The following is a 72,089-nucleotide window of genomic DNA, read 5'->3' as shown; positions in this document are numbered from 1 at the left end:
AAATTATTAAAAGGCACAGACACATCGACTGTGGTACACTTCTAAAGTTAGACCAACCAAATTATTTCGACTTCCAATTTTAAAAATGAACATAATCATAAAAATTTACTTGAAAGTACGAAATCATTTCAACATAATCACGAAAAAAGTTTCTTAATCTGACAAATGATAAACCTAAAAAGATATAAAGGTAGTATAATAGAAAGTCTTCGGTTTTACTTCCATCTAAATAGAATGGAAAGGATCCCAATTGAATAGATAAAAAGTTGTGAACTAATAAAACATTATATTGTAAGCATCCAAAAGTTAAACAATTTCTCTTTTTGCTCTTCAATTTAAGTCTTTGCAAAGTTAACTCTCACCTTTTTCTTCAAGTACATTAACAAATAACAGTTCATATTTATATATAATCAAAATGGTAGGAATGTATATGAATTTAGGGATAATGTTTTTTTTTTTGCACCTACAACCAAAGAGAACTTAAAACACGCTATTTGGAACTCACCGCATTTCTATAAATTTATTTTTTCTTGTTTGTGTAGTCAACCATTTTTCTTGAACAAATCTCAGATAACTTTATAAATATCAAACAAGCAAGGAGAAAATAAAACAATATTCAATCAGGACCATACATAATAGAAACGTATAATTAGAGGCAATTACCTAAAATTCAAATTACCCCTTATTCAATCTAGCCACACAAACTGATTCCTAAAAATCAGTAGCTGCTAAATATATTCTCTAATTTGTTGTCATCATTTCAAAAGCCTTAATATCTTCATTCAAGTATCATATATCTCTAAAAGATCTCTTGAAATAACTAATTTCTTTCACAAGCATTACATTCCGCATAAATAATTAGAATTCAGCAACAACAGAAAAATCATAGAACAACATAATCACAACACTTTGTGACAAGAAAGCCATGTCTAGCAACACAATACTATAATAGAACTAGATCATCAAATTAAAAAAATTCAAACAAACTTCTAGATCAGAAAGACCTTTAATCCATCTAACTAATCACCCAAATAATTCACTATACCTAAGAAGATAAAATCATCAGTTTGACAACAACAATAACACTTCATTCATATGTTCATCGCATAGTTCTTCTCCTTAAGCAATTGAATAACAGCTTTCAAAATTTTTTATTTAAAAGGAAGAATCACGAGCGGCTCAAAATTATGTTAACTTCAAAGATCATCAACATAAGAACAGACTTGTTTTATCGAAATCCAAAAAAAAGCATCTCAACCAGCAGCTAAGCAAATCCACAAATCCGAATACAATTATATAAAAGTAACCAGATTGTAATTCACATAAAAACATATCGAATCATGTAGATCATGGATGAAATCTTAAAATCGGAAACTATAGAGAACAACACGAAAACGAAGAAAGTTAAAGAAAATATTCATAAAAGCGAGGAAGAGTAGAATCAGCTAAAAGATAAAGAGTCGAAACCGAAACCATTGCACCAACGCGTTCAAAATAACCTACCAAAGGATAAGTCGAGATCAGGTATACGAAAAAGATAGGAGTAGCAAGAAGTGGCAGAGGACGCATGATCACAATAATCAGAAGACAACCCTGACACAGAGGACAAGGATGACAGTCCTATAGGCCTTTGATAGTGCCACAATTTTTAGAAATAGGCACGCTTTTATTTATACAATTCTGTTCCTACCATAGGACACTTGCTCCATATTACACAGATTAAACTTAAACTCTGATACCATGACCGGCACTAAAAAAAATAGTCTTAGCAAGCCTAACCAACTTAAATATAAGTTGAAAAAAATTACAAATATTTTACAAGTTTTAAAATAGTTAGTTATACATTTTTAACAAAAAATATAAAATAATTACAAATGGTTGGATCCTGCCTGTGATATATGGAGCATATACATCTAGGAACTCGACAAAGAGGAAGTACTTATTGCAGATCGTTATTCTTGAATAGAAAGTCTCACATAGTCAAGTATTTGTTCCTGAACAAATATTTTTAGAAAAACGGAGTGAGTTTTACAACTCAGTGACTAGACAATACATCTATAATCGACATGAGACCATATAAACATTATTATAAAAGTAATTTTAATTAGAAAATAATAGTTAATAATAAGTGAATCAACAAGGGAGTTCTCATACAGAACTTAAATCAAAAGTCCACACTTGGGCGGCTCCACCTCTATGGGTAGTCCTTTCCTCTTGTGTGTCCTAACAGAATAACAGATCTAACGTGTGGCCTACACGTTAAGATAGCAACACCCCTGCTAGCTGGAGTCTGAGTTAGATGCATATAAGTTAACGTCATAACCGCCGTTAACTACGGTTTTCTAATACGAGCCTCCCAAACCAATTCAAAACATATAATTTCAAATACAACAAATATTTGATCTTTCAAATATATAAGGTATCGAATCAAATCAAATCAAATCAGATAATATTTTCTCATCAGAAATCGTTTCTCAATCATACTTTTTGAACCATAAGAGATTTCAAATATATTTCACAAATTTTAAAGTGAGTATCAACAAATACTTCAATGCTTCAAAAATAGATATTCAAATAAAATCAAACATTTTGGAATAATACAAAATTTCATAAAAAATATATATATAGTCTCATGTATAGTTCCGAAAGTATAAACTTCATAAAAGTGAATTGTTTAATTCTAATAAATCAATTATTCTAGTTAATTTAAAATCGTTCAAAGCAAATATAGCTACAATTCAAAGATCATAATAGATATATGACAAAATAATTATAGATGCACAATCAAACAATTAAAATGTAAAGCCTACTCCCAACTTGATCCCAAAGAACCGAAGAGACCAAATCCAAAATGTCAAATTAAAGACTAAAATCTGGTGTTCGGAGGGGTTGAAGGAAACACCAAACAAAGGAGATAACGATGATGATGGAAGGCGACGACAGCAACTTCCACATTAGCATTAAGACCATGGACATCTTTGATGGCAACATCGATATCAATTTCGACACTTACCCACCCGACAATCAACAGTGGCATAAGCAAGGAAAAACATAGAGGGCATTAACAGCTTTTCGGCGCACTAAACGGGATCAAAACAGCAGCAGTAGCCTCCTTTGAGTTCAATGGGGACAACCATGGCAGCAACCGCAACTTCAACGACTCTAATAACAACAACAACAACACCAGATCTGGCAGCTCGCGCTGGAGGTAGAAGATCGACGACGGCGTTGCAAGAAAAAATTCGGCACAAACTTCAGCAACATCAGCGGCGGCAGCAGCTCCATACAGCACCAACGGTAACGGGTGGGTTCCCTCCTCCCTCGCATTCTTCTTCTTGGCGCCCATTCTCTCTCCTTTTCTCTCTTGTACCCGGTGGCTGTAGTGGTTACCGCAATAATAATGTTAGCAGTGGTGGCCTCCATCATCACTGTCGCTAACTCTTTCCTTTCTTTTCTCATCAGTTCGTTGGTTCCTATCTCTCTCTTTCTTACTTCAATTTTTGTTTTTTTTCTTTTGTGGGTTACTGAAATTTTGTGAGGGAGGGTGGAAGTGTGTGAGAGGTGAAAGAGTGTTTTGAATTAGAATTAAGGTTAGGTTTCATTTGACAAAAAAAGAATAAGGGTAGTGTAGGAATTTTGATAAAATTAAAGGGTAAGATAGTAATAAAAAAAACCAAATATAAAATGTTTTAAAAAAAAGTTTAGGATGTTACAATTTTTTTATAACATCAATAAATCAAATAAAATGAATGTAAAACACATATTAAGCCTTCAAATTTAAATTATTAAACTTGTGAAAATAAAGTTGAATATAAACTTATCATTACTTATAATTAGGGATGTTCAAATCCAAAGAACCCAAACAAAATCATAAACCAATACAAAATCAAAATTTAATCAAAATTGCACTAATCTGAATTAGATCATATTTTATTTTGGCTAACTTTCATAGATTGGATCAAAATTTATATTCATTCCTTAAAACTGAACTAATCTAATTCACTTTTTAATATTATTTTGTTATGCCATATAAACATTATAGCATTTTTAAAATTATTAATCAAAATACATAAGACGGAAAAATTAATACAAATTAAAACAAACTAATTCATTTATTTAAGTCAATCAAAAAATTAATATAATTGATTAGTTATAATTAATATAGTCAAACAAGAAAAATATTAGAGGGTTATTAAAATTTATTATTTTTAATTATTACTTAGCCGTTAATTCAATTTTTTTTAGTCTAGTTCCTTTAGTTTAGTAATTTCACAATATATTTTATCCTAAATTTTTAAATATTAATGACTAATTGATAGTCAAAAATAATAAATTCTAACAGCCTTCTAACATTCTTCATCAAACAAAATATGAATAATTTAATATTTATTTTAATTAAATAAAATAAATAATTAATGATAAAATTGTTAGAAATCATTAATCAAAATATATAAGATAAAAAATTAATGCTAATTAAAACAAAATTAATTTATTTATTCTAGTCAAATCAAATAATTAATATAATTGATCAGTTATATTTAATATAATAAAATAAAATATTAAATAATTTAATTTTATCTTAATTAAATTAAATTAATAAATAAATAATTAATATATTTAAATAAATCAAATAAAATAAATCAAAACCACCTTCAACAATATGCTGCCTCAGCTGTTAAATATTAATTGACTCTATTTTAATAAGATAATAGATAATAGATGTTATCAATTATGTAACACATTATTGAAGATCTTTAAAACAACCGAAATTAATTAGTAAATTATAATTATAATTCTTAAATCAAACATTCCAATTATAATCAGAATAATATGCAAATTGATTTCTTGTTGAAAGACAATATTTTTGCTATAAAAACTTTATACGTTATAATTATAATTTCATTAATTTCTCTTTCTTTTCTATTTTTGTCCCTTCCTTTTCTTTTGGCATTGATGAAAAATTGAAAACTTTTGATCGACAATAATCTCTGGTACCTAAACTTTTTTTTAATTGAAAAATAAAATAAAAAAGAGAAGAAAATATCAGTACAGTAGTTGGTGGCAAATAAAGGCCCAGACGTTGACCGGTAACCTGAGCTAGTTGTAGCCTGTAAAGCAATCCGCGATCCTAGTGCAATAGAATAAAATAACACAAATTCTTAATTTTTTGACAAAATAAAATCATGGAACAATAAATATTTTACCAAAAAGTATACTAAAATGGAATCAGATGTCCAAAGTTTGATCCAAAAAATGTTATTAGCAATTCATTAACGAAAAATTTTATTATAGAATGAAATTCGCCTTTTATATTATCTACAATTGTGTGTTTATTTATTTGTTTCTTTTCTATTCTATGGCAACATGATGTGAAAAAAAAGGAAGCATTAGAAGAAAAGTTCGATATGGAATATCAAAGATAATAATAATACAATCTCTTAGCATTATTGAAATTGGGATATATTATGACGGGTTTGGATTTAAAATATTTCATAAATATTAGAAATTAGTTATTAAATTTTATAATAAATTTATATAGTGTTTATACATTTTTTTTATAATGATCAAATTATTTTTCAATAATATAGTTAAATATAAATAAAAAATTAGTTGTCATTAATTTTTGTTTTTATTCATACCCTGATGATAAATATATATCTGATTATAAGTGTAGATTAAGTTTGATTGCATTATTTATAAAATTTAATTATATTTTTATAAAACTTAATTAATCATTTAATATTCTAGTATATTTCTAAACAAATAATTAATTTTTAAAATTCATATAAGCTGCTTAATTTGGTTTTCAATTGAGATCTCTCCAAATTACTGCTTAATTTGATACAATGACTAACCTTTTGTTATTAGTGGATGAAATAGTTAATTTAATATATTAAAATATTATATATATGGTGAATTATAAGGTACAGATGTAAGTTTATAAATGTTTCTTTTAATAGGATGAAAGAGAAATTGATAAAGATAGGATCCACATTTTAAATAACAACTAGTGTATGTTCCCGTACCTCGTACGGGATAATACATAAAATTATATTAAAAATTTTATTAAAAAATTAAATAATATATAATAATTATTATTATAAATATTTTATAAAGTTATAATTAAAATCAAACTCTCAAAATTTTTAATATTAAAATATTAAAAATAATTAGTATTTATCTTAATCAATTTGAGTTTGTTAAGTGATCATCTCACTCGTCCGCTTAAACAACTATTAGGAGTTAGAATCTCACCTTGTGTATATAGCAATCCATTAGCTAGCGATAAACCCTTGATAAATGGAGTATCAATACATGGTTAGACTTGGCAGGAGTTTTCGAATATGCAGATACTCGACCCGTTCATACCCAGATGAAAAGGGTAATAACTTGACCCGAGTTGGGACAGATTTTGCTCAAGACAGGGTTTGGTCGGATTTACGGTATACCCGCCCCGAATATATACATATAAACACTTTTTTAGGAATTAGGATTTACCTCACATCACACATGATTCATAGCTTCAGTCTATACTCTATAGCCATGCAAGATAAACTCAATCATCCTCACCTAAAATCTTCTTCTTCTCGACTTCTTCACAAAAAAACCGCATAGCTCCTGTCATGTTGTTGCTGAGTTCATCGCCGCTTACCTATTCAGTATTCACAACTCACATCTTCCTTCACAGCCAGAGACGGACCCACATTTAATATAGAGGGGGCATTTGCCCCCATAATTTTTTTTTAAAAAAAGTAATACTTATATACATATATACCACTTATTATATTATATTTGTCTCAAATAAAATATAAATAGTTCTTTTGTATTTTATGTTAAAAAATATTTTGTTAAACTTAACACATAATAATAATTATATTGTTAAATTTGATTTAGTATGAAAAATAAATAAATACACTCAAAAATTAGTGATAATTAATTATATTATATTAATTAATTAATTAATAATTAAATTAAAACTTAATTTTTTAATTAAATACAACTTAAATTATTAGTGATTTTTTAAAAATTATTTAAGATAAAAATATATTATCTATGTATTAATATACTGTAATTATTTTGGTTAAAAAATTTATTTATACTATAAAAATTATAAAAAGTAGATTTGAGAATTAAGTAAAATAATTGTTTAAAAAATATATATATATATAAAATAATATTTAATCATGTTAAAAAATAAAAAAGTCCTTATAAATATTTTTTTGTTATTTTAAATATTATACTATGTGTATGAAATTATATTTTTATTATTTTAAATATCATAATAATGATTGTGTGTATATTTCTAGTTCTTATCAATATGTATTAGATAGTTTTAATTTTAAATTTTGAATATATCTAAACCAATTTAGATTGATCAAGTGATCAACTTAGTCGTCCGCTTAAATAAGTATTGAGGGTTCGAATTCTGTCTCGTATGTATAGCAACTCGTTGCCGGCCAATTGTAGATTCTTAAATGGAATTTAAACTCACGACGGATTAGTCCTTAACTTGTTGAATATCGTGGGAAGAAAAAAATATCTATACCTAAATTTTATTATATTTTTGTCCCCATTACTAAATTTTTCTCGATCCGTCACTGTTCACAGCTTATGCCATCATCGCTGCTCATCCCGTTACCGTCGTTGTTGAGCCCGTCGCCACCATTCTCCTGCCGAGTCTCTCTCTCTCTCTCTCTCTCTCTCTCATTATGAGTCTATTAAGTTCTTCTCTTCTTCTTCCACATACTCATCACTTAGTCGCCTTCGCTATGAGCCCGGACGTTGCCATTGCAGTTTCATCTGAGTCTGTCACCGAATAAAATAGAATTTTTATTCAAGTTAAAAATAGACATGCATGAGATTATTTTTGCATGTAATTTCTGAATTTTCTCATCCAAATTTGATGTATGTGGTTGAATATTTTAGTATGGGATCATCGTAGTTTTGTTGTGACACTAATGTGATAAAAGTTTCGGTAATTTCGGTAATAGATTATTAATAAAATAATAATAATCTATCATAATCTTAATCTTTTAATATAATTAATGAATAATAATATAATTAATCTACCATAATCTTAATATAATCTTTTAATATAATTAATTTTAATTAAATAATCAAATAAATTGAATATAAATATGTCTAATCTAATCGTATAAAAATAGTAAATTTTTTACAATTAGACACACACACATATATATATATATATATATTTTGGAAATAAAACATCACTTTAAAATGAGATTATTATTATTAATGACATATAAATATTAAAATTATATTAATACATTAATAGAAATACATTATTATAATAAAAAGTTGCAAGAATTAAAATAACTGAAATTTATTAACTTTAATTAGTTAAATTAGTATAAAATAAGAAAGAGATGATTAATCAGATTAAATAAATTAAAAAAATATTACTAGATAAAGTAAATATCACAATAATTATATTACTAATTGAAAAATAATCTATTTAATCAATTCAAAATTTTATTGAAAATAGAGAACTAAAGATTATCAATGAATAAAAATAAATAGGATATAATACATTAAAGAATAATTTTGGTAGTATAAATAATAAAATTAAATTATTATATACAATTTTTACTTTTTACCTTATTATGATTGAAGTTAATATTAATGGTAAAAAATTTATTTTAAATAGTCCCAATTTGTATTTTACAACATAATTAAAGCACAATTCATAATTTTTTATTTTGTAAATAATCAATATTTTTTAATTTTTTAGTTAAGTCTTCTATGTTTTATGATTGATAAATTTTTTTTACAGAACACAAATTTATGATGAGTTATTACAATCATAATTAATTAAAAAATCAAGAAAAAATTATAAAAAATCAAATAAAAGATAAAAAATAGAGTAAACAATTATTTTGAAACTAAAAATTTGTTAATTGTGCTAGAAATTCTAAAAATTTGTATCTTATTATATAATCAATTTGTTACTCATTTTAACCTTATTATTCATTTATTGTATCTAAAAAGTATATAATGTCACACTTTATTTTTAAAAAGATGAAACTTTTTAAATACACGGTATAATATATAATTTAAGAACAATAAAATAAAAATATCTAGAATTTTATAATAGTATTTGAAATTTTTAATGACGATAATACAAAGTATTTAAATAGACCAAATGAATTCAATTGTTATTCTTTGCACGTCTTATTTAAATTTGAATCTTAAAATTTACTTTTATCTTTTTTTCTAATATAAATTATTTTTGACAAAAAATAGAGAAAAAATTTATTAGACCAAAAAAATATCCGATCAAAAAATTATTATAAGGAGATTTATAATTAGAGAAGAAAAGAATAAAAGTACTAATAATAATTAAGAAAAAGAAAAAAACTTGTATTAAAGAATGTTAGAAAAGAAATAATAAAGTTCATATTAATAATAATAATGCTGAGGAATGATGTTGCTGCTTTAGGCTTCTAACCTTCGTCTTTGGCCATCTTTTTTTCTGTTCTTTGCTCTTTTTTTTTTTAAATTATCAAGTCATAAAAAAATAAAAAACAATTCAAGAAAACAAAAGCAGCAAGATTGAAAACAGTAAAATCAATAGTAACTATGCAAAATCAAAATACATAGGAGAAAAATAAACTATTATATGATAGAATTAACATGAGTATATTTCATCATTAAATAAATAAAATTAATGCACAACAAAATTACATGTAAAGAGAAAAAAAAAAGAAAAAAAGTTAAAATATCCAAAGTGATAAAAAGATTATTTTATAGAAGACTATAAAATAATGAACTTCTAACTAAATTAAACTGTACTTATTATTATTAGAAAGGGTAAGAGAGAGCAGTAGAGAAAATATTTGTGTGTATTCAAGTTGTGTAAAATGATACAATATAGAAGGATATTTATAGGTGCTAAGAGAATCGAAATAATAAAGACGTAATATTCTATAATAAATATTTAGATATGTTAAATAATGCTAATTGATCCTAATTATACTTTAACAATTATATTCAATTAATTGATATATGCATAATATTAAATTGTGTGATACTTAAATATCTCAATTAGTTGATATAATTAATCCACCGTAATGAATTGTATTTAATGAGTTAGAAGAAATAAATTAGGAAATATTCTAAGAAACATGCCACGTCAACTTTATCATTAAGTGCAAAAATTCGATTTTTATATAATAAAATAAATAGAATAGATAGATATCTCATTATTCGTTATTTTAACTTATCTATTAATTATATATTTTTTTATATTTATCACTCAATATATTAAAATATAATTTATATATCTAGATAAGAATTATATAGATATTTAATTAAAAGAGTATTTAATTTTTTAAAATATAATAACAGTTTTAATTTCTTTGATTTTTCTTTTTACATTTTTTGTGTGTGTTTTTTTAAATAAAAGATAAGCCTATAGCAAAAATAGGAAGAGATTGTAGTATTTATTGAAGAGAGAAAAAACAAATATAATTAAAATTTATACATTTAAAATGTGTTTGAACTTTGAAAAATAAGATGAGACATGAGAACCCACAGATACTTGGCTTCAATAATGAATCTGTTTACACCATTCAACTCAGTGTTCTTTAACTTTCTGTTTTCTTCTCTTCTATTTGATATGAATTTATCAGTGCCAAACATGCATCACATAGAGTATTTTTTAACTTCATCCTAATCCATATATTATCTTTGCTAAACAAAATATAAAAGAATAAAAAGACAATAAATAAATTAAAGTTATTATTATTTAAAGAAACAGTAAATATATTAGTATTTTTGTATTTTAAATTAATTAAGATTTAAATGAAAGATAACATTAATTTAAAAAAGTTAAATTAAAATTAACTCAAACATTGATATTTAAATTATAAAAAAAAATTGATTTTTATATTTTATAAAATATCATACTGGCGGTAATTGTAAATATGATGCTATTTAAAATTAAATAAAGTAACACAGATAAAACAAATAAAAAAAATAAAAAATAACTTAATCTTGTATAAAATTTACCTATAAAATTCTGTACCAAAAAATAAATTTAATTTTAGTATATTAATAATATAAAATATTTTATATAATCATTCAATTCAATTAGATTTATCTATTTAGGTCATTATTGAAAAAAAATTTAAAGATACCAACATACAATTACTTTAAATTAAGCAACAATTATCAATACTATATAAGGGACACACTATTCCACTCAAAGTGATTGCCATAAGGAATAATTTTCTAATTTTCTATACTAATATTAGAAAGTTTATATAATACGATATAATAATATTATCATTATCAATACTATATGATATTAAAACAAAAAAAAAAATTACCGTGCTAATATAATATTATCAATATTATATAAATCATCTTTGTATTTATTTTTCTGTACGTATATAATATTTAATTAACATATTAAGACATATATAATATTTTGTTAATACATATATAATATAAAGTGATTTACAAATTATTATTAATTCGTATATAATGTATAATTAAATTTAATGAATTCAATTAGAATAAACAATAAATTATTTATTTTATTTTAGACTTTATAAATGAATAAATTAATTAACTAATATAACAAATTACAATTAATGTAGTAAAATTAATTAAGTAATATATATTATAATAAATTATATTACTATTTAAATATCTAATCAAATCAATTAGCTGATATAATTAAGTCATGGTAATAAATTGTATTGAATGAGTTAAAATAATTAAATCGAAAACACTCTCCGAAGTATGCCACGTCAACTCCATCATTAAGTGCAGACATCCGATTTTTATATAATAGAATAGACAAGTTTAATCACCCGTGCCATGCACGTGATAAGATTGAAATTATAATTTTAAGTTGTTATGTTAAATTTTATTTTAATTACAATAATTTAATTAATAAAAAAATAACTTGTATGCGTTGTTTTTCTTTTCTTAATATAGTGTTAATTGTATTAACTATAAAATAGTTATTTAATCTACTTTTTTCAATAAATCAGGCATATATACTCAATATGACCATAAATAATCTAGTAATACTTAAATCTACCAACAAAGTTTTATATGTTGATTTACTGTGAAGTAAGAAAATATCAAAATCAGCTCAAAATGAAGAACAAATTAATAGAGAATCCTAATGTAGAAAGTTTTGTAATAAACAATAAATAATTTAAACCTACTGAATAACAATTCAATGCTATCCTTTGATACCTACAAAATATATACATAAAACAACACTGTATCAATGTTTGTATATAAAATTATATGATTAACGTAATTATAAAATTGTTTGTCAAGAGAATAAAATTATACGAATTTTAATGATAATTTTAATATTCTCAAACTATTAATGTACAATAAGAATTTGTCTATTAGTTCCTAGAATTTTTAAATTTTTTTAAGTGATAGTAATAAATTTTAATAAATAAATAGATTTAGTAAGACATTTTGTTATTACCTTTTTATTATAGGATCTCAAAAACTTCTCTATATACCACATTCATCGTGCAGTTATCTTCCAAGTGTCCATGATCTTGCAACAGCACTCGCAGACCATCTTTACTTGTTACCCTTGATAACGCAACATACAATTGACCATGGGTGAAAACTGACATTAGAAGGCAAATTCCAACTTTCGATAGAGTTTGTCCCTAGGACATATTTATTGTCATTGCAAATGACATGATAATTGGGAATTGTCTTCTTTGAAACATGACCGGTAATGTTTCATTATTTGGAATTAGATTCAGTCTTGGGATAAGAACAATACTTCCAGCTTTGTTATCAGTTAAAGTCTTGCATTCTAACACATAATTTTCCATTCTTCTAACTTGCATCCTCGTTCCATTGCACAAACCATTAGTTTGGTCTATATTCCGCAGCAACATAACAGGAGCGCCAACCTTCAGAACCAACTTGTGTGGTGGTAGACCTGAACAATTTATTCCATTTAAAATTTCCGACGAGAAAGCATCTAACTCAAATTCCATATTTTCCTCTTCAGCACACACAGAGTCTGAACTTAAGTAGACTCTTTCTTGTCCAAGTAACCCTGCAGTCATCTTGTTGTTGACATCAGTGACATAATCCAAAGGTGCAAGAATTGCTCTATCCTTGAAATAATTTTCAACGGATAAATTGGATAACATATCTGGATACACGAAATCAATGAGGTCATCCAAAGCTGTCTCAGAGTTCTTAATCAAAATGTCAGATGGTATATGAACGATCGATTCACCATCTGTTGTATCACCAGCCAAATCATCACCAATTTTGAGTAGCCATTTTGCAAAATTTCTGAGTTCTTGTATGTTGTTATTTTCACCTAGTGATAATCTCATGTTTTTTGTAAGCTTCAAAACCTTATAGTTATGCCACAAATATGAAGAATTAATAGAAGACTGAATTATATCTTGCCTTGAGCCTCTGGGAATCATAGGTAAAATTTGTCTAAAATCTCCTCTAAGAACAATAACTTTACCTCCAAATGGCAAATGAGCATTATACGAATCTGAGCACCTTAAGATGTCTCTGAGGCATTTGTCTAAAGTTTCGTAACAATACTTACTTATTATTGGAGTTTCATCCCATATGATTAATTTGGCCTTGGATATTAACCTTGCAAGAGGACTTCCCTGTTTAATGCTACACAAAGAATCCTTATTTATGGCCAAAGAAATTTTAAATCTTGAAAGTGCAGTTCTTCCATTAGGCAACAAAAGTACAGCAATCCCACAAGAAGCAACATTTAAAATTATACCTCCTTTAGACCTAATTAAGCATGATATAGTTGACCATAAGAATGTTTTTCCACAACCACCTTGACCGTATAAGAAGAAAAGTCCACCCATATTACCGCTAACAACACCAATTATTTGATCGTATGCAAATTTCTGCTCATTAGTTAGCCTTTCTTAATATCCACTTAGTTCATTCGCAAGAGCATTAACGTCAAAATAATTGAAACAATTGACTATTACGACTTATATATATATATATATATATATATATATATACACACACACTAATTACAAATGATATGAATTTTTAATGAAAATACTTGATACTAATTAGAAAAAAAATTATATAAATAGAAATTATTTAATTTTAATTTCAATTTCATATAATAAAACAGTGGTTTTCAAAAATTATGGAATCTTTTTTTAACATATGTATTATGCCATACGTATAAATTATACGGATTACTATATAAATTCATATATATGCATAACAAAATAGTTTAATATTATATATTTTTTACATTAATTATATGGCAATATTTTAAAAAAAGAGATAAAAGAAGAGATATATAAATATGTATAATATTATTGTTATATATAAAGCAGTTTTATATTGTTTTAATTATAGAGACTTACTATAATTATATAAAATTTAATTTGAGAAAATAATTTCCTTTGCCATAAATAATATACTAAAACTGTTAGTATATTATTTTTTTTATGGTTAATTGAATTTATCAATGATTTTCCCGTGTAAATCGTTATTACCCAGTTTTTAATAATTACTTAATATACAAAATTTGAAATTGAAAATTGTTATTACTAATCTAATTAACTGGTTAATTGAGTAATAATTGTCAAATTATTAAGGTGCAAAATCATTGACTTACTCAATAGATTTCCATATATTATTTATATTTCAAGTAATAATTTGAAATTATATTATTTACCCAGTTAATAATACTATTATTAATAATTATTTTTTACATTGATTTTTAAATCAATTATTAAATAATTATTTTTGTTAAGATAATTATTTTTAAATTATTTCAAATTATATTTCGTTAAGATATAATTATTTAGATTATTACTCATGGCACGGGTATAATTTTATTTTATACAAATTAATCAATTATAATTATATGACACATGTGTAATTTTAATTTTATCCACCGATTATTGGCAAATAAGTTTTATTCCAATTATAAATAAAATCTGTTTTTATTGGCAAATAAATTGTCTTTAGGTCAACGATTTAATATCTGTGTAGGTTTATTTTTTGTCATATATAATGAAAATACAAATAAAGAAATAAACGATAAAAATAAACTTAATAATATCTTACACTACTTTATTTTATTAAATTATTTAAAAATAGCACATCCACAAAAAATAACCGTAATATATAAATTGAGGCAATAATTTAAAATTATATAATTATAATTTAATCAAATACTAATAGTAAAACCAAATTATCTAAACAATATTGAACCTATTTTAGTCCTTAGTCACGTATAGTATATAATCATTCTTGTAACGACAACCAACTGAAATAACATCGTAAGTTTCAATATTTAAAAATTCGTGCAAAATCAAACCATCCTCTTGTTAGATAAGCTTCATCATTCGCTATCCATGCAATGCGGTAAGGTATAGAATTGCCACACCGAGAAACCAAACTAACTCTTATTTCCCTCAATGGCATTGCATGCATGCAAAAGAAAGCTCGTAATTTCTGAAAAAAAATCAAAATATGTTAAAAAATTATTTTAATAACGAACAACTTAAACTAAGAAAATTTAAATATATTACCAATCGTTGAAATTGCATATCTGAATTTGTCATGAATTTAGCAAAACTGAACGCTTACAACCATGTAGTTGGAACCCGAATCAGTGAAGACAACTCGATGAAGTATTTTATGGATGTGATGCATTGTAAATGATTGTGGCAAAAGACAATCGAACTGGAACATTAGACGATAAGAATAACTTAGAGTAACAACAAATAAAAAATTATCAAAAGAATAATATAATAGAATGAATATATAAAAAAATATTATAAAAAATTATAAATTGTACCTTAAAAGGATCAACTTCAATAAAAAAAATAAAGAATACGTTCTTATTCTATGAAGTAGTAAAAAAAACACTAAATATAAAATTATGAATTGACTCTCAAATTTAGATTCATATATCACAGGAAAACACTATATATAGACTTTAATAAAATAAAAATAAATATGTAAATTACCTATTATTAAGGTAATTTTTTAATAATGTATTAAATTTTGATTTGATACAATTATAATGAAGATATGTTTCTAAATTAGTATAATTATATATTATTCATTAAATATTAATTACAATATAATTATATTAAAGATATTTTTTATAAAATAATTTAGAAAAATTATTTGATATATGTGAATCGGAAAACAAAGATTTATTGTTATTATTATTACTATTATTGATATTATTATTATCATTAAAATTATAAAAATATTTTTAATTGATAATTGATAAGTAGTTTAATAGTGCATTAAATATTGATTCAATATTATAACGAAGATATGTTGCTAAATTAGTATAATTATATATTATTCATTTAGTATTAATTATAATATAATTACAATAAAATAATTTAGAATAGAAAAAAAAATTTATTCGTTTTGGAGAGAAAACGGAGGCATAAGAGATCGACACGTCACTTTTAGTAGCTGGGGAAAAACCCAGTTTTAGTATATTAAGTAGATAGATAAAATAATAAAAAATAACTATAAAAGGAATTTATATTCTCTCTATACCACCCCAATCTGTATAGTAGAGTACCCCATATATATATATATAATTTCGACACTTGATCAATTGAACGAGTCACTTATGATTAACTATACTCCCCAAATTGATATTTTTTTTCCCCAAACTATATTATTTGACAAAAAAATATAACCAAATATATTTACAACCGTTCAATTCTCAGCGGTGTGGGGGATATGGCATTTTTCCAATGATAATGATAATAACTACTACACAAAGTTTATGCTAATCGCTTTCAATGTGTCATTTTTAATATATTACATCTAAAAGGTAATTCCATTATACAGTAATACATTTTTAAGATATTAATATGTATACTATACCGAGAGAGCTCCTACTAATAATTCAAAAGTTTCATGTTTGTTTTCTTTAATTATCTTTTATAGCCCTAAATAACTTTTTGTTCTTTATCAATATTTGAATTTTAATATTGTCTTTATAATTTTCTTCTTCTAGTAAATCGTTGAAGAAATATTTGATTTAATTTTTTTATAAAACTGTTTTTCATATAAGTTTAGAATTGTTAGCTTAAATCTCTATTTTTTTAATAAAATTTTTTAATTTGACAGATCAATAATTAATTTATTTTAAATTTTAGTTTTATTTGAGAATTTATTATTCATTAATCAGTTGTTGTATGTACAAATAAAAATTTAAATTTTTAATATTTATTTAAATAAATTTTTAAATTAATCACTAAACTAACCCCAATTGATTTGAGGTGTTTCAAATCTTTATTATATAAATAAGGGAGTCACTTAGATAAAGGCGTCTAAAACGTTTTTTTTAAGATGTTTTTTAATAGTTAAAATTTAATACATATAATCGATTAAATCGTGTTATTTTTATCAAAATTAAGCCAGACAAATTAAAAATGGTAAATCAAATTTTGAACTAATCTAAATTAATACTATTTAAAAAATAACTACAATACCCCTATTATAGGAAATGATTAAAATACTCTTATTATTATATATATATATATATATATATATATATATATATATATATATATGTGTATATATATATATTGTTCGGTTGGGCGGTTACCGGACGGTTCGGGTGGAGATTTGAGGAGGCGGAAACGCTTCGCTCGCAATTGTGCTGGGATCGGATCTGCCGAGTAGCCGAGCTCTCTTTGTGGATGGTGGGGGTGTCACCTGCAAAGACACTCCGACGCTCTAGTCAGTTAGTGTCCAGGTGAGAAATATGTTAGGTGGAATGTGTGACGTAGCTTGGGGGAAGGGTATGACCATCCCCTTATATACTATGTCAGATGTGGGTCCCACGAGGGCAGAACCACCTTCCTTGAAGTTTCCCTGTACAGCTGTGGCGGCCAGCTGTCCCGGACGAGTGTTCGGGCTGGTTATGAGTGCATCATCCGAACGTTCAGGTCGGGTGGTTTGTGGGTCGGGTCGGCCCAAGTTCCCTTTGGGCCAGGCCGTAACAGTGCCCCCAACACGTCAGTAGTAGTCGCGTAGGCTGCTGGAGGCGTGTTGTCTCTGATCTCATGCGTTGTCGCCAAGTCGGCCGTCCGTGGGGGGACGTGCCTCTTGCGCGCGTGCCTGTTTGTTGCTGGGGCGATCATTCATCACCTCATTCTTCGTGTCGAGCAATAAATGCTCATAATGGGTTTAAAACCCTTCGTGCAAAGACTAATATGCCCCTCGTCTTTCGCGCTCCCTTTGGTGGCAGTTTTAAAACACTTTTGTGATGCCTTTGGTGTTCATCTGGCATTTACCCTTTCGTTTCCAATTCAACTATCCCCATCTTCTTCTTCTTCAGCGACTCCAGGGCGTTGTTCTTGTCTTCTTTTCGGATTTTGCAGTTCATACAGGTAATTGTGCATCCTTTTTACCCTCTTTCGTTGTTCTTTTGCTTCTACCATTGCTTTCTTTGCATGTTGTTTGTTTTAACTTTGCATGATGGTTGATCCTTGATCTTAAGTAGGCACGTTAGGGGGAGGTTGCCGTTTTAGGATGGGTTTTGTTTGGGTTTCACCCTTTGGCCGACTTTAGTTTTAGTTGCAAAATAGGTTGTGTAGTTTCTGCGTTCACTCCGAGCACCCGACCTCTTAGACTATCTGGGTGGTGCCCCCATGTAGGTATGGCTCGCAACGCCTCCTGGGCTTCCCCTTCTCCCGCGGCGTACAACCCCTACGCCTGGGTTGTTTCCGATCTAAGGGACTCCCCCAATCAAATGGGCGAGGAGGAGCTCACCGAGTTCCGTCAAAATGAGTATCTATGCGGCGGAACCGACGAGGAGTCCAACTATGACGTCTTCGTCCCGGCTCCCCACGAGCGTTTATACGAGATCAACTTCAGCGCTCCCCGAGTTGCCGATTGGATTTGATTCTATAAATCCATGTTTACTCAAGTAGGGGTTCGTATTCCTTTCTCCGCCTTCCAGATGGCGCTTCTGGGCCAGGTTTCCGTGGCACCGTCGTAGCTGCATCCGAACAGTTGGGCTTCAATCCGCTGTTTCGAGATGGTTTGTGAATATCTCGAGCTGCCGATGTCCGTGGATGTTTTCCTTTTCTTTTTCAACCTTACAAACCCTTCGAAGGAAGGAAAACATAAGAAGGGGTTCATGTCCTTCCGGTCTGCCCAACGTCGAAGGATTTTTGGCTTGTATGAGGACTCCTACCACGGGTTCAAAGATAAGTATTTCAAGGTCCGCCCCATCAAGGGTCGCATCCTTTTTGGCTGTCGTTAGAGGGGGAACGCCTCATCCCGACATATTGGAGCTTCGGGGTGGGGTCCAATGCCTTAATTAAAGTATCCTACAAGGGTATGTCCGCGGTGCATAGGAAGATTGCCGATGTGTTACTGGCAGTCTTCGGGAGGAATCATGTGAATCCTCACCTCCTCATGGGTGATCGGGAAGTCGGTCGGAACTATATTTGTGAGAAGTTTTAACTTGCTTTGCTTTTAGTTTCTTGCTTTTTTCAATATTTCATTGCGACTAAACAATTTTCCTTTCCTATTTCAGTAGGGATGTCTGCCGAGGTGACAGGTCTCCCTGACTTGTTCCAGACTTTTTTGTGCGCAAGTGATGATGAGGCAGCCAATGAGAAGTCGGCTGCTCCCCTCGAGGACAAGAGCAAGGCCGCTTCCGATAAGGGGGTTGTGGCCGACGAGGTCGGTAACTCGGTTCAGGATGCTCTGGCTCGCAGCGACAAAGAGGTGCGCGTTTCTCCCTTCCGCGAAGTGGCCGGTACTGGGGGTTCGACGTCCAACCCAGTGACCGACGATGATGTGGAAGAGGTGCCCAGCCTCAAAAGGAGGAAGTCGTCTAGTTGTCCCGAGGGGATTCTTACTGTGATGGAGAAAAATTTTGACGCCAGGAATTTCATAGATGCGCAGCTGATTCCCGGCACTGAAGAGCATTTCCACGAGTCATCTCTTGTCGGGCAAGCGAGGTGGATGTATCGTACCCTCTTGCGCGGCGCAGTGATAGCTCAGAAGGCCGAGTTTTAGCTGTCTGGGATGGAATCTCTCCGCAAGAGGTTGGAATCTGTCGAGAAGGCGAACAATGCTTTTAAGCGTGAAGTTGAAACACTTCGGGAGCAACTTACCCAAGCTAATGAGAAGCTCCAGGCCGCCGAAAATAAGGCCTCTGCTGCTAAGAAAAAATTGGAACAGTCTGATGCCACCGTTTCACGACTTGTCGAGCGGGAAATGGCCTTGGAGGGTCAAGTCGGCATGGCTCAAGGGCGAGTCACCGCACTAGAGAAAGAACGCGACGAGGCTGTTCTGGCGAAGGAGGCTGTCGAGACTGAGCTCGCGTGGTGGAAAACAAAGTATAAGGAGGTCGTTAAGCAGGGGAAAGGTGCAATACTGGCGACTGAGGAAGCCCTTAAGGCTCAGGTCAAGATCGTTGCCCCTGACTTCGACACGTTGGCAATTGGTGTCTTCAAGATGATTAAAGACGGCAAGATTGTTGACATGCCTAGGAAATGATTTCTTATATTGTGTAACTTCGTGAAACTTTTCATAATCTGTTTTGTTTAACTTTTGTGAACAATTTTTGGGTCGTTTGCCCGTCTTATTGTAGCTAACACTTTCCTGTTCGTTTGGTTGTGTCGCCGTTTATATTCACCGTTGTTATTCGTACTAGTTTTACCGTATTGATGGTATTCTGGCTGAGCCAGGTTGTGGCTCTTTAGTGTAGCCGTTCGTTGTTGTGGTAGTTGACGGGCTCCCGGGGTGATCAGTCCCGGGGCCACGTATTATCGTCGCGTTGCGTGGAGTTCATTTGCGCAATGGGTTGTTTAAGAAAAGTAAACAAACAAAACTTTTGACAAGTATATGTTAGTCGGTAATTGCACAAAAGGTCTATAAGCCATAGTGAAAAGTACAATTTCATGGATTGACTACTTAGCTCGTTTGGTCGGTAAACCGTCACGTGCAATAGGAGTAGAACCTTCTCAAGTTGCTCGCGTTCCACGTTCTTGGGATCTCTTTACCATTGAGCCTTTCCAACTTGAAAGCGCCTTTGCCGATCACCTCTTTAACTCTGTAGGGACCTTCCCAGTTTGCCGTCAGTTTGCCCTCTCCCGGGGTCGGTAAGCCGATGTCGTTGCGCCTTAAGACGAGGTCGTTTGGTTCAAACTCTCTTCTGAGTACTTTGGTGTTATAGCGCAGGACCATTCTTTGCTTCAGCGCTGTTTCCGTCAGGTGGGCCATCTCTCTGACTTCGTCTATTAGGTCCTTCTCCATAGCTTCCTCCACTCCCTTCAAAAGTAGTCGTGGGCTCGGCTCCCCGATCTCCACGGGTATTACTGCGTCTAGCCCATATGTTAGTCGAAAGGGAGTTTCTCCGGTAGATGACTGTTCGGTTGTACGGTAGGACCAGAGGACCGAGGCGAGCTCGTCGGCCCAAGCACCTTTTTTATCATCCAGCCGCTTCTTAAGTCTTAACAGGATGATCTTGTTTGCGGACTCAACCTGTCCGTTTGTTTTGGGGTGCTCAACTGAGGAGAACTTTTGTCTTATACCCAGGCTGGTGAGGAACTCCGTGAACTTCTTGTCGGTAAATTGTGTCCCGTTGTCCGAGATAACGATCTCCGGGATGCCGAACCGTGTCATCACTTGCCTCCATATGAACTTCCTGCAATTGGATGAGGATATGCTAGCCAGCGGCTCGGCCTCTATCCATTTGGTGTAGTAGTCATTGGCGACTATGAGGTACTTGACTTGTCTAGGATAACCGGGAAGGGCCCCAAGAGGTCGACTCCCCATTGAGAGAATGGCCGGGAAGACGTTAACAAGCTTAGCTCGGAGGCCGGTGCCTTGTGGAAATTGGCGTTCTCTTGACACTTGATGCACTTTCTAACGAATTCTTTAGAGTCTGCCATCATTGATGGCCAATAGTATCCAGCTCGGATTAATTTTCTTGCTAGGGCTTTGCCCCTTATGTGATGGCCGCAACACCCTTCATGGACTTCCCTGAGGACGTAGTCCGTTTGGTCGGGGTGTAGGCATTTCAATAGGGGCTGCTTCCCTTCTCAGTTTCTTAACATCCTTTTCGTCGTCGGGCAGTTTGCCGTTTTCTAAGAAGCTGGTGATGGGGTCCAACCGAGGGGGCTTAGCCTTGACAGGTGCAGAGTGACCGCCAGCTCCCTCACCATACCTTGGATGAGAGATCGGTTACCTTCTCCCGGTTTCGTGCTAGCCAGTTTTGATAGGATATCTGCCCGTGTGTTCCTTTCTCTTGGAACGTGGTGGATCGTGACCTCCTCAAACTTCTGGCTCAAATCCTTGACTTTCTCCAAGTACTTTTGTAATAGTGAGTCTTTGGCTTGGAAGCTCCCGTTTACTTGGGAGGTGACTACTTGTGAATCGCTACATATTTCCAACCTTATCGCTCCAACTTCCGTTGCTAGGGCTAAGCCCCCTATGAGGGCTTCGTATTCTGCTTGGTTGTTCGAGATGGGAAATTCGAACTTGATCGACTGTTCGTATACGACCCCGGCTGGGCTTTCCAGAATGATCCCGGCGCCCCCGGACGTCTGATTGGAGGCTCCGTCTACGTGGAGCTTCCACCGTGTGTCCGTCTTTTCGGTTGGATCCCCCATCACTTCTACCAAGAAGTCAGCCATCGCTTGTGCCTTGATTGCTTGCCGGGGTTTGTACCGTATGTCATATTGGGAAAGTTCAATGGACCAAGTCATCATCCTTCCCGCTAAATCGGGTTTTTGGAGCACTTGTCGGATTCCTTGGTCCATCCTTACGACAATCTGGTGACCTTGGAAGTATTGTTTTAACCTCCGCGAAGAGGTCAAGAGTGCCAGAGCTAGCTTTTCCAGTTTGCTGTACCTTAGTTCTGCCCCTTGTAGGGCTCTGCTCATGAAATAGACTGGCTGTTGAGCTCTTCCTTCTTCTCGTACCAAAACCGCAGCCAGGGCTTCTCCTGTTATGGCGAGGTATAGGTATAACAGCTCCCCGGCTTTTGGCTTTCCGAGCACAGGGGGTGTCGCCAGGATTTCCTTGAAGTGTCTAAAAGCTTCCTCGCATGCGGGCGTCCATTCAAATGCTATCCCTTTCCTCATAAGGTTAAAGAAGGGTAGGGATTTTGTTGCCGAAGCTCCGAGAAAACGGGATAACGAGGTGAGTCGTCCTGCCAATCTCTGGACGTCCTTGATACAACCCGGGCTCTTCATCTGGAGTATCGCTTGGCATTTCTCAGGGTTAGCTTCTATCCCCCTTTGAGTTATCATGAACCCTAGGAACTTTTCAGCTTCCATGGCGAAGGCACATTTGAGGGGATTGAGCCTCATACCGTGTTGTCGGAGAGACGCGAATACATTTGCCAGGTCATTCAGGAGGTCGTCGGGTCGCGTAGTTTTCGCGAGGATGTCGTCTACATAGACTTCCACTGTCATATTAGTCTTGACAGGTGCAGAGTGACTGCCGGCTCCCTCACCATACCTTGGATGAGCGATCGGTTACCTTCTCCCGGTTTCGTGCTAACCAGTTTTGATAGGATATCTGCCCGTGTGTTCCTTTCTCTTGGAACGTGGTGGATCGTGACCTCCTCAAACTTCTGGCTCAAATCATTGACTTTCTCCAAGTATTTTTGTAATAGTGAGTCTTTGGCTTGGTAGCTCCCGTTTACTTGGGAGGTGACTACTTGTGAATCGCTGCATATTTCCAACCTTGTCGCTCCAACTTCCGTTGCTAGGGCTAAGCCCCCTATGAGGACTTCGTATTCTGCTTGGTTGTTCGAGATGGGAAATTCGAACTTGATCGACTGTTCGTATACGACCCCGGCTGGGCTTTCCAGAAGGATCCTGGCGCCCCCGGACGTCTGATTGGAGGCTCCGTCCACGTGGAGCTTCCACCGTGTGTCCGTCTCTTCGGTTGGATCCCCCGTCACTTCTACCAAGAAGTCAGCCATCGCTTATGCCTTGATTGCTTGCCGGAATTCGTACCGTATGTCATATTGGGAAAGTTCAATGGACCAAGTCATCATCATTCCCGCTAAATCGGGTTTTCGGAGCACTCGTCGGATTCCTTGGTCCGTCCTTACGACAATCTGGTGACCTTGGAAATATTGTTTTAACCTCTGTGAAGAGGTCAAGAGTGCCAGAGCTAGCTTTTCCAGTTTGCTGTATGACAAACCCCAATTTGACGGTTTATCTTGTATTGAATTTAGAGTATTTTGTAGACCTTTTCTCACATTTACCCAATGAAATAGCATGGTTTTGTATATTCTCCTTTAATTGTGCTTAAGTGTGAAAACATGCTTTTTAGGACTCAAAATAGATAAATTTAATTCACCTTGATTCTATTAGATGCCTTGATATGTTTGTTAAGTGATTTAAGGTTTAGGAGGCAAAGATTGGATCAAGGGAATGAAGAAAGAAGCATGAAAAGTTGGAGAGCTCATGAAGAAATGAAAGAACCGGAAAGCTGTCAAGCCGACCTCTTCGCACTTAAACGACCATAACTTGAGCTACAGAGGTCCAAATGATGCGGTTCCAGTTGGGTTAGAAAGCTAACATCCGGGGCTTCGAAACGATATAAGATTTGCCATAGTTGCTACATGTATGGTGGCGCACGCGCATAGTATGCGCACGCGCCGTTGCTGCCACCTGGTTCACTTAAAGCAAAACGTGGCCAGCGAATTCTAAAGCCTTGTAGGCCCAATCCAACTCATTTTTGATGCTATTTAACGCAAGGAATGAAGAGGGAAACATATGTTAGTTACCATTAGTTCATTTCCACACATTAGGATTAGTTCTAGAAGTAGTTTCTAGAGAGAGAAGCTCTCACTTCTCTCTAGGATTAGGATTAGGATTAGGTTTAATTCTTAGATCTAGGTTTTAATCTTTGCTTTCTTCTACTTCTACCTTTCAATTCTTTGTTGCTACATTCATCTTCCTCTATTCTTTTATTGTAATTTCCTTTATGTTGTTTTTTGTGTTTTGTTGTAGATCTACTTTTGTTTCTTCCTTTCTCTTTCAATTCAATTCAAGGTAAATCATAATAATTGTGTTCCTTTTGATTTGTGTTATTAATTCCTTTCAATAATTGTTGTTAGATTTTGTTCTTGTTGTTGATTTACTATGTTTTCCTTTTATGCCTTCCAAGTGTTTGATGAAATGCTTGGTTGGATTTTAGAGTAGGATTCTATACTCTTGGCTTGGAAAGGTAACTTAGGACCTCTTGAGTTACTAATGACCAAGTGATTGATGATTGGGAGCCATTGACTCTAGTTCTCACTAATTGAATTAGTGGAGAGTTAGGACTTATGGACTAGGATTGATATAGCTCATTTGACTTTCCTTCACTACTAGTTAGAGGATGATTTAATGAGATTAATCCTTGCCAATTCTCATATTGTGGTTAGTGATTAGGATAGAGATCCTTGACCACCAACCCTTGCCAAGACCTTTTTAGGCCTTAGTTTACTTTCTTGCCATTTATCTTTCATACTTCTTATCAAAACCCCAAAATAATTCACAACCAATAACAAGACACTTTATTGTAATTCCTAGGGAGAACGACCCGAGGTTTGAATACTTCGGTTTATAAATTTAGGGGTTTGTTTTAGTGACAAACAACTTTTTGTATGAAAAGATTATTGCTTGGTTTAGGAACTATACTTGCAACGAGAATTCATTTGTGAAATTCTAAACCATCAAAAATCCAATCATCACTGTACCTTAGTTCTGCCCCTTGTAGGGCTCTGCTCACGAAATAGACTGGTTATTGAGCCCTTCCTTCTTCTCGTACCAAAACCGCAGCCAGGGCTTCTCCTGTTATGGCGAGGTATAGGTATAACGGCTCCCCGGCCTTTGGCTTTCCGAGCACAGGGGGTGTCGCCAGGATTTCCTTGAAGTGTCTAAAAGATTCCTCACATGCGGGCGTCCATTCAAATGCTATCCCTTTTCTCATGAGGTTAAAGAAGGGTATGGCTTTTGTTGCCGAAGCTCCGAGAAAATGGGATAACGAGGTGAGTCGTCCTGCCAATCTCTGGACGTCCTTGATACAACCCGGGCTCTTCATCTGGAGTATTGCTTGGCATTTCTCAGGGTTAGCTTCTACCCCCCTTTGGGTTATCATGAACCATAGGAACTTTCCAGCTTCCATGGCGAAGGCACATTTGAGGGGATTGAGCCTCATACCGTGTTGTCGGAGAGACGCAAATACATTTGCCAGGTCATTTAGGAGGTCATCGGGTCGCGTAGTTTTCGCGAGGATGTCGTCTACATAGACTTCCACTGTCTTGCCTATGAGGTCGCAAAATATTTTGTTCATCAGCCTCTGGTATGTTGCCCCTGCGTTTTTTAGGCCGAATGGCATCACCTTGTAACAGAAGGTTCCCCCAGGCGTTATAAATGCTGTCTTGTCCTCGTCAGGTCGGTGCATCGGTATCTGATTGTAGCCGGAGTAGGCATCCATGAAGCTCAGATACCGGTAGCCCGCCGCCGCATCGACGAGTGCGTCTATGTTAGGGAGGGGAAAACAATCTTTAGGGCATGCCTTGTTGAGGTCGGAGTAGTCTACGCACATTCTCCATTTTTCGCTGTGCTTTTTTACCATAACTACATTCGAGAGCCAGGTCGAGTAGTCTAGTTTCCGTATGAAACCTGCTTCTAGGAGGCTAGCCGTCTGCCTGGCCACCTCCTCCGCCCTCTCCCGCGACATCTTTCTTCTCCGCTGGGCTACCGGGCGTGCTTCCGATTTGACGGCCAGGTGGTGTGACATGACTTCGGGGTCTATGCCCGGCATGTCGGCCGGTGTCCAGGCGAATAAATCCCCATTGGCCCTGATCATTTCTACCAGAGGCTCCTTCATTTCGTGTGGAAGGTTTCTATTGACAAACGTGAACTTTTCCTCCGTGTCACCGACCCTGAACTTTTCCAGGTCCCTCTCCGGTTCTGGTCTGGGCTTGTCGTCTACCCTGGCGTCTAGGTCAGCTAGGAACACCCCCGACGCCTCTTTAGATTTCTTCCTTAGGGAGAGGCTGGCATTGTCGCAAGCGACCGCCGTCTCTAGATCTCCCCTAATGGACCCTATAGATCCGCCGTCGGTAACAAACTTCATGACTAGTAGCTTTGTGTTGATTATCGCTTCAACATCGTTAATCGTCTTCCTCCCCAAGATAATGTTGTAGGCCGTGGAATCTCGGAGAACCACGAATTCAGCCATTGCCGATCTTCGGCCTTGGGCCTATCCCACGAAAATCGGCAGGGATATCAATCCATCGGGCTTGATGAAGTGGTCGCCTAATCCAATGACCCTGTGCTGATGAGTCGATAGGTCGGCGTCCCTTAACCCCAGTGCGTCGAACACGTTGCGGAACATAATGTTCGAGTCTGCCCCCGTGTCGACAAGGATTCGTTTGATGAGGCCAGTTCCCACTCTGGCCGTGATGACCATGGATGGATTTTCAGAGCCCTCGTCGAACCACTGATCTTCCGGGCCGAAAGAGATAGATGAGGGCTTCTTAGAGCTTCGTATCGGCGAGGAGGAGACCGCCAAGACCTTGGCGTCTTTCTTGTGCGCTGATCTCGACCTTGGTGCGGTGTTTTTTGCGGTTACTACGTTTATCACGGTGAGACCGTGGTCTTTGTCTTCTGGCTCTTGACGCCGCTTTGCCGACCGGGTCTTACCTTCCTCGTCTTGGTCGCGATGTCGCCTCCTCAGCTCCCTTATAAGATGGGAGAATTCTGTTAGTTTACCGTCCCTTATCGCTTGCTCTAGTGCATCCTTCAGGTCAAAGCAGTCCTGTGTTTGGTGCCCATAGCCCTTGTAGTAGTCACAGTAGAGGCTCTTGTTTCCCCCCGTACGGTCCTTGAGTGGTCGGGACTTCGACAAGATTCCTTTCTCGGCTATTTGCTGGTAAACTTCCATGATGGGGAGAGTGAGTGGAGTGTAATTGGTGAATTTTTCTATCCGGGGAAACGGTCTGGGTGCCTTGCTCGGCCCTCCCTCTCTGGCTTGCTCTTTCTATCTCTCTCTGTTACTTTGTTGCCTAGGTTGATTGTAGCTGGAGTGTCATTTATTGACAGCCACGACCTGGCTGACTTCCTTGTCATTTATGTATTCCTTAGCTACTGTTTGGATCTCGTGCATCGTCCAAACCGGTTTTGTGGTGAGGTGTTTTCGGAAGTCCTCGTTGAGGAGGCCGTTCGTCAGACAGAGGCTGGCCACCGAGTCGGTTAGGCCGTCAATTTCTAAGCATTCGTCGTTGAATCGGTCCAGGTATTTTCTGGTCGGCTCTCCGGGCCTTTGGGTTATCCTGATCAAGTTGATCGGGTGCTTTGCCTTTGCTATTCGTGTTGTGAATTGAGCTAAGAAGGCACGGCTGATGTCCGAAAACCCATAGATGGATCCCTGCGGAAGGCCGTTAAACCATCGGATCGCAGGTTCTACCAGGGTGACCGGGAAGGCCCGGCACCTCACCTCGTCTCCTACTCCCTCCAGATTCATTCTAGCCTCGAAGGCCGTGAGGTGTTCCAAAGGGTCTTGGGTTCCATCGTACCTCATGTCCGTTGGTTTGTCGAAGTGCTTCGGCAACCGGACCTCGAGGATGGACCGATGGAACGGGGTGGCGCCCATTATCACGGGGCGTCGTGTCCTCACAGGCCTCCCTTCTCCGTCCTCGCGTTCTCATCCCGTGGGGTGTGTTTCCTTGCCTCGGGAGTAGATGATTGTGTCGTTTCGGCTTCTCAGGATGGGCAAATCTTCTCGGGTGCTTTCCGCTTCCGTTCTGGAAGCGGAGGCGTGCCGGGGGCGACTCCGGTGGGAATCTCTCTCCCGGCTTTCAGGGGATGGGGAGTAGCTAGGATCGGTGGTTCGTCGATCTTGCTCCTGATCGGCTAGTTGTCGTTCCAGGTTCTGGATCCTATGGCGTAGCTCCTGCATTATTCTGGCGCTGTCACCGCCAGTTCCTCCGAAGGGTCGCATCTCTCGCGTCCTTGTGCGTGGTTCAGTGCGTTGTCGGGGGGACCTTCGTCGCCCTCCCGGTGAGGCGACAGAGGCTGCCCCCTCTGCGCCGGCTGTTTGGCCTTGGTCTCCAAAGCCCGGCACGACGTCCATTTAGGCGTCCCCATAGACGGCGCCAATGTTCGGTTAGGCGATTACTGGACGGTTCGACTGGAGATTTGAGGAGGCGGGAACGCTTCGCTCACAATTGTGCTGGGATCGGATCTGCCGAGTAACCGAGCTCTCTTTGTGGATGGTGGGGTGTCACCTGCAAAGACACTCCGACGCTCTAGTCAGTTAGTGTGCAGGCGTGAAATAGGTTAGGTGGAATGTGTGACGTACCTTGGGGGAGGGGTAGGATCCTCCCCTTATATACTATGTCAGATGTGGGTCCCACGAGGGCAGAACCCACCTTCCTCGAAGTTTCCCTGTACAGCTGTAGCGGCCAGCTGTCCCCGACGCGTGTTCGGGCCGGTTATGAGTGCGTCATCCGACCGTTCAGGTCAGGTGGTTTGTGGGTCGGGTCGGCCCAAGTTCCCTTTGGGCCAGGCCGTAACATATATATATATATATATATATATATATATATATTAAAAACTCTAAATTCTAATATTATGACAATAGAGAAGAAAATGACTAGAATTTACGATTCTCAAAATTAATATATATATATATATATATATATATATATATATATATAATAGAGGTATTTTAGTTATTTTTATAATAAAAATATTGTAGTTATTTTTTATTAAAAAGTATTAATTTAGACTGATTCAAAATTTAATTTATTAATTTTTTGACTAAACTTATTTATCAGGTCTAATTTTAATAAAAATAACATAATTTAATTAATTATATATATTAAATTTTAATTATTAAAAATATTTTAAAAAATATTTTTAATATTTTTTATCTAAGTATCTCCCTATAAATAATTCATTTCACAAGCATCAAGCGACAAAATTAAGAAAACTATCAAGTTGAATTCTATAGAGTGAATCTTTCATTTTAAAAGAGATACTAAAGAGATTTACTATTGCATTAATAAAATCTAAAATATGTTTTTAATGTTTTATTGATAGACGAAATTATTTATGTTATTTTCTAGAGTAAAATCCTTGTTAAAAAATCTTTACTCTCAAAGTATTATTTAAAAAAATTTAAAATAAGGTACTATAATTTTATGAATTTTATTATCTTGTGTCTTAAACATATATATTAAAATTACAAATTAATTTTTTATTAAAAATATAAAAAATATTTTTTTAATATATTTATTTTATATTATTGAAAAATTTAAAATTTTATTATTAGTAATTTTATTATATGTCCCAAAGGTATATATTAAATAAATTCTAATTTTATTAATTAAGGATTTTTTTAAAATAAACATTTTTTAATACATGTATAAAGATAGAAAGTAAAACAGAAAATGGTAACAATTTAAAGAATCAAAATTAATTTAGTAAATATGAACATCAAAGCTTTAAACTAGACACCAAAAAATGGAAGCTTGAAACTATTTCAAAGACTAATAATAAATGTCAAAGTCATGTAAAAGAAAATGAAAAAAGAAGTTGATATTCGGAAAATAATAATAAATTTTAAAAGATAAAATAAGTTAATTCTTGAGTTTTTTATTTATAAATATTTAAATTTTTAAAAATTTAAAAATATATTTAAATTTTTTATATTTTTAAATTTGGACACATTAAATTTTAAGTTTAATTTATTTTATTTTAAAAATATTCTTATATGTGCATCTATATTCACCAAAGTAATACAATTAAAATAACATTTTATTTTAATTTTTCTAAAACTTAAATATCTACAAATGAAGAGGTGAAAAGTTTATTTATCTTCTTCTCAAAATTTCAATACTCTAATCTAATTGGACCATTGCCACCGCCATAGCCGGTCACGAACCCATGATATTTTTTCTCACTCTTCTCAGTTCTCTCTCACCCTCGTTACTCTCTCATATAAATACCACTTCAGCCTCCTCTCATCTCACTGAAACACAGAAGTCGCAACCACTATTGCGCTTCTTCTCCGCTACCGTACGTCGGAAAATCTAGGCCGGCGAGAAAAAAAAAAAAGATTCCAAGAAAAGAAAATAAAAAACAGACCCAAACAAACCGCAACATTAACCCGAAAATTCAGCTCCTCACACAAATCACAAGTGAGTAAATTAAATCAACACTATCTCTCTTCATTTTCCACTGGTGTCTCTCGGATCTCGCTTCTTTTTCTTTGTTTCTCGAGACCCGTTCAAAGATCCGATTTTCATGCCTACAGTAATCATTAGCCATGAAAATTATGCGTTCATTATTTACTTATTTTTTAATTAAAAAAGAAAAAAATTGAACGCTCTTTCTTTTTTTATATAAATATTTCATTTGTGCTGTCCCCATGAAAGCGCGTTTCCAATTATAAATCTGCTTTGTTGGTTTTTCAGGTTGGAGTGCTGTTGTTGAATGGCAGAAAGAAAAAAACTAACAAGAAAAGAAAGTTTGTTATGAACAGGTGTTTGAACAAAGCTTCTTCTTCGTCTTTTCGAACACTGATTCTTATTCTCATCCTCATTCTCTTTATATAAAAATACCTCTTTCTTTTATCTCTTTTTGAGTTCAATCTCTTTTCTCTCTGTGACATAATCATGGGAGGATTGAAGGTTGTTACTCCATGTTTGCAATGGTCATTACCTCATTATTCCCCTTCTTCTTCTCCTTCCTCTTGTTCTCAAACCCTAGCTTCTGCGATTTCATCCCCTTCTTATGTATATTCCTATGCTTCGTCAAAACGACGCAGTTTTAATCCTTCCGTATCGTGCCGATTCGTCCACCCTTGCACACTCTTCAAAACGACGTCGTTTCTCCACAAGTCTCGATCCTTAGATTTTCACAATCACGTCTTCTCTACCAACAACAGAACACCGATCAGAAGATCCTGTAGCGCGAGCTTAGATTCCTTCTCCGACGAGGAATTCGCTAAGAAGATCGAAGACTTGACCCTCGGGTTCCAGCTCAACGAAGACGATTCAGATTCGGACGGCACTTATTCTCCAACCTCGTCCTCGAATTTCGTGAATGGGCAGAGCATCCCGGAGCCGCCGTGGATGGTGTCCGGCGGTGGTGAGGAGATAATAATTCCGGCGAACATAGAGCGGAAAGCGAACAGCGTGGAGCTTCCGTTCTCATTGAGGATCATCAAGAAGAAGCTCCAATGGAAGGAAGGTTTTAGGGAGGCAGGTGAATCCGCGTGCTGTTCGGTGAAGAAAGCGTTCTCTTCTATGGTGTTCATCATTCGAGAGCTCCATAGCTACACCCTCCAGATGAGAGAGACTCTCTGCTACCAAGACCTACAAGGAATCCTCGAGAGGGTACAAACGGAAATGCACGCTTCCTTCGTTTGGCTCTTCCAGCAAGTGTTCTCACACACCCCTACTCTCATGGTTTATGTCATGATCTTGCTCGCCAATTTCACCGTTCATTCCATGGGACACAACGCCGCCGTCATGGCCGCCGTGAATCCACCTACGCTGACCATGGAGATGGAGGAAGAGGAGTCTGTCAGTGATAATCAGAGCGGATTTGATTCCTCTGCGGTAAAGACATTCACCGTGTCATCATCTAACGGGAAGAAAACGACTTCCGTTGGTGGCGGAAACGGTGGCGGAGGGAAATTCCGGCCAGCGGCGCACGGAACCGACGGGGAAGGCCGGTCTGACCGGTCGGACCGGCACCAGGGAACGGTTTTCCCTGACGGTTTGTCGTCGTCGCAGTCTCAGGTTTACAGAACAGGGGAGAGCAATAACAATAATAATAATAATAATGCGGAGTCTTCGTCAGTGGAGGAGGAAGAAGAGGAGCTTTGGAGTTCGATGGTGGAGGAAGCTTCTAGAATGGAGGATGTGAATCGTGGCTCGATGAAACAGTTCGTTTCGCCCGTAACAGCCAAGATGGAGAGTGATGACTATGCTGAGTATCTGAGAACGGAGTTGGTTTACCAAACGGGCTTGTCCAAGGAACCAAACAACTCTCTTCTTCTCTCAAATTATGCTCAGTTCCTCTACCTCGTTGCACATGATTACGACAGGTGAATTTTCCTTTTTTTTTTCCTTTTTAAAAAATTCTTCACTTTTATTTGCTAATTTTGCTTGCCATGGCATAAGTATTCTAGTTTCTATTATTATTATTATTATTATTATTATTATTATTATTATTATTATTATTCCCGTAGTAATGTTTTGGTAAAGTCGAAATTCACATGCATAGAGTCTCCATCTTTGGTTAAAATATATTTATTAAAGTTATATATGACTACTTGAAAGTCCATAAAAATTAACTCGTCATGTGTTTCTTGCTTTGTTAAAAGAAAATGGAAAGCAAGATTTTACAAAAATATATTTGATTATTGTTTGTTGTGGTAATATACTCTTATAGGACTGACTAATTTATGATTTTGTTTTTATATGAATTATTTGTGTGTTACCAAAGAGGTCGTTCTAGGTAGGAGCAGCGAAAGCATATTCTAATTCATCGTCAAAAATATATTAAAACCCAAACTGAAAAAAATTAGGGGGATAAAAAAAGACAATGAGGTTTTTGATTTGTCCAAGTTTGAATCTTGATAGAAGAGTATGCGGTGTATTTACCCTGCACCACAGGTTCATGAGCAGGATCAATATATTTCGGTATCTGTCATCTTCCGTGCGTGATAGTCACGTGCATGACAAATGATCTCACACGGAACTTTGTTGACTTTGACTTTTTAATATTTTTTTGGTCTAGACTTTATTTACTCTGTTATTTACTAATATTTAAATCTGTATGTGGCTATATGCCTATAAGGAAAACTATCAGAGACAGCACATAATAATAAATTGCTTAGTAACGTAATGAAAGAAATATCCTTGAAATTGAGTAGTTTGGCATTGCAATTTTCATGTGAAAAGTGGTTAAAATTGATGTTGACATTTTGGTCTTGTTCTTTGAATTATTTCACCAGAGCGGAAGAATACTTCAAGAAGGCAATAGGGGTGGAACCTCGTGATCCAGAGGCATTCAATAAGTACGCAACGTTTCTATGGAAAGCGAAGAATGATTTGTGGGCTGCAGAAGAGACTTATTTGGAAGCAATTTCAGCTGAGCCTACAAACTCTTTCTATGCCGCTGATTATGCTCATTTCTTATGGAACACTGGTGGGGAAGACACTTGTTACCCTTTGTCATCTGATGCCTCCCAAGAGCTTTAATTGGAATAAATATCTCAAGAAGAAAGAAAAAAATAAAATATATGTAAAAGAGTATAGAGAAAATAAGGGAAAAAAATTTTCAAAGCAAAATAAAAAAGAGAAGTTTTGTAGGTTATGTTTTGTTCTAAATTTTTTTATTGAGTGAAGATGAGGGAAATAGGAGAGGTGGGGTTTTGTTTTGTTATATAACTCTTTGTAATTATAATTGTACATAACTCTTTTTACAATGGCTCATTTTGAGCTTATTGGGTCACATTTTTGTGCAATCGAATGTGCAATTATAATTATAATTAGTTATGTGATTTTGATGGAGAAGATGGTGGCTGTGAGGTGGCGTTTTGGAGAGGCAAGGCGATGCATGGATTGTGTTGTTGAAATATTTAATTTTGGCTTGGTAAGTTGGCAATAAACGGCACTGCGTTTCATATGGGAAGATGAAGGGTGGAGTGTGAAAGGGGAAATGGGACCTTTCACCTTTGGCTCTCTCAAAATGTGTTGATAAGGTTTATGCTTGGTTGGATGTCATTGAAGCAGGATTTGCTTTTTGCACATATTTAATCACACTAATGTTTCTTATCTTTGTTTTGTTCACACTTCACATACTTTTAGTGTAATGATGTTTAATCACATGGCAAATTGTAATTAATCCTTCCTTGTTAATGTGATGCCGTTTTTGGATATGATTTTCTTTCTCGCAATATTAAAATGATTTTTTCGATTTTCAATACGAGGCTTGAATTTCACGTGGGTTATTTTCAATATGCCGTATGATTATTAATTATTTTTCGTACTGATCTCATATTGCTTATGTAAGCGATGTTACTGGATTCTCTCTGGACAAATTCTTAGTGGGTCTAGTCTTTGATAGTTTTCTTTATGCTCAATTTATTGAATGATGATGGAGAGGGATAAAGAAAAAGAATATGTGCTGGATGAAAGAAAGGCTAGAATTTGAGTAAGGGATTTATCGGACGTTTCTTTTGTTATTGCTGGATTATATTTCAATTTGATGATATATATGACAAAATATTTTCTAATAGTTTACTTGAGGGTTAATGTGGAAATGTCAGCCATCTGAAAGAAGCTTCCGAATAAAGAGCATAGTAGGTCACATAATTCTTACATAAATAGTTTAGAATTCAAATTAAAAACTATTAAAAATATTTCTCTGTTCACTTAAAAAAAAGATCAAATGACTTCTTTTTTCATTTTAACTTTAGTTACTAATATAAAAATCTAACGGTTCAAATTTATTCCTGTCATTAGTTTCTCGTAATTAAAATCGGTTTGAAGTTTCAAATTTATTCAAGTGATATATTTGAATCGGTTTGAAAATTAAATTTAGTTTAATTTATTTTACTTGTATCACTACCGTTTCAGGTACAACTCTGCGTGATTTCATTTTTCACCTACAATTTCTCTCTTTCTGCACAAACTTTATCAGATTTTTTCTCCTCTTTCTTCTTTTTCGAGTATAAAAATTTTTATATACACTATAAAAATATTGAAGTACAACATAAATTTTTTTAAAGAATCATAAGTTCACAATATTAAGACCGAAACCAATTTTGGTGCATGCACATAATTAAATTAAATTTGGATACATAGCACAAAAATTTTAAAAAACTACAAATTTAAAATATTGAATCATTCAATCAATAAAATACATTTATATAAAAAAAATTTATATACTATATACAAAAGTTTTTATGTTATATCGATAAATTATATGTTATGTACAAAATTTTTTATATTATATATAAAAAATTTTATTATATTAATAAATTTTTATATTCTCCAACAAAAAAATTTTATACTAAAAAAAGTGAAAAAAAAAGTGTAATACATCATGCATGGGCATATTTTTCTTTTAGATTTGTGCCAATTTTCTTAGTTTTTGTTACAAAATATTTTAACGTGTATCATCACTGTTTAAGAATTCCTCAACCACTTTATCCATGATTGCAAAATAACATGTCTAATATTATTATTAGTAGTAGCAGCAGCAGAAATAGTAAAGCCTTTTTTTAAAAATTGCAAAATATTATACTTAGATAAAAGATCAATTTAGATTAACTTTTGAAAAAGGTATTTAATTTTTTCGTTTTTTATTTTTAAAAAAGTTTAACAGATAAAAATTATTTTATATTTAGATAAATTTTTTAAAAAAATTTTTCAAGTATTAAAAACGTTTTTTGCTTTTTTTTTTTAAATAATATATTATTAGTTTAAAAAAAACAAATATTTTATTTTTCATAATAAAAATACTTTTTTTAAAAGACATATTTAAATAAATTTTAAATTAAATAAAAATATTTTATTTAAAAAAATATTTTTTTAACTAAAAAACCAATCCAAATTAATTCTAAAACTAAATGTGAAAAATGAAGATGAACTTGACCCAGTTGAAGATGAAGACTTTGATGGGGCCACAGAACAACTAAACTTCTCTTGAAGAATGTTGTTCATCTTTTTTAAGATCCCCACACTCTTTGCATTTTGTTGGTAGGATCAGACTTAATGAAAGAGAGATTGGATTTGGTAATTAGAGGTTGAGAAAAGGTTTTCTTTGGGGGGGGGTTCAATTTAAAAAAAAAATTATCTCAATTTTTTATTATTTTGTTAATTTTTATTTTGTTTTTTTATTGATTTAAAAATGACATTGTAGTCTCTAACGATTAATTTTGTCAAACATTCTATTTTTTCTATTATTGTTTTTCGTTTAAAGTTAATAAATTTTGTCTACATGTCACGTTAGCTGAAACTTATCAAATAACAATTTTAAGGAATAAAACGTCTCTTGTTTTATTAGCAATATGCTGCAATAAAATAGGATAATTAAATTTTTAAAAAAATTTTAAGGGTTATTTTAAATTCGTAACTAATTTAAACATAGACACATAAATTCATAATAAATCATAAATTAGAACAAATATCCCTAAATTTCACAAATCATTGTATTTGCTGCACTAGTTATTAGCCTTAGCCAGTTTCTTGCTCTTTCTCTTTCTTTTTCTATGCAAAATCCGTATATAAATGCAATAAAAGCTATGTCATTAAATTCAATTCTTTTCGATCATTTTCTTCTTGATCTCAAATACAAATTTCATTTTTCATTTTTGCAATATCCATCTATTAGTGTTGTGAATGTGATTTTATTAGATTTTAAATCTCTCACATTCATCTCATTCACAATTTTTTTAGCTTCTTTCAAATTGCAGATCTTACGAAGGCCATTGATTTGGGCATTGTACGTGATCAAGTTTGACCTAATACTTTGATTGATTATTACCTAAAAATTCTTCTAAACCAAATTAAATTTTCATATTTGCATTGTCCATCAATTAAAGTGGTAAAAATAACACCATTTAAGACCAATCCTTTTTTGCACATGCCATTAAAGAAGAAGAAACTAAAGCTACTATCAACTAAGGCCAACAGTCAACATACACCGTAGTAGGTATAATAAGTTGTTGAAATTTAGGGGGGTCATTATAGGTTTATATTTAAATTAGTTAGGAATTTAGTATTTTTTTTTAAATTTCAGGGTGTTTAATTATTCTATTTTATTGCAGCATATTACTGACATGCCATGAGATGTAACACCCTAATTACCCTAGGTCTTAACTCTAGTCATAAAGCAAAGCTTACGACAATTCTAAGACTCATATATACATATATATATATATATATATATATATATATATATATATATAGAAGGAAATAATATATTCTAGAAGCCTGATGAAGGATTAAGCTCAATAACGGAATTACAAAAGCGCAAAACATTCACATGAAGCTAACGCACAAGACACAAGGTATAGATATAAGAGAATATAACATATATAGATATAAGAGTAAAATAATAATAGGGAACTAGCCGCAGCTTGCGGAGTTTAAGCCGACTAGTTATAAATAGTAAGATACAGAATTTTGGATTAAAATAGCTTATACAACTTATCTCTCAAGTAAGCCTCTAAGATCATAAAGATAAATATACAAAGAGATGTGAGAGAGTAACTACAACAAAGTAAAATAGAAGTAAACCAAGGAGGAACCATACTCCGCTCTATCACCATATCCGCAATCTCACCGAGGTGAATTACGACCTGCATCTAAAAAACAACAAAAACATATGGTATGAGAATCGGAGGTTCTCAGTATGGTAACAGTGCCCAATATGTAAGATGTAAGGCTCCGGGACGCCGAAGGCAATCCTAGAACTTCACACCGATACCGATATTCAAGCTTAGAACAAATATAATTAACGTAAACCATAAACAATAAACAGGATTTTCTAAACTTAGGGGAATTCTAACTAGTACTAGTCACACCACTGTATCCCACAGCTTTCGCCAACCTAACCTCCGTGCGATCCCATCGCCACCACCTACCTAACCTCTTCAGCACCAGACAAACACAAGATAATGCAAGCAAGTAAAACACAGATAGTTTTCAACTTTTCATATATAGCAAGTAATTCAAGAAGCAAGTAGGCATGTTATACAATTAGGCAAACTCAAGTAATCAAAGCAAACAAGTATATAAGAGATGCATATGATGAATGCTATCTTATTGGCTCGTGATATCACTTGTCGGTCTATGAATACCAACCTGACACATTTTTTCGGATGTTGCCTTTCTACCACGTCCGAGGATATAGCGCCTGACACGCTTTTGTTCCGAGGATATAGTGCCTGTCATACTATCGTTCCGAGGATATAGTGTCTGACACACTTGCATGCTCATTTCGAGGATATAGTGCCTGGCACACTCTTGCGGCAGAGAAGGAAAACAACAACAACATCTATCTCATCATAAATCATTCCAAGGATATAGTGTCTGGCACACTTCTCACACCCAACAAGTCCATCCACCTCAAATCATCACCAGTCATCACCATTTCTCATATCAACCCACTTTTAATTATCGATTCTCAACATTCCAAGGATATAGTGCCTGACACACTCTCTTTCAAACAATATCATTCCAATGATATAGGGCCTGGCATACTCTCCACATCCAACTACTCATGCAGCAGAGAAATCTGCCACGCCAGAAATATAGGTCCTGCACACTCTCATATAATCCAATAATTTACTCACTATTCCTTTCCAAGTTCTCAACTCATCATAACCATCATCAATTCATAATTTTTCATTCCGACTCATTGGTTCGTCAGTTTCTTAATTCATTGCCAAATATCACCAAGTTTCACTACTCTTCCTTCTCTCTCAACCAAATTCATCCTCAATACACCAGAAACCTAAACCTTCGTTTGCTAACTTTTCAAAGTAAAATCCAAAAAAATTCTCCTAAGACTTTTCACATGTTTCAATGCTCAAAAATAAGCCCAGGAGTCTTAAAATAGTGTCATAGAAGCTTACAATCTTATTGAAAAGGTGAAATAGTTGAAAATAATGTTTAAATTTGAAAAACAGGGCGTGTGCATACGCACAGGGGTGGGCGCGCGCACGCCCAGAGAAGTTTCAAAACGTGTGCGTACGCATGGTGGTGTGCGTACGCACAGGTGAAAAATTTCACAATTCTGTTCGCTCGCACAAGCTGTGCTAGCTCCCTCAACAGACTGACCTTCCCAACGTGTGCGTGCGCACAGGGCTGTACGTACGCACAAGTTGTAAATCCTCATTGGTTATGTGCGCGCACAAGCTGTGCTAGCGTTGTAAACAGGAAGCATTTCCCTGCGTGTGCGTACGCACAGGTCTGTGCGTGCGCACATGTTTAAAATTTCGTAGGGTTGTGCGTGTGCACAAGGCTGTACGTGCGCACATACTAGAAATCACAAAATTCTGCAACTTTGCAGAATTTCAGATTTTGACACCAATCTTTGAATGATCATAACTTCCTCCACAAAAATCCAAATTTTACAAACTTTATATCGATTTGAAGAGTTTTCAATAAGCTTCAATTTCAAACAAATTTCAACTAATTTTGAAAACTAAGGCATAAGTTATGATCAAATAAAGTTCACCAAAAACCAACTTTTACCAAAAGTTCACAATTTACCAATTTTCCACTTTTCATAACTCAAACCAACCAAAACCAAATAAAACCATTCCAAACTCCATTTTTAACCATACCAAAATTAGAATGTCAAAATATTATTAAATATGTTGAATTCTATTTTAATTTGGAGAGAAATCGGAGGAACAAAAAAAAATATCTCCTTCTAAATAATTTGAGTTTTTCTTAGGTTCTTGGTTAATAATGTTTCAACACCTAGATCTGCTTCAAAACATATTCGTCAAAGCATATGGCATTCATTGGGTTAGGAATGGATTTTCTATTGTTTAAGATAAAGTATTTAAGTGAAGCCAAGCAGAAAATGACGCCATTTTCACGTGAAATTATTATGAGGAGTTGGTATAATTGGTTATTAGATTTGAGGCTATTATCTCTCCATATCCATAAACCCATACCACTTTAAGTGAGCTCAGTGCTTCTTACTATTACATCTACATTCTCCAATTAATTTCTTTTCCGTGCCTTTTTTTTTCTTAATATTTATATAAGATTAATTTGCTTTATTTTTCTTTTTTGTTTAATTATTGTAGTCAGCTGTAATACATTGACAGAAATGATCACAACAAAATCCTAGTTATTAGGGTGAAAAAGACTAAGCTAAGGTATTCTAATAAATATTTTTTTTAAGTATTGATTTTTCAAGACTTAAAAATTATTATTTTTTTGAGAGCCGACATTTTGATGACTCCATTCTATAATACTTCACTCGAGCTTTTACCAATCACAATATTTTATTGGGTAAGACTTATTATGAGTATTAATATATATAATAATAATGAACCACAAAATCTTACCATGAAAAATCATTACCATAAAAATTAACTATTATAATAATAGATCAAATGAAGAGTTCAAAATTTTGTAAAAACACTTTTTTTTTAAATATTGATCTCCTCGATATATTGAAATTCCTTTTCACGCATTGATTTTTGAAAATTCATAACATAGATGTATGTTAAGCAAGTATAAAGTCGATAGTGTCCTTTGGATTCAAAGTTTCTTATGGTCAGGTAGTATGTAGATAATAGGTTATTGCTCTTTTTGGTTTATTTTGTAGGGATACATTTAATAATGCTTATTTTCAAGTAATATCATGCATAATGTCACCTACTTTTGTAATTATTTAGCCTAATTTGTCCGAATAATAATGTTAGTGCATTTTGCTTTTAATTCCTTTTTGTTGGTTTGCTTTTACTGGTTTTAATAGAAAATTATTGGGATCCAAAAGTTAAAAAGAATGACACAAAATATTAAAATTATACACCGAAAGTGTAAAATAATTTTACTCAAACATTAATTCAACTGTATATTGATAATTTGTTATACGGTAAAAAAAACTAAAATTTTTAAATTCACCGTTTAATAAGTTAATTAGATATAAATTTAATTCGATGATTCTGTAAAATTAAAGTATATCATCCTTAAACGCTCCTTGCTAAGTATGGAGTGCTGCACACCTTGTGAATTTGTTAAATCTAAACTCTTCATTTATTATATTTTATTTGAATGGTCTGGATTTAAAAAGGTAACCTGTTAATCAGGTTAATTATTTTTTTTTACAAATTTTAAATTTTTTTGGCAAGTCTCAGATATTGGGATGAAATTCAAAATAAAAAATTAGTATATAAATATTAAAAACAATATGTCTGTACAAAAAAAAAGTTATTGGACTTTAGAATTAAAATAAATAATACATAAAAAATAAGTTAAAAATTCATGTACTAAATCCAAAAAAAAGATATATTAGAATCTTAAAAAAATAATATTAAATATATATTATGTATATAATATTAAAATTTAAATAAATTTTGTTTTGTGTGAAATAAAATATAATATTAAATATAAACACAATGATAAAAAAATTGTGTTATATATATATATATATATATATATATATATAATATTAAAATTTAAATAAATTTTGTTTTATGTGAAATAAAATTATAATATTAAATATAAATACAATGATAAAAAATTTTGTATTATATATATATATATAATTTTATTTTGTGTGAAACAAAATTAAAACATTAAACATGAACAGAATGATAAAATATTTAGTATTATATAAATTTAATTAAAAAAATATTTATACAACGTAAAAAATAAACAAACATATAATAATTTTATTTTGTGCAAAATAAAAATTCATATAAAAAAATATTTATATAATTTTTTATTAACAATTTTTTATTGAAATATGTTATTTTACTATATTTATAATATATTATTTGGGATAATTATATTATTTTAGTTAATATATATTATTTAAAAAATATTTAAAATTTATTATTTTGTATTAAGAATATTATTAAAAATATATTATTATTTTTTCTTAAAATAACATTTTCTTTTCTTTCGTTCAAATACTATGACAACAAAATTTTTTGTATAATTGCTTCTACTCAATAAATATTATATTCATTTATTTTTATATTGTATGTAAAATAAATAATTAATGTTTAAAAAAGTTAATAAAGGAAAGAAGTTTTTTTTTTTACCAATTCTTAGCTGAATATAAAGAGATTATGTCATTTGAACTATAATTTGTTGGCAAAGAAAGAAATACTCTTAATTATATATTAAATAGAATAATTATTTATTAGGCTCATTTTTATACAAATAAAAATTTTTCTTAGTTTTATATCTGTAATATTTTATACCAATTAGCTTCAGAATTTAATTATTTTTTGAATAAATTAATAAAAAAATAATACAAATAATTGTTTAAATATAATTGTATTTTAATTTTTCATTCTATTAAGTACACGTTGAGGTTAATTTGAAATAAAAGATAATAAACTTGTTGTAACTGCCATGCATATTGTGCTTTGACTGCGTCGTCATCTGAGAATCATGCGCCTTCATGGAAACCGGGGTTCTTCTACAGAATCCGTTTTGCGTTTGGAGTTAGCTAACCAGCAGTGGCGACAGACATGCGTCTTCCTTTTTTATGGCAGCAATTTTTCGGACTTTGATGGTCATTTATGGTAGAAATGGAATAGGGTGGGTTCAAGAGCGTCAAAATCTATAGCTAGCTAAAACGATAGTGGAAGCACCTGCCATCAAACAAAACAGTGAAAATATTTGAAGACATCACATCGACAATAACAGAGTAACAGAGGAATTAGTCTTTTTGTTAGTGCTGGTTTGTTTGTTTAGCCCATGACAAAAAAAATAATAACAATAATAAATAAATTAAATTTACCTGATAACTTTTGATAGTAGGTTAACTTTTAAGGAGTGCTGCACTCCCTACTTTATCTGGAGTGCACTAACTTTCGCCCAAATTTTCTCGCAATTTCTCTCACGATCAATCACGGTGTTTTGGCTAATATGACATCTAAGATAGAAGTGACAACATGCACCATATCCATATTCGCAGGTATTCAAACCGATTCTATCTGTCGAGTAGGATTATCAACTCAATCTTCACTGGGCGGGTTGGATAGGGTGCGGGTTGAGTCTCAATCCTATCCGATCAACCCGCATCCTATATATTTATATGTTATATACTTATATTAAAATATGTTTTAAGTGGATGTTGAATCAAATACCTCTCACTAAATATAAAAGATTTTTAGCCACTAAAAAAATCATTAATTGATAATTTAATACTTTTTTTATATAAAAATCAATTCTATTTTAAATTATCATAAAGTTATATAATAATGTTGCATCTTTTTTTCAACCCGTAGGTAGGATAATTGGATAGAGTTGAATTTATATAAACATTTTAACTTGCGGATAGAATTAGAGTTGCCTCCAAATCCTACTCAATCTTACTCATTATCACCCCTAATCTGAAACATGTATTCAAATAGTTAACCAGAAGTGAGTATAATGAGAATAATCTAAAAAATCTGTAAAAATATTTTTTTAAAATATAAAAAAAATAATGCCACGCGTAATCTCCTTCCTAAAAGTATTTTCTTCTTTTTCGCTTCAAGATATATTGTTCCTCTTGTTATTTGTTTATTTATTTGTACAAAGTTCTCTTGTTAATTTATTTTATTTAATGTGAGATCAGAACAGCAAACACTTGAAAGGGACGATGGGCCATGAGGTTAGAACAGGCCCAACAAAACAGATCATTATGTAAAATAGATGTTCTTTTAAAATAGATCTTGGGGCGGATGTGGGTTGGGCTTTGGGTGTCCTAAGGTGGGTTTAAGTTTAGTACTGGGCCCGTCTGTAAATAGCAGGCCATGACAAAAACATTTATCATTATGTAAGCTCGTAGAGATACTTTCAGATGAGTTTTAACTCGTGTCCAAAATATTACTAAAATAAAATTTCGTGTACAAAAAAAATGTTTAAGCAGTATTGAAGTTTGTTTTTTTGTTCTGGTTAGATAGATTAGATAACCTGCAAGTCTAGATCCTACACCCACACACTCCTCACACATTGTAGCAACAGCTAGAAAATTTTTTCTATGAATTGCAATGAGTAAGTATGTGTTTGGATTACAGTTTGTAAACCAGAGTTTGCATAAAATTGATCTTGTAAAATTGATTTTGATGATAAGTTAGTTTGGGTTAACGTGATTTATGTTTGGTAATCTTTATATCAAAATTGATTATAGTAAAATAAATGTTGTTTAGATTATACTACTCAAAATCACTTTTAGATAAAAAATTACTAAAATAGACATCAATTTTATATACCTGCAAAATCAGAATACTATAAAAAATAATATAAAAAATATTTATCATATAAATACAATAAAAAATAAAAATATAAAGGAGAATACTATAAATTTTCTAATGTCACACAAAAAGAAAATATTCTATAATTTTTTTTTAGTATCGTCAGTACTCTTTAATTTAGTATTATTTTAGACTATAAATTTTTATTATTTATGACTCTATTGTTTCTTATAATTAATTTTTTATTTATTTTGTCCTTTTTTTATAGGATCATAATTTATATTATTCAAAATTTTGATAATAAACGTAGTATATAATAATTACAATTACAATTACAAATTTTACAAATTTAGAATAAAAAAAAAATTAATACAAAACAAAAATAGAGTACATCAAACAATAGAAAAAAATTATACAAATAAGAAATAATAAAAATTCCATAAAACCAACGGCATATATCATATGAACAAAAAAATACCATAAAACGTAAATAAAATTCATATGAATAAAATCAAATAAAAATAAAAAAAAATTTCAATTTGTTAGTGATTGAAATAAATCTGAACGATTTTGATGAAAAAAATGGAACTAAAAAATTATGAAGAAGCAGAAAGAATTACAAAGAATGACTGTGAAGATAATAGTTACTAGTATCATTCTTATAGAAGAAAATGAAGGGTAGGGTTGGTAAAAAAGAAATATTTTAGCTTCTCCTAAACATGAAACGTTGAAACGTGAAAAGCAGAAGCTACAAATTTGAGCTTCTCCTAAACGTGGGTTCAGAGGCAGAATCAATTCTGCGTTCACAAAGATAAAAATTGCCAAACATCAAAGTGAAACTTTCAAGAAGCTCAAACGGGCTTCTCTCCTTCCCAACGTGTTTGCCAAACACACCCTAAGACTTAGAACCCGTTTGGATAACTTTATAAGTGATTTTTTTTTTAAACTTTTAACTTATGAAAAGATGTAGTATTAATGTTTGGTACAATTTTTAAAACAAAATTATAACTTTCTAAAAAATTATTTTAGTGCTTAAGGAGAAGTTAAAAAAATGACTTTTCTTATAATAAAAAACTTTTTATCACTTTTTTATTAAAATAAGTACTTTTAGAACTAAAAAATGAAACACAAAATAACTTATTTATAAGTTACTTTTAATATAAGTATTTATTGTTTAAACTATTTCTTCAAAATTAAGTTAATTAAGTTGTTTATCCAAACTAGGCCTTAAACCCAAGACCTCTAGACGGAAAGGGAGAGACTATACCATTTGAATTATAGCTCGTTGTTAGCACTATTGAAGTTGATCATAGTCACTTAGTCAATGACCAACAAAAAAAAAAACAAGTTAACCATAATTCATGACAAAAAAAAATGTTCATAGTGATTTTCTTAAATTAGGCATAGATCATGACAAAAAGATATAGTTAAAATTACATCTAAAAAATACATCTTGGTAAATAAGTGTCCTTAAAATACCCTTTTAAAGATATAGGAATGAACATTTTAAATTATTTAATATATTATTAAAGATATTTACTTTCAATAAGTGCCTACAAATTTTTGAGATCATTCCTACAAATTTCTGTGTATAGTCTCACCCAAGAAAAAGAAATCCTTGTAGCTAATCGTCTAGACTTAATTCAGGGTATTTATTAGTTTTTAATTATCATTTAATTGTAGGCCAATTTATGTAGAATGTATTGAATTTAGGGATGAGTAGGCACTATTTATTTTTGCTCTTTGTTATCCACATCTGAATTCTAGTCTATATCCAAATACAAGAGTAGATCTTTAGTTTTATTGCTATATCCTTCAATGGCTCATGAATGAGATAAAAAAGTTTTTATACGTGTTTGGTTATTATTGTTGAATAATGCTGTAAATATTTTTGTCTAATATTTCTAAAAATAAAAACAGATCTTTTTTAGATGTAGAAAATATTAGCTAAAATAGTTGCTAAATATTATTTTATGTTTAAAACTAATATATAAAATTATTAATTAAGAAATTGAAGTACTTGTTGTGATACTGAGTACAAATAAATTAAAAAAAATAATATAGAAAATAGTTCTCGTGCAGTGTCTTTGTGTAGAACGTGATGTTCTGTTGTTTTTTACCATGCCCAATATAAATTAAAATATGTAAATAGTTAAGATTAGAGAGGAGTGCTGTTTTAGTGGAAAGGAAGTAGAATAGTCCATGCGGATAAGGCAATATGATCAAAAAGTAAAAGGTTCATATTCAACATTTCGCGCAGTATTTGCCAAGGTTTAAATCTAGATGCAGCGTATTAAGAGGCATATGGTTTTATGAATTGAACTAGGTCTTAATTGTCACATGATAGACTTTAAATCTTTAATGTTTTATTTATTTTTGGATAAGATGATGAACTTTAATTTGTTATTTTTATGTATTAGACAATAGTAATGGACCATAAAGAAAATAAAAATATTATTTATCCATGTTAAAAGAGTCTAGGTCTACATTAAATTAATTCTAAAAATAGCTGTTACAGACTTTTTTCTCTGCACACTTACTGAAGAACCACCTACCCAGGCCATATGACCATTACAGAGAGGTTGGAGACTACTCCGGCTAACCACCATCCCACTGATCAAGAACAGAAACCTCCAAAATGCAGTACGAAGAAAGTAAAAAAGGCGAAGAAGACTTTTTTGGAACATCCTCTCTGGTACCCAGAGTTGAAGAGTGGATGCAGGAAGAGACAGGCGACGCCACCATCTTCTATGCAAACATAGTAAGGGGCAGCAGCAGAGAAAGGCCAATGGAACCTCCAGAATCGGAAGAAGAAGACCCTATAAGCGAAGACAAAGAAATTCCAAAATCTAAAAACAAGGAAACAAATAGACAGCAAAAAAATACACAAAAGTCAGATGTGGTGATGGAAGATCTTGGAGAAGGTCTATACAACATAAGCATTAGTGAAAGAGAAAAAAAAAACCTATGAAAACCATGGTAGAACTCCCTAATAGTGAAGTTAATGGGGAGAAACATCAGTGTTACAGTCATGAAAAGAAGACTTAAGGCAATGTGAAAAAAATCTAGAGGTATTGATGTCATAGACCTTGGTAATAATTTTTTTTTCTCGTTAAATTCCACGCTGAAGATGATCTAGATCATGCCCTCTTGGATAGTTCTTGTAAGATATATGACTACCACCTTGTTATCCGCCTATGGAAACCTAACTTTAACTCCCTTGTCACCACCATAGGCAACATCACTGCTTGGATTAAACTGCCTGGATTACCTATTGAACTATATAATGAAAAAATTCTGAGAAAGATAGGCGATCTAGTTGGAAGGATCTGCAAAATAGGATATAACAACCCAACCGTGCAGGGGTAAATTCTCTAGACTATGTGTCAAGGTGGACTTGACAAAACTGCTCCTAAGAAAATATATGGTGAACAATACTCTATATAAGGTCGAATATGAGGGAATTCATCAGATCTGTTTTGCCTACGGCAAGGTTGATCATGAGTAAAAATACTGTGCTATTTTGAGAGAAATAAGGGAGAACAACACTATAGAATAACCACAAGAACCTACTCATGGAGACCAAGAAAAGGACAACCCCAAACATGGAATAGCAGAACTTTATTAACACAAAGACAATCACAGTGAAGAATTCTAAGAAAAAAGAGAAAGGCAGGGAGATAATACATAAAAATAGTGACAATTATGGGCCTTGGATGGTGGTATAAAAATAATGCAGAAGCAAGAAAGAAACCAAAGAGACAAACAACAAAGATGAAGTAGGTACCAGCAAAGCACAAGAGAAAAAAGAAGACATCAATAAGGCAAATGAACAACGAAAAAAAGAAGATCGAAGCAACAATGATAAACAAACCTAACAAAAGAACAAGTAAACAAAGAAACAACAAAAAAAAGCACAAACACAACATCAATGTACTGAAACAAATAGGAGCAACAACAAGGACATTCAAAATAAGATCTCACAAATCACAGGAGAAAACAAAAGCAGTAGCACACAAGAAACAGGAATGATAGCTACTAATAGAACAAGAATCAACAGAAAACAAAAAGAGGTACAACATAAAGACAACTGGATTGAGACTGATGATGTTACACAAAGTACAAGTAACATGGAAACTGAGAATGAAGGGACCATTGCCATCAACCCAAATGAAGGGAATCCACTCAACCCTATGGATAAGGTGATGGAAATGTCTGATCAGTCGAGATAGGAAAGAATCAACAACGACCTCGTGGAGATAGATCAGCAAATCAATATTGAGAAGTTAGTTGAAGGGTTGGACTTTACCACACCTAATACTAGCAATCTAAAGGAAGACGATGCTGCTGAAATGCAGCTCCACTAAATCTATCCATTTAATTATCATTATGGCTTGAAATGTTAGGGGTGTGACTAGCAATACGTTTAGACGCACTCTTAAAGAGATTTTAAGACAATATAAGCCTGATATTGTTATCCCTGTGGAAACAAGAATTAGCGGAGACAATGATAAAAACTGTATTAGAAACTTGAGGTTTAACCACTACATCATAAAAGAAGTTCAGGGATATGCTGGTAGAATCTAGATCTATTGGAACAATAGCTATCTCATGATCACAGCAGTTGAAACTCATAACCAATTCATCCATGCCAAAATTGCTACCCAAGGGAAAGAGGACTGGTACCTAACTACCATCTACGCTAGCCCTCAACCAAGAATTTGTAGTGATCTTTGTCCTCTGCTTCGCAACATAGCTAACAACATGAACAAAGCTTGGCCAGTAACTGTGATTTCAATGAAATAAAGGACCAATAAGAAAAGAAAGGGGGAGGCAATACAGATTTGAGGTCCTGCAAGAACTTTGGGAATTGGATAAACAACTATGGACTCATCGACCTTGGCTTTGTGGGAACCAGATATACCTAGAGAGGTCCAGTTTGGGAGGGACATGATAGGGTCTTTAAAAGACTTGAGAAAGTCCTTTGCAACCTGAATTTTAGATTGGATAATGAAGATGTTGCCATCAAAGTTCTTCCGAGGGCTAACTCTGACCACCATCCTCTTCTTCATTAATGGCACAAACAATAAAAGAGGGGAAAGACCTTTCAAATATGAGATGATGTGGGCTTACCACCCAGGTTATGAGGACATGGTGAAACAAAAATGGACAAAAAATTCAACCTTCATCAACAGTCTCAACAACATTAGACAGGAACTAAACAAATGTAATAAGAAAATATTTGGAAACATATTCAGGGCTAAGAGAAGGGTGCTCAATAGATTAGCCGGTGTTTAGAGATACCCTACTTATGGCATCAATGCCTTTCTTGACCAACTCGAAGCCACTCTCCAAAGGAGCTCAATGAGCTTCCGGATAAGGAAGAAATGTTTTGGCTCTAAAAATCTAGAGAGCAATAGATCACAGAAGGTAACAGAAATACTAAATTCTACCACACAAATACCATAATCCGAAGGAAAAAGAACAAAATTTTTAGAAATTGGATCGAAGAGGCATAACAGCTGGAATATCACAACACTAACTATTTTTTCAACCTATACCAATAGGAGGTAACAATCACTCCTAACCCAGTGAATACATATTCCCAATCTAATTTGGACCCTTTATTTTGTAGGTCTTTGGATAGCATTCTTACTAATGCAGAGATAAAGAAAGCGCTTAACACCATTAGTTCTCTAAAAGTCCCCGGTGAAGATGGATTTCCAGTAGCCTTTTACAAAAACAACTGGGACATTTTAGGAAGAAAAACTTGCGACTATATCATGGAGTGCTGGGACAACCGAAGCTCATTCAAGACTTGAACTCCACCCTCCTAACTCTCATCCCAAAGACCCGCAACCCGGAACTCATTACTCAGTTCAGACCCATAGCCTTTTGCAATGTTAGATACAAGATTCTAACCAAAATTCTTCTGCAAAGATTGAAACCCTTACTTGATGAGAGAATGTCCCCCTTCCAATCCAGTTTGATTCCTGGGAGAAACATTCAAGGCAACATCTTCATAGCTAAGGAGCTTACGCACGTTATGAAGAAATTTAGAGACAAAAGGGTTTTATGGCTATCAAGATATATTTTGAAAAAGCATATGACAGAATCAAGTGAAATTTTATAGAACAAAGATTGTGGAATTTTAACCTGACAACTAAGTTCTCTAACATCATCATGCAAGAAATCAAAAATGTCAACTACAATGCTCTTTGGAATGGGAGCAATACTAGAGTTTTTTACCCCATGAGGAGAGTGAGACAAGGGGATCCCATCTCACCCTATGTGTTTGTGATTTATATGAAAAAGTTCTTGTAGAACATAGAGCAAGAAGTGAAAATGGACAATGCTTTTTTCTAAAGATTATTTAAAACATTCGTGAAAATCCTAACTCGCATTGGACAGAAGTCATCATCAACAAATATTGCAACAATAACAGAAACTTTAATCAGTCTATAGCTAGGAACACTAACTCACTTCTTTAGAAGGAGCTGGTAAAACTCTGGCCAACCTTCAAAGATTGCACTATCCACTAGATTAGAAATGGGTTGTCAACTAATTTATGTAAAGGTCTCTAGGTAGAAGGAGGGGAGGACCTGCTAAACAAGGCCATTGATAACATTATTGACATAGAGATCACATTACAAGAATGGACAAATAATACAGGAGATTGGGATAAAGATCAACTCAATAGTTGCTTACCTGAGGTAACTATTTAAAAGATAATCCTGACTCAACCAACTCCTACAGAAGACTTGGGAGAAGACAAACTAGGGTGGAAGCACACAGTAGATGAAAATTTTTCAGTAGAAGCAACTTACAAGGCCTTAGCAACATGGTCAGAACCTAAGGTAAATCCGTGGACATAGATTTGGAGATGGGAAGAACCACAAAAAGTTAAATTCTTCATGTAGTAGAATCTCAATGAGAGAGTTTATTTTCACCAACCAAAGGAAAGCTCAAATTCTTGGCAGTGAGGATACTTGCCAACTTTGCGAGCAACATGCTGAGGATATTATTCACGCCTTAAGAAATTGTCCAAAAGTCTTTTCAATTTGGATGAACTTACTGCGGCCCAACGCACCTCAAGTCGGTACCAACTTTAAACAATGGGTAGAAGACAACCTGACCCATCAATTTGGGATTAGATAGGACAAAAATTGGCAAGATGTTTTTATCATCACTTGCTGGAAATTATGGAGCCGGCGCAATAGAGAAATTCATGACGAAAATTATCAGAGACTACCCCAAACTCACAATGAAATCTAAAAAAAAGTTAATGAAATGAAGAATGCATTCTCAAGGAAGAGAATCTTACCTTCCAATGCTAGAAGAAGAGAAGAGGCACACATTAGATGGAACCCACTCCACTGGAATGGTTGAAACTGAACACTGGTGAATCAAAAAATGGCGCGACTAGGATGGCAGGATGCGGTGGTCTTTTGAGAAACTGCAGTGGCAAGTGAATTGGAGACTTTTCTCATTCAATTGGATGTGTCTTAGCGTATAAGATTGAACTTCGGGGCATGTTTAATGGGTTCAACTTTGTTTGGACTAGGCTTCAAAAAGCTTGTAGTGGAATGTGACTCCCAGGCTGTCATTTCCTTGATCAACAATAAAAGAGATCTTAGTAAACACCCAAATGCTTTATTTAGAAAAATCTCTTTTTAAAAAAAGAAAGATTGGAACATTTATTTTGTAAATATATACAGTAAAGATAATAGATAGATGTGCCGATTGTTTAACACGAAAAAGTTTAGACCTTGGCTCAAAATTTTATTTTTGGGATGTACCTCCTAATGAGGTCACTAGACTTTTAAAGATGAACAAGAGATTTTTTTGTCATGTTTAGTTTGTTGTTAGGTTACTCTTTTTTTAGCACTTTAATTCCGTTATAATACTAAAAAAATAGTCTAAGTCTAATCAAGTTAGGTTATTCTAGATTTTTAGTAGTTAGTTCATTAGTTTGTTTAAACAAGTGTCGGAGATTCGAATCTCATCTATTGCATGTAGCAATCTATTAGCCAATAACAAACTCTTAAATAGAACTCTAATTATAATGAATTAATTTTTAGTCTGCAGAAATAAAAAAATGCAGAAATAAAAAATACTATAGAAAATCATAAAAAAAAAGAATCCAGGTCTAGCTGATTCTTTCAAAATTTATTCGTACATGATAAATAAATAGTGATTTAAATTTGTTCATCTAGTTATTAGTTTATTAGTGCAAATTCTTAAATGGATTATGACTTATGAATGAGATAAAAAGTTTTTATGTGTTTGGTTGTTATTACGTTGTTGTTGAATAATAGTGTAAATATTCATGTCTAATATTTCTAAAAATAAAAATAAATTATTTTTGGACGTAGAAAATATAACAGTTGCTAAATAAACAAAGTTGACATCAATGCCATATAATAACATGATTTTAAAATCTGTAATTTTTTTTGAATATACGTATAGAATGTCCTTTCAACTTTATATGTATGCTTCTGTCTAAAGTGACGTTATTTGACCATGCTTCTGTATGTAGTGACATTATTTGAACATTGAAATTAGAAAAATATAGTACATTAATATTTAATTTGTCAAAATTGATTTCAAATATAGTGTATTGTTATATTAAAATGTAATTAATTTGTGTTTAAAAAATACATATTAAAATTATAAAATAATTTTTTATTAAAAATATAAAAAAATCAAAATTTTAGTATATTTATTTTTTATTTATTAAATAAAAATATTTAAATTTTTTTAATATAATCTTATTAATTATTATATTAATATATATATATATATATATATATATATATATATATATATATATATATATATATATATATATATATACGTGTATGCATTATTTTTCTTTTCTTGCATGGAATTTATCTTAAAATGTTTAAGATGACAAGTGCATGGGGATGTTTTAAAATGAAAATAAAATCTTAATATTTTATAGCAACAGAAAAATAACAATAAATAATATTATTTTTTTAGAAAGCTACTAGTAATATAGTCTTAACTTTTTAATGTATTAAAATTAAATTATATTGTTTCTAAACGCACATCTAAGAGTGAGTTATATTATCAACAACTATTTATGCATTATTCCATATATATATATGCGCTAAACAATAAGAACAGTGACTATCTTTCATCACACCATGATGGGTTGATGTTTGGTCAAAGGAAAAGTCAATAGAAAACAAGAAATTAGATATAGGTTAAATTATATATTAACTATAATATTATATATACATAAATGAAATTAATATGGGTTTAATTACATACACCATTGATTCCTCCCCACCATTGAAGATATACATTATGTCCATAAGGGAATTGGAGGAGTTACAAAACATGGGAATTAATTTCTGACCATTTGATATAGTGCAAAATCAATGGCTCCAATTCCATTTGCTTACAATAAGATTCTTTTCCATTGGTGTTAAATATCATCTCTTCTCTCAATTATCCCTTTGTTTTTCCCACTTTGATATTCCACTCTCCTCATGAATGGTAATAGTAGTAGTAATAGTGTTCATCATGAAAATGATGTTATTCCATTTCTTCATCATGAGTATGGTGGTAATAACAATAAGGTTACTACTACTAATAATAATTCTATGTGTCGGTTAGGGCTTCCTTTAACAGCCATAGATAGGTTCTTATGTAGCCAACAACAAAGTCAAGTCCTTCACAATGATGATAGTGTTTTTGATGAAGATTTTCTTCAAACTAGGTTTTCTAATTGTTATTATGGTGGTGGTTCAAATAACCCTTATTATAAGCTTGTGTGGCCTAATTGCACTACTCAAGAAGCAAGCATTGTTGTTCATCATGATAATAATCAACAAGAGGGTTTCAATAATTGGCTACAACAAATTCCCACATTGTGTCACAATCAAGAAGATGTTCATCAAGCTTTAGGGAAAACTAATGTCAAAGTTGTGGGAAGAAACCCTAAAAAAGCTTCTTCTTCCTCTTCTGTTTCCTTGATCAAAGGACAATGGACTCCTGAAGAAGACAGGTTAATTAGTAAACAAAACATTTTTCTTTTTCTTGCTTCTTCTTTTAATTTTTCCTTTTTTTATGCTTTTTTAATCTATATATTTATGTAATTGTATTTCTTATCATGTTGAAATATACAATTTTTTTTCCATTCTTCCCTTTCTTCTATTTTGCATAGTATGTATTCAATTTTAGTTTCAATATTATAACTTTTCTTCCTTTCTATTTTCCACATTATTATTTTGATCTATAATACATGTCTTATTTTGAAATATATATAACTTTTCTTTTTTTATTTTATTTTGTATAATTTATCTAGATGTAACCAATTTTATGTTATTTTCATGATCTTATTATTTTGATTTATGAATAAATAAACAAAAGGAAATTGGAGAAGCTGGTGAAACAACATGGAACAAGGAAGTGGTCACAAATAGCTGAAAAATTGGAGGGAAGGGCTGGGAAGCAATGTAGAGAGAGGTGGCATAATCATCTCCGACCAGATATTAAGGTTAATTCCTTCCTAATTTCATTCTAATCTTTTAATTTATTTATATTATATTGTCCCATCAGATTAACAAAAATTATTATATTATATATTTTAGTATAAAATTGAATGATGATGGATTCATAATTTATTTTACAATGTTTACAGTAACAAAATTAATTATCACAATTTCTTTTAATAAAAAAAAATAGAAGATTATGAGATAGCTAGATTTATATATATTTTCAATGATCTAACAATGTAATCTGTAAGTTGGAACAATTAATTTTCCCAGCTTTCCTTTCTTTGTCTCTTGGGGAATATAACTTTTTCAGATGTACAAGATTTATCATTATATTGTTAACATTTTTCATAACTTCTCATTCATTTATATCACTATATTATCCTCTTATGTTCTAAATTTCATCCTAAATTCACGTTTGTAATTGATGGTACTAATTAAAGGCATTTTTAGCTTCACTAAAAACCAATGTTTCCCTCCATTCTATTCTTTAATTTCCCTCCAAAATTCTACTAACTATACATGATATTTATGAGTGCACAAGAATAATGCACCTTTTCTTTTAACAAATTCTTAAAACTGAATCAAGTAATAAACTTCTTTTCTATCATGACAAAATCTAATCATTATGACATGAAAAACTTAAATTACAATATTCACAAGTTACTTTTTATACATTTTGCATGGTCCTAAGTATTATACACCTTGGTATGAAATAAAAATGTATTTGATTACCATAACTTTTTTTTATTAAATTGAATTTTCTATATATAAAAAATTGTTTTTTTTTTTGCATCCACACCAACATTATTTTATGTTTTCAGAAAGACGGTTGGAGTGAAGAAGAAGAGAGGATATTGGTGGAAACTCATGCCAAGGTTGGAAATCGTTGGGCAGAAATCGCGAAGCATATACCAGGGCGAACTGAAAACTCAATCAAGAACCATTGGAACGCAACAAAGAGAAGGCAGAACTCAAGGAGAAAGAACAGGAAGCCATCATCATCAACCAACTCAAACAATAATGGCAAACCACAATCTTCAATTCTCCAAGACTACATTAGAAGCCAAACCCTAATTGGTACCAATAATATCAATGCTCCTATTACCACTACTAACTCAACCCCAACTATTACTAGTGAATCTGAATGTGATAATAATAATCCATATTATTCATCACCAACAATCATAGCTGAATCATATGATGATGAGTTACTCTTCATGCAACAACTTTTCAAAGAGAATAATCAAATTGTCAATGGAGATGGTGTTGGTAAGAACCCTAGTGATGAATGTGGTGATGGGTTTGTTCATTATTCCAATAATTATTATTATCTTTCAAATCCATGGAACATGCACAACCCTACCACCAATAATAATAATAATGGTTACCTTGATTCTGATCTCTATATCTCTCAATTGATGAACAATGGAGTTTCAACAACAAGTTCATCATCATCACTTCATGAGGCTTATGAGAAGAATCAAAACATGGATTTTCATTGTTCAGCTGTGAAGAAAAGTGAGATGGATCTGTTAGAGTTTGTTTCCACTCATCATCAATTTTAATTTTTTTCTCCCATGAATATTAATTTATATATTTTATGTTATTATTGTGAAATCCAAGTCTATGGAATTTTTATTTTGTTGTGCTTTTGAATAATTAAATTTCATTATTGTGTTATTAGTGGTTTAAATTGCTTTACATATATGTTGCATGAATCTGTTGTTACAATGGATTTACATTTGTCTTATACCGTTATACGCCCGAGAAAGAAGAAATTATTTATATATTTTGTACTATTTATTCTTTAATTTGTGAATTAGTTATTGTATTGATAAATATCAAATATATATATATATATATATCTTTTAACAAAATTATCACCTTTTATTAAAAATATATTAATTATAAACATAGATTATTAACAATAGTTGTAAACATATTCTCAAAAGAATATGAGTTTATGTTTTTCTTTGTGAGAAATCAAAATCAATTTTGATGATTAAATAATTTGAGTTGGTTTAAAAGAAATATGAAGCTTCAAGAAGGATCACAATTTCATTACGAGGAATTCAAAATTAATTTGGATTGAAAGATAAAAACTTTGAAAAACTTGTAGTATGGTCAAAAATAATAATTTATAGTCAAATATTTTAACTTAGTTTACAACTCATACAAGCTTATAACTAACAACACATCAAGTTGATGAACTTGACAAATTATAAAAAAAACGGATAATTAAAGAAGAATCAAGAACCAAGAGTTGCTTGACTAGTGGTATCTTGTTACCTCCATAAAATTAGTATAAATATAGGTAGTTTGGCCTTAAATTTATATATATTATTTTGTTAAAGAGTTATGAGTTATAGTTATAGTTAGTAACTTTAGAGAGAAAAATAATATAAAGCTTATCTTTGAGTGTATGTTATGTCTCTACATTTATATATTTTGTGTACCAAGTCATAGTCACTTTTTATTATTAAAAAAGATTAATTTCGTTCTTTTAGTTTTTCTTCTCTTTGTATTGGGTTAAGTGTTTATACTATTTGATTTGGTCTTTCAATATAATTGGAACTTGATTTTAAGATAGAGTGTCACAAATTACCACTTTATATTCCATTAGAAATTTAACTAGAGTAGAGCGATTACCCAATTTTATAACTTTGTTATATTATATTTTTCTAGTAAAATATTTGGTATTTTTTTGTATTAATTGTGTAAATATCACGCTTATATGCTCGCACGCTCTGTTTTCTAACATTCTTATCCGTAATATCTATATTTGACAATGAGTAGTGTCGTTTTTGGGTGAGGTACAACTCAAAATATAATATAATTTTTTATTTAATTATCATTTTAATTAGAAGGTAAATATACAACTATTAAGAAGTTTAAAAATAATATTATTGAACAATAATTAATTAATAATAAGAAAATAACAATTTCAAATACTTTTATAAGATGCAATATCATTTGCAAGGTTGCATTATTGATAATATATATATACATTGTTTTGTTCCTTCTTCACATAATGTCTTTTTAATCAAACTATGCATACATAAAAAATTAATAGTAATTAATTATATATAATATATATGTTAACAATGTGTAAATAATATATATAAATATTATCATTCCTATTTTAATAATTAATGTCAGCTTTTTTACAAAAATATATATAATATAAGAAAATTACGTGTAAAATGACATTATAAAAATAATAAAAAAAATTCATTATGACATTTAGTTTTTGTGAACTTTTTTGGGGGTATTTTGTCCGGCCGTTCTATGAAATACTTGAATATTGAAGATGATAACAATGATTTTGTCCAAATAAAAATGAAATAAAAGAAATTATATTGACGGTGTTAATTTTAGAGGTCAAAGCTATTAAACACATGGGCATAATCATTGAAACGACTAATCAATGCATTTGTTATGGATTTCGAATTATTAGAGCCACGTTGTCATAACTCATAAGGGGAATTGATTCCTTTTATTAAATTTCAATAAATTAAAATAATGATGATCACATTCACATATATGTGTGACCCAAAACCAACGAACTTCACATATGATGAAAAAAAATAAATAAAATTAGTTGATTTAATTCATTGTAAATTGTGTTACAGAGCATCAAGCTGCGGGAAAATAATGCATAGGATGTAACATTTTTTGAACTTGTTTTTTGAATCTTTTGAAGCTCACATTTTCTTTCTACTTATTACCCTATCTAAATCTAAATCTAAATCTAAATGATATCATTACGATGAAAATATTTAGCTACAATTTTTTAGCTAAAATATTTACCAAAAAAGATTGCTCATTATTTTATGAATTTTTTCTATAAATTTCAACGCAACTCATCATGATATTTAAAACGTGGAAAAAGGAAATAGATAGACATTTTATTAGTCCCTTAGTTTTACATTTTTTTTCTTTCTTGTAGTTTTTTTATTCTTTAAAATAAATAAATAAATAACAAAAATCGGTCACTAATATTGTAATTTTTGTTTTTATTATTTTTTATAATTTGCTCTCTTTAAAAAAAATTGACGAAAAGATATTAAAATAGGACTGATGGTATGATAGAGTAGGATTTAAACTTTATCCTAATTTTATTCTATGAATTTAAATTTTTTCTAAAACGCAATCCTACTCTATCTACCATAAAAAATTTTTAACCCTAACTCTAACTGCACTCTAAAATTCTATACTTGACCATACTATCCTAACCTATCTACAACTAATCAATTTTTTCAATCAAACATAATATTTAATAATTATTCTATAATTTATAAACATACTAATAAAATAGAAAATACAAAATTATTGTCATATTAAAATTAAAAGCAACATCATAGTAAAATCTATTTTTATATTAAAAATGTGAGTTGGATTTCCATCAACTTCATCACATATGTCGAATAATAATCTTTAGTTACATATTATACATGTGCGGATTGGTTAGACCTAAACCCGCATTCGATCTTTTTCGTTATATTCTTAATCTAACCCCTGTGAATTGGGTTATTATTGATGCGTGAGCATCTTGTCTATCTTTTCTTAGTGAATTTGCATTTAATTTGTTGAATTTAATTAAGAATTAATTATATTTTAGCCACTATGGATGCTATTTTGAATTTTGTGCAATTTTATTGATTTTAGGTAGCATTCGGATGGAATTGATGAAGTTCTGCAGAGAAAGAGAAGAAACCAAGGAGATGACCAGCGAATACCAACGCGGACGCATGGCTCACGCGACCGCGCAGAATGGAGGAAGTCACAATGAAGCGATCGCGTGCCTGACGCGAACGCGTGGACTGAAATCTGCACAAATGACGCGAACGCGTGGACGACGCGGACGCGTCACATGAGCGATCTGGACAATTGACAGAAAATGCTGGGAGCGATTTCTGGGCTGTTTTGACCCAGTTTCCAGCCCGGAAAACACAGATTAGAAGCTGCAAAATGGACAATTCAAGTGGTCCCCATCCATCGATTGAAGATTTGATTATTTAAATTAATTCAAATTTAAATTCAAATTTTAATTCTAGGAAAAGATATTATTTTAATTTTTAGTTTTAGATATTAGATTTTAGATTATTAGGATTAGTTATAAAAGGGATCCCAACAGGGTGATTCAAACACAACATTTTTTTCACAACAATTTATTATCCTTATTTTCCCTCTCAATTATGAGCAACTAATCTCCTATTGTTAAGGTTAGGAGCTCTGTCTCTTTGTATGGATTGCTTTTATTACTTTTTCTATTTTAATTTATGTTTTGGATTTATATTTAAGAATTGTTTTCGTTCTTTATATTATGAAATTGGGTGGAACGGAAGTATGACCCTCTTTCTATTTGAATTCTTGTATAACTTGGAAAAGCTCCATACTTGAACAATAGCTTGAAAACATATTCTCCTAAATTTTAATTATTTGGATTTAAGGGGATACGTGACATATAATTCCCTTATTTTTGGGTAATTAGAGTTTTTGTGGCATGAAAACTGAAAATTGATTTTTACCCTCTAATTGGAATTAATTGACCAAGAAATTGGCAGTTAATGAATTTTAGAGGAGACTAGGAAGGTCTAAGGAATTAGGGTCTAGTCACATATAGTTTGCCATAAATTAAATCCTACATAGTTAAAATAGTTAGTAAGAAAAGTTAATCCGGAAAAATAGATAACTCTGAAGCCTTAACTATTTTCTACATATTTTATTCCCAACTCATTGCTGCTTTTGCTTTCTGAAAGTCTAACATTACTGTTTAATGCTTTTGAACTTCCAACATCCTTTTCTGCTTGCCTAACTAAATCTATCAAATACTATTGTTGCTTAATCCATCAATCCTCGTGGGATCGACCCTTACTCACGTAAGGTATTACTTGGTACGACCCGGTGCACTTGCCGGTTAGTAAGTGTGGGTTATAAATTCCGCACCAAGTTTTTGGCGCCGTTGCCGGGGATTGATTGTGATTGACAACTATTAGTTGTTTGACTGCTTAGATTAGGCATTTTTGTTTTAATTTTATTTAAATTTTGTTTTAAATATTTTTGAAAAAAAAAATTAAAATAAATAGCACCAATATTTTTCTTAATTTCTGAAATTAAGTTTGGTGTTACATCTTTGTTATTTATTTTCCTTCTATTTATTTTATTCAATATTTTTATCTCTTTACACAGGTTACCTCACTGGGAATTCTCTACACTCTGACGTAGAGATTCCCATTCTTTCTTGTGTTCTGTTTGTTTATGCGCAGAAACAGAGACAAAGAACATTTCTTAGGCTTTGATCCTGAACCTGAAAGGACTTTCAGGCGGCGTTTACAACAAGCAAGACTTTGCAAGGCTGCAGAATCCACTATGGCAAATAATAATGCCAATGTAGTAAATTCGAATGGGGATGATCAACAGAGGAGAGTGCTTGGCTCTTATTCTGCCCCTACTGCGGATCTTTATGGAAAAAGTATTGTGGTACCTCCTATAAATGCAAACAACTTCGAGTTGAAGCCACAATTGATCACCTTGGTGCAACAAAATTGCCAGTATTACGGACTTCCTCATGAAGATCCAAATCAGTTCATATCTGATTTTCTGCAGATATGTGATACTGTGAAGACAAATGGAGTGAATCCAGAGGTGTACAGACTCATACTTTTTCCGTTTGCTCTGAGGGATAAAGCAAAGCTATGGTTAGATTCCCAACCAAAGGAGAGTTTGGATACTTGGGACAAGATTGTTACTGAGTTTCTCACAAAATTTTTCCCACCTAAGAAGCTGACTAAGCTTAGGTTGGAGGTTCAGACCTTCAGACAGAAGGATGGTGAAACTCTGTATGAAGATTGGGAGAGATACAAGCTACTGGATATCTTTTATGAAGGCTTGGGTGAGATGTCCAAGATGAGCCTAGACACTTCTGCAGGCGGTTCATTACACAAGAAGAAGACACCAGAGGAGACTATTGAGCTGATTGAATTGGTTGCAAGCAACCAATATTTATACTCATCTAACAGGAATCCTGTGAATTCTGAGAATCCTCATAAGAGAGGCGTGTTGGAAGTAGAAGCTGTTAATGCTCTTCTTGCTCAGAACAAGCTGATGTCTCAGCAAATAAATCTACTTACTCAACAGATGGGTGGCATGCAAGTCTCAGCTATCAACACCCAAAATCCAACACAAGAGGTCTCTTATGACATGACAGGTAATTTTATGCAAAATGATAATTATGATTATGCTCAACCTTCTTCTGAACAAGTGAATTACATGGGGAGTGGTCCTAAAAATCCCAACAATGATCCATATTCTAAGACATACAATCAAGGGTGGAGGAATCACCCAAATTTTGGGTGGAGAGATCAACCTCAGAGACCTCAAAACTTCAACAATAATCCTCAGGGCGGTTTTCAACAGAACAACTATAATAACCGCCAATTTCAGTCTCAGCAACAACAACCACCTCAGCAGGAAAATTCTAAAACCCAAGAAGATTCTAAATGGGAAATGATGATGAGTTTCATGCAAGAAACCAGGGCCTCCATTAGAAACTTGGAAGTACAGATGGGTCAAATGAGCAAGCAAATACCTGAAAGGTCTCCAAATACATTCCCTGGTGATACAGTGGTGAACCCAAGAGAAGATTGCAAGGCCATTCAATTGAGAAGTGGTAAGGTAGCTGGTTCTGAGACCAAGGCTAATGAAGAGCTAGTCGAACAGAAAGCTCCAGAGGAGAAAAAGGAAGAAATGGAGCACGCCCCTCCAAAGCGTGCAGACAACCTGTTCCCTGACTTTCTAGACACGTATCCTACATTGCCAAAGGCCCCTGAATCCAAACCAAAAATGCCATACCCTCAGAGGCTTCAGAAGGCTTCCAAAGAAAAACAGTTCTCTAAATTTTTAGATGTCTTCAAGAAGCTACAGATCAACATTCCCTTTGCAGAGGCTCTGGAACAAATGCCTCTCTATGCTAAATTTATGAAAGAATTGTTGACCCACAAGAGGAACTGGAAGGAACAAGAAACAGTGGTGTTAACTAAGGAATGCAGTGCCATTATTCAACACAAACTTCCTGAGAAGATGCCAGACCCAGGGAGCTTTGTCATTCCTTGCACCATTGGAGATGTCACCATTCAGAGAGCCTTATGTGATCTTGGAGCCAGCATCAATCTCATGCCACTTTCAGTAATGAAAAAGCTTCAGATTGAGGAGGTAAAACCCACTCGTATTTCTCTTCAACTTGCTGATCTTTCTATTAAATTACCTGTGGGTGTTGTTGAGGATTTACTTGTTAAAGTAGGACCATTCATTTTTCCTGTTGATTTTGTTATATTAGACATGGAAGAGGAGATAAAATCCTCTATTATACTTGGTAGACCCTTTTTAGCTACAGGTAGAGCTCTGATTGATGTACAAAATGGTGAACTAACCCTGAGGGTCAATAAAGAACAGGTGGTCCTTCATGTTTTTGAAGCTCTCAAGCACCCTAATGATTTTGAAGGGTGTATGAAAATAGATGTTATTGAACCACTTGTTCAAGAGGTACTGAAAGCTGAGGTGGTTAATGACATTCTAGATCCCATCTCTGAGTATGAATTAGTTGAGGTTGATAATTCACCACCCCAGAAGGCTATAATTCACACGCCTAAATCAGAGGAGGAAGCCCCCAAGCTTGAGCTCAAATCCTTACCCCCCTCTTTGAAATATGTGTTCCTGGGTGAAAATGACTCATATCCAGTGATTATTAGCTCTTTCCTGAAGCCTGAAGAGGAAGAGGCGCTTATTTCAGTACTCAAGAGTCATAAAACAGCTCTTGGGTGGACCATTAGTGACTTGAAAGGGATTAGTCCAACCAAGTGTATGCACAAGATCCTCCTTGAAGATGATGCTAAACCAGTTGTGCAACCACAAAGGAGACTCAATCCAACTATGAAAGAGGTGGTCCAAAAAGAGGTAATAAAACTATGGGAAGCAGGTATTATTTACCCTATTTCTGACAGTCCGTGGGTAAGTCCTGTGCAGGTAGTTCCCAAGAAAGGCGGGATGACAGTGATCAAGAATGAAAAGAATGAGCTTATTCCTACAAGAACAGTCACAGGATGGAGAATGTGCATAGATTACAGGAGGCTCAACACTGCTACAAGGAAGGATCATTTTCCCCTCCCTTTCATTGATCAGATGCTTGAAAGGTTAGCTGGTCATGCGTTTTATTGTTTTCTAGATGGATATTTTGGATATAATCAAATTGCAGTGGACCCTCAAGATCAAGAGAAGACAGCATTCACATGCCCCTTTGGAGTATTTGCCTATAGGAGAATGCCATTTGGACTTTGCAATGCTCCAGCAACTTTTCAGAGGTGTTTGCTTTCAATTTTTTCTGATATGGTTGAAAAGTTTATTGAGGTATTTATGGATGACTTTTCTGTTTTTGGTAATTCTTTTGAATCTTGCCATAAGCATTTATCTCTGGTCTTGAAACAGTGTCAAGAATCAAACCTTGTTTTAAATTGGAAAAAATGCCATTTTATGGTTACAGAAGGTATTGTTGTTGGACACCGGATTTCAAGTAAGGGAATTGAGGTTGATAGAGCAAAAGTGGAAGTAATTGAAAAATTACCACCACCAACTAATGTTAAGGCAATCAGGAGTTTCTTGGGTCATGCAGGATTTTATAGAAGATTTATAAAGGATTTTTCTAAAATTGCTAAACCTCTAAGCAACCTCTTGGTTGCTGATGTTCCTTTTATCTTTGATTCTAATTGTTTGCATGCTTTTGAAACTCTAAAAGCAAACCTTACCTCTGCCCCCATTATAGCTCCCCCTGATTGGGATCTACCATTTGAATTAATGTGTGATGCTAGTGATTTTGCTATTGGAGCTGTTCTAGGACAGAGGCATGGTAAGCTTGTACATGTCATTTACTACGCCAGTCGTGTGTTAAATGATGCCCAAAAGAACTACACAACTACAGAAAAGGAATTATTAGCTGTTGTGTATGCTGTTGATAAGTTTAGGTCCTATTTACTTGGTTCTAAGGTTGTTATTTATACTGATCATGCTGTTTTGAAGTACCTTCTAACCAAACAGGATTCTAAACCAAGATTAATCAGATAGGTGTTGCTCCTTCAGGAGTTTGATATTGAGATAAAAGATAGGAAAGGGTCAGAGAATCAAGTAGCTGACCATCTTTCCAGAATTGAGCCTGAAGCAGGAGTACAACCACCCACATCTGTGACTGAGACGTTTCCGGATGAACAATTGTTCCTCATTCAGCAGGCACCATGGTTTGTGGACATTGCAAATTACAAAGCCATGAATTTTATCCCAAGGGAGTACAGTAAGCAACAAGTGAAGAAGCTATTGACTGATGCAAAGTACTACATTTGGGAAGAACCATACCTTTTTAAAAGGTGTTCAGATGGAATAATTTGGAGATGTGTCCCAGATGAGGAAAAGCAACAGATTCTTTGGCACTGTCATGGTTCTGAGTATGGAGGCCACTTTGGTGGTGAAAGGACAGCTACAAAGGTCCTTCAGAGCGGATTTTACTGGCCAACTCTCTTCAGGGACTCAAGAGCATTTGTAAAGCACTGTGATAGATGTGAGAAAGCCACGAATCTCTCTGCCAACTATGAAATGCCACAGCAGGGGATTCTTGAGGTTGAGTTGTTTGATGTGTGGGGTATTGATTTCATGGATCAACTGGATATCTTTTATGAAGGCTTGGGTGAGATGTCCAAGATGAGCCTAGACACTTCTGCAGGTGGTTCATTACACAAGAAGAAGACACCAGAGGAGACTATTGAGCTGATTGAATTGGTTGCAAGCAACCAATATTTATACTCATCTAACAGGAATCCTGTGAATTCTGAGAATCCTCATAAGAGAGGCGTGTTGGAAGTAGAAGCTGTTAATGCTCTTCTTGCTCAGAACAAGCTGATGTCTCAGCAAATAAATCTACTTACTCAACAGATGGGTGGCATGCAAGTCTCAGCTATCAACACCCAAAATCCAACACAAGAGGTCTCTTATGACATGACAGGTAATTTTATGCAAAATGATAATTATGATTATGCTCAACCTTCTTCTGAACAAGTGAATTACATGGGGAGTGGTCCTAAAAATCCCAACAATGATCCATATTCTAAGACATACAATCAAGGGTGGAGGAATCACCCAAATTTTGGGTGGAGAGATCAACCTCAGAGACCTCAAAACTTCAACAATAATCCTCAGGGCGGTTTTCAACAGAATAACTATAATAACCGCCAATTTCAGTCTCAGCAACAACAACCACCTCAGCAGGCAAATTCTAAAACCCAAGAAGATTCTAAATGGGAAATGATGATGAGTTTCATGCAAGAAACCAGGGCCTCCATTAGAAACTTGGAAGTACAGATGGGTCAAATGAGCAAGCAAATACCTGAAAGGTCTCCAAATACATTCCCTGGTGATACAGTGGTGAACCCAAGAGAAGATTGCAAGGCCATTCAATTGAGAAGTGGTAAGGTAGCTGGTTCTGAGACCAAGGCTAATGAAGAGCTAGTCGAACAGAAAGCTCCAGAGGAGAAAAAGGAAGAAATGGAGCACGCCCCTCCAAAGCGTGCAGACAACCTGTTCCCTGACTCTCTAGACACGTATCCTACATTGCCAAAGGCCCCTGAATCCAAACCAAAAATGCCATACCCTCAGAGGCTTCAGAAGGCTTCCAAAGAAAAACAGTTCTCTAAATTTTTAGATGTCTTCAAGAAGCTACAAATCAACATTCCCTTTGCAGAGGCTCTGGAACAAATGCCTCTCTATGCTAAATTTATGAAAGAATTGTTGACCCACAAGAGGAACGGGAAGGAACAAGAAACAGTGGTGTTAACCAAGGAATGCAGTGCCATTATTCAACACAAACTTCCTGAGAAGATGCCAGACCCAGGGAGCTTTGTCATTCCTTGCACCATTGGAGATGTCACCATTCAGAGAGCCTTATGTGATCTTGGAGCCAGCATCAATCTCATGCCACTTTCAGTAATGAAAAAGCTTCAGATTGAGGAGGTAAAACCCACTCGTATTTCTCTTCAACTTGCTGATCTTTCTATTAAATTACCTGTGGGTGTTGTTGATGATTTACTTGTTAAAGTAGGACCATTCATTTTTCCTGTTGATTTTGTTATATTATACATGGAAGAGGAGATAAAATCCTCTATTATAATTGGTAGACCCTTTTTAGCTACAGGTAGAGCTCTGATTGATGTACAAAATGGTGAACTAACCCTGAGGGTCAATAAAGAACAGGTGGTCCTTCATGTTTTTGAAGCTCTCAAGCACCCTAATGATTTTGAAGGGTGTATGAAAATAGATGTTATTGAACCACTTGTTCAAGAGGTACTGAAAGCTGAGGTGCTTAATGACATTCTGGATCCCATCTCTGAGTATGAATTAGTTGAGGTTGATAATTCACCACCCCAGAAGGCTATAATTCACACGCCTAAATCAGAGGAGGAAGCCCCCAAGCTTGAGCTCAAATCCTTACCCCCCCTCTTTGAAATATGTGTTCCTGGGTGAAAATGACTCATATCCAGTGATTATTAGCTCTTTCCTGAAGCCTGAAGAGGAAGAGGCGCTTATTTCAGTACTCAAGAGTCATAAAACAGCTCTTGGGTGGACCATTAGTGACTTGAAAGGGATTAGTCCAACCAAGTGTATGCTCAAGATCCTCCTTGAAGATGATGCTAAACCAGTTGTGCAACCACAAAGGAGACTCAATCCAACTATGAAAGAGGTGGTCCAAAAAGAGGTAATGAAACTATGGGAAGCAGGTATTATTTACCCTATTTCTGACAGTCCTTGGGTAAGTCCTGTGCAGGTAGTTCCCAAGAAAGGCGGGATGACAGTGATCAAGAATGAAAAGAATGAGCTTATTCCTACAAGAACAGTCACAGGATGGAGAATGTGCATAGATTACAGGAGGCTCAACACTGCTACAAGGAAGGATCATTTTCCCCTCCCTTTCATTGATCAGATGCTTGAAAGGTTAGCTGGTCATGCGTTTTATTGTTTTCTAAATGGATATTTTGGATATAATCAAATTGCAATGGACCCTCAAGATCAAGAGAAGACAGCATTCACATGCCCCTTTGGAGTATTTGCCTATAGGAGAATGCCATTTGGACTTTGCAATGCTCCAGCAACTTTTCAGAGGTGTATGCTTTCAATTTTTTCTGATATGGTTGAAAAGTTTATTGAGGTATTTATGGATGACTTTTCTGTTTTTGGTAATTCTTTTGAATCTTGCCATAAGCATTTATCTCTGGTCTTGAAACAGTGTCAAGAATCAAACCTTGTTTTAAATTGAAAAAAATGCCATTTTATGGTTACAGAAGGTATTGTTGTTGGACACCGGATTTCAAGTAAGGGAATTGAGGTTGATAGAGCAAAAGTGGAAGTAATTGAAAAATTACCACCACCAACTAATGTTAAGGCAATCAGGAGTTTCTTGGGTCATGCAGGATTTTATAGAAGATTTATAAAGGATTTTTCTAAAATTGTTAAACCTCTAAGCAACCTCTTGGTTGCTGATGTTCCTTTTATCTTTGATTCTAATTGTTTGCATGCTTTTGAAACTCTAAAAGCAAACCTTACCTCTGCCCCCATTATAGCTCCCCCTGATTGGGATCTACCATTTGAATTAATGTGTGATGCTAGTGATTTTGCTATTGGAGCTGTTCTAGGACAGAGGCATGGTAAGCTTGTACATGTCATTTACTACGCCAGTCGTGTGTTAAATGATGCCCAAAAGAACTACACAACTACAGAAAAGGAATTATTAGCTGTTGTGTATGCTGTTGATAAGTTTAGGTCCTATTTACTTGGTTCTAAGGTTGTTATTTATACTGATCATGCTGTTTTGAAGTACCTTCTAACCAAACAGGATTCTAAACCAAGATTAATCAGATAGGTGTTGCTCCTTCAGGAGTTTGATATTGAGATAAAAGATAGGAAAGGGTCAGAGAATCAAGTAGCTGACCATCTTTCCAGAATTGAGCCTGAAGCAGGGGTACAACCACCCACAGCTGTGACTGAGACGTTTCCGGATGAACAATTGTTCCTCATTCAGCAGGCACCATGGTTTGTGGACATTGCAAATTACAAAGCCATGAATTTTATCCCAAGGGAGTACAGTAAGCAACAAGTGAAGAAGCTATTGACTGATGCAAAGTACTACATTTGGGAAGAACCATACCTTTTTAAAAGGTGTTCAGATGGAATAATTTGGAGATGTGTCCCAGATGAGGAAAAGCAACAGATTCTTTGGCACTGTCATGGTTCTGAGTATGGAGGCCACTTTGGTGGTGAAAGGACAGCTACAAAGGTCCTTCAGAGCGGATTTTACTGGCCAACTCTCTTCAGGGACTCAAGAGCATTTGTAAAGCACTGTGATAGATGTGAGAAAGCCACGAATCTCTCTGCCAACTATGAAATGCCACAGCAGGGGATTCTTGAGGTTGAGTTGTTTGATGTGTGGGGTATTGATTTCATGGATCAACTGGATATCTTTTATGAAGGCTTGGGTGAGATGTCCAAGATGAGCCTAGACACTTCTGCAGGTGGTTCATTACACAAGAAGAAGACACCAAAGGAGACTATTGAGCTGATTGAATTGGTTGCAAGCAACCAATATTTATACTCATCTAACAGGAATCCTGTGAATTCTGAGAATCCTCATAAGAGAGGCGTGTTGGAAGTAGAAGCTGTTAATGCTCTTCTTGCTCAGAACAAGCTGATGTCTCAGCAAATAAATCTACTTACTCAACAGATGGGTGGCATGCAAGTCTCAGCTATCAACACCCAAAATCCAACACAAGAGGTCTCTTATGACATGACAGGTAATTTTATGCAAAATGATAATTATGATTATGCTCAACCTTCTTCTGAACAAGTGAATTACATGGGGAGTGGTCCTAAAAATCCCAACAATGATCCATATTTTAAGACATACAATCAAGGGTGGAGGAATCACCCAAATTTTGGGTGGAGAGATCAACCTCAGAGACCTCAAAACTTCAACAATAATCCTCAGGGCGGTTTTCAACAGAACAACTATAATAACCGCCAATTTCAGTCTCAGCAACAACAACCACCTCAGCAGGCAAATTCTAAAATCCAAGAAGATTCTAAATGGGAAATGATGATGAGTTTCATGCAAGAAACCAGGGCCTCCATTAGAAACTTGGAAGTACAGATGGGTCAAATGAGCAAGCAAATACCTGAAAGGTCTCCAAATACATTCCCTGGTGATACAGTGGTGAACCCAAGAGAAGATTGCAAGGCCATTCAATTGAGAAGTGGTAAGGTAGCTGGTTCTGAGACCAAGGCTAATGAAGAGCTAGTCGAACAGAAAGCTCCAGAGGAGAAAAAGGAAGAAATGGAGCACGCCCCTCCAAAGCGTGCAGACAACCTGTTCCCTGACTCTCTAGACACGTATCCTACATTGCCAAAGGCCCCTGAATCCAAACCAAAAATGCCATACCCTCAGAGGCTTCAGAAGGCTTCCAAAGAAAAACAGTTCTCTAAATTTTTAGATGTCTTCAAGAAGCTACAAATCAACATTCCCTTTGCAGAGGCTCTGGAACAAATGCCTCTCTATGCTAAATTTATGAAAGAATTGTTGACCCACAAGAGGAACGGGAAGGAACAAGAAACAGTGGTGTTAACCAAGGAATGCAGTGCCATTATTCAACACAAACTTCCTGAGAAGATGCCAGACCCAGGGAGCTTTGTCATTCCTTGCACCATTGGAGATGTCACCATTCAGAGAGCCTTATGTGATCTTGGAGCCAGCATCAATCTCATGCCACTTTCAGTAATGAAAAAGCTTCAGATTGAGGAGGTAAAACCCACTCGTATTTCTCTTCAACTTGCTGATCTTTCTATTAAATTACCTGTGGGTGTTGTTGAGGATTTACTTGTTAAAGTAGGACCATTCATTTTTCCTGTTGATTTTGTTATATTAGACATGGAAGAGGAGATAAAATCCTCTATTATACTTGGTAGACCCTTTTTAGCTACAGGTAGAGCTCTGATTGATGTACAAAATGGTGAACTAACCCTGAGGGTCAATAAAGAACAGGTGGTCCTTCATGTTTTTGAAGCTCTCAAGCACCCTAATGATTTTGAAGGGTGTATGAAAATAGATGTTATTGAACCACTTGTTCAAGAGGTACTGAAAGCTGAGGTGCTTAATGACATTCTGGATCCCATCTCTGAGTATGAATTAGTTGAGGTTGATAATTCACCACCCCAGAAGGCTATAATTCACACGCCTAAATCAGAGGAGGAAGCCCCCAAGCTTGAGCTCAAATCCTTACCCCCCCTCTTTGAAATATGTGTTCCTGGGTGAAAATGACTCATATCCAGTGATTATTAGCTCTTTCCTGAAGCCTGAAGAGGAAGAGGCGCTTATTTCAGTACTCAAGAGTCATAAAACAGCTCTTGGGTGGACCATTAGTGACTTGAAAGGGATTAGTCCAACCAAGTGTATGCTCAAGATCCTCCTTGAAGATGATGCTAAACCAGTTGTGCAACCACAAA

General features: G+C 33.4%; 3 protein-coding genes and 1 long non-coding RNA gene across 4 annotated transcripts; 2 read left to right on the top strand and 2 right to left on the bottom strand.

Annotated features, from left to right (window-relative positions):
* Nucleotides 1–28,092: 28,092 nt before the first annotated feature.
* On the bottom strand, nt 28,093–28,656 carry LOC112792341 (uncharacterized). Its single transcript, XM_025835574.1, has one exon. It carries the CDS (start codon nt 28,654–28,656, stop codon nt 28,093–28,095), a length of 564 nt encoding a protein of 187 aa, XP_025691359.1.
* Nucleotides 28,657–30,909: 2,253 nt separating this feature from the next.
* On the top strand, nt 30,910–34,962 carry LOC112792096 (uncharacterized). Its single transcript, XM_025835188.3, has 3 exons — nt 30,910–31,207; nt 31,484–33,123; nt 34,036–34,962. The coding sequence occupies exons 2-3, from the start codon at nt 31,685–31,687 to the stop codon at nt 34,280–34,282; spliced, it is 1,686 nt and encodes a 561-aa protein (XP_025690973.1). The 5' UTR covers nt 30,910–31,207; nt 31,484–31,684; the 3' UTR covers nt 34,283–34,962.
* A 12,444-nt stretch (nt 34,963–47,406) lies between these two features.
* LOC112792092 (uncharacterized) lies at nt 47,407–52,622 on the bottom strand. The gene is made up of 2 exons (XR_003197347.2): nt 52,301–52,622; nt 47,407–47,825 (listed from the first exon to the last, which is right to left on the bottom strand). It is a non-coding gene; the product is annotated as an uncharacterized lncRNA (long non-coding RNA).
* A 1,872-nt stretch (nt 52,623–54,494) lies between these two features.
* Nucleotides 54,495–57,070, top strand: LOC112792253 (transcription factor MYB119-like). Its single transcript, XM_025835459.1, has 3 exons — nt 54,495–55,012; nt 55,378–55,504; nt 56,327–57,070. Exons 1-3 carry the CDS (start codon nt 54,495–54,497, stop codon nt 57,068–57,070), a joined length of 1,389 nt encoding a protein of 462 aa, XP_025691244.1.
* The last annotated feature ends 15,019 nt before the right edge of the window (nt 57,071–72,089 follow it).

The sequence above is a fragment of the Arachis hypogaea genome, chromosome 1 (genome assembly GCF_003086295.3).
Source record: "Arachis hypogaea cultivar Tifrunner chromosome 1, arahy.Tifrunner.gnm2.J5K5, whole genome shotgun sequence".
Taxonomy (NCBI): Eukaryota; Viridiplantae; Streptophyta; class Magnoliopsida; order Fabales; family Fabaceae; genus Arachis; species Arachis hypogaea.
This window is presented reverse-complemented; position numbering and strand designations above follow the sequence as displayed.

Excerpts from the sequence above, each read along its gene's own strand:
- LOC112792341 (XM_025835574.1), bottom strand. The coding sequence starts at position 28,656 with ATGGGCGCCACCCCGTTCCATCGGTCCATCCTCGAGGTCCGGTTGCCG.
- LOC112792096 (XM_025835188.3), top strand. The coding sequence starts at position 31,685 with ATGGGAGGATTGAAGGTTGTTACTCCATGTTTGCAATGGTCATTACCT. Across the intron at positions 33,124-34,035 it reads GTTGCACATGATTACGACAG|AGCGGAAGAATACTTCAAGA; the intron begins GTGAATTTTCCT and ends TTATTTCACCAG.
- LOC112792253 (XM_025835459.1), top strand. The coding sequence starts at position 54,495 with ATGAATGGTAATAGTAGTAGTAATAGTGTTCATCATGAAAATGATGTT. Across the intron at positions 55,013-55,377 it reads TGGACTCCTGAAGAAGACAG|GAAATTGGAGAAGCTGGTGA; the intron begins GTTAATTAGTAA and ends AATAAACAAAAG. Across the intron at positions 55,505-56,326 it reads ATCTCCGACCAGATATTAAG|AAAGACGGTTGGAGTGAAGA; the intron begins GTTAATTCCTTC and ends TTATGTTTTCAG.